We start from the raw sequence: 67065 nt of genomic DNA, 5'->3' as shown, positions 1-67065 counted from the left end.
CACATCACCAAATGTAGTGAGCTAAGGTATCACTCTCAAAACTTACGAGAATAAAATAAGAAAGAGATACAAATCATTCCATGGCTAAAAACAAGAATCTATTGGTATAAAGCACCTCCCATTATCATATCTCAGAGTACAACTCCACAATCATTCCAGCTTTAATCTCGTTTAAGTTCTTTTATCTAACCTCATACAACTAGCAAAGCTGAATATCATTTTCTGGCAACCCAAAATTCTTTACACAATCATTGAAGAACACCCAAATTAGCATTATTGTTGTATGGTTGCGTAGCAAAAGTATGTAGTTCTTATCAAAGAATGATATCCTTAAAAGAACAAGAACCTACATCTTCAATTTTTATGCTGTCACATAGAAAATCATACCATAAGACTGCCTGTAAAGGCAATTCAGGCCAATCTTTAACCCATTAGCCACTAATATTTCTACCACAAAAGACCTAGTCTTTGTTGCTAACTTGCTATTTCCTAAACTCGTCTTTCCAATCCCAGATTGAAGGGGAAAAAAAAAAAAAAAAAAAAAAAAAAAAAAAAAAAAAAGCTAATATAGGAACACTTTACTCTATGGCTACCAAAACATAATCAGACTTTTATCTTCCAATAGACAAAGCAATCTCTCAGCAAGCACACAACATCTCAAAAAATGTATAATAATTTGTTAGAACGTGATAACATTTGCTTGTGCATCCAAGGCATACAATCATGCCTCAACAGCATCTAGCAACAATATTACACCATCAATACCAATAATTAAGCATTGAAAAAGATTCCACTCAACTTAAAACTACCATCGCAAGATCTAAATTGTGATTGCAAGAAATATTTGTACATTTTTTATATCGCCTTTCATCATTCATACACTATTATTTGTGATTGCACGAAACATTTGTACATTTTTTATATCGTCTTTCATCATTCAGACACTATTATTTGTGAAGGCATAGATGCAATAAAGAGCATAGCCTCTAGCAGCCAATAAGACGAGGTTCATCAAATGTAAAGAACTAGAAGAATCAACCGGATAACCAAGCACTTTACAATTATCAATTATCATATGCAAAAAACACAGTTGAACAATCATCAAACAATGTATTTAACACACCATTAGACCATAGCAAATACAATACATAAGCTGTTCAATTATTGAAATATCTCAATCATATAATCAATGTCAAAGTAAAATTACACTTAACAAAAGACCATATTATAAAGCCAAGCATACAAATAGCATTAAACAAAGTATGATCAGAGCAATGAAATCCAACACCACTCACAATGGAAGTTCCCCGGATCGAAAGATGGCAAATTTCGACATCTTAGAGCATGAATAAGGAATCCCATTATCCTTCAAGAGCTCTTCAATCATCTCCTTAGCTTTATCAGGCTCAGAACTCTCACATTCAATCTCATACAAAGTCCCAAAATCAAACAGTGTCTCATCCACCTCTAATGTCAACCCTTTCCATTCATAAACCCCTCTTACATTCTTAAACCCTCCTAAACAAACATACCCAGATTCATCCTTAACCCCAAATTCCTCCTTCACCCTCTTCAAAACCCTAGAATCCGACGAACCAATTAAATTCGGGTTAGCCCAAATCTCCCGACCCACAAACGGATCAACATCTTCCTCATCTTCCTCAACTCTACTAACCCCATTAACAAGAACTGCTTTAGCTTTAAGACTCGAAACGCAGCGTTCTGCTGTTTGGGGATCTTCACCATAAAACCTCAATCGAAGAACAGCACGAAGCGCAGAGAGCTCGGAATTGGCGCCGTCGAAGAAGACGTTGTGCTGAAAGTGGGTTCGCCGGAGAAACGGGGAAAGGACGGAGGAGAGAGATTGGTGTGCGGCGGAATGAGGGAGTCTGAGCTTGACTTCGACCTCCATTGTTAAGGGGAAGAGAGGCCGATTCGTTGGGGTTTGGAGGAAGATCGATCGAAGTGTTGCAGAAGAGTTGTGGTGGTGGTGGTGGTGGTTGTTGCGGCGGCGGAGGAGGTGGTGTCGGAGGTAGAAGAAGGTGTGGTGAAGCGTGATTGGAGTTGTTGGAGTTCTTCTTTGTCTTCTAATTTTACTTCGATTTTTGTTGGTTTTCTTCTCAGCATTATTCTCTCTCGTTTTCTTCTGAAAATCAGAAAATGACTCTGTTTTCTGGGTTTGATTTTGTGTTAGTACTTAGTAGTGTTTCAAAAATTTTGTGTTAGTAGTAAGCCATAAATCAAATCTAACTGAAAGGCACGCAAGAAGAGGCGTCAATTCGGGTTGGATCACAATATAGTTCGGGTCGGGTTGGGTTGGGTTTTAGTTAGGTTTGGGTTGGATTATTTACTTATTTCGGATATTTTTATGGGTGAACAAATTATTTTGAGTTTGAGTGGTGAATTCGTGATAAATAAACTGTTATGATTTAGAAATTAGAATAGCTAATGCGTATTTATTTTTTCTTTCTTTTTTTCTTAAAAGGAGAAAGATTCAATTGGATTAGAATCTCTCGTAACTTATACGGAGTAATAGAAAGATTATATTGGATTAGAATCTCTCATAAGTCGTACCTTCATAATAGTTGTAAGTAAACCAGTCTAGAGAATATGATTCAATAATTAAAATTGTGTCTATTAAATAGTAACGGATAGAGCAATTAGAAACAAGATATGTACAAGTTTGGACCTTAGAGTTTGCGATTCTAGCATCGGGGTTAGGACCCAAAGAATGAGAGTGGGTGGAAATAGGACGGAGTGAGTATTATTTCAACCATCAAGACAATGCTTTTTTGGTTGAATTGAGAATTACATTGTACGTATTCTACAAGCTCGAATTTAAATTTCAGTAAGAAGTATTCTTTGGTTAGATACTCTGTAAATTTTAACAAAAAAAAAAAAAGTTTTATGTATCTAGTTAGTTGATGTTAAAGTTGGGAATTTATGATTCATTCGACCTAGATTGTGAATGATTGAGGATCCAATAAAAAATCACTTGCTACGTGAGAATTTCAATTTCCTTGGAATGTTACAAATCATTTTCTTAAATTTTCTAGTTAAACAAACAAATGAAACAACAAATGACCCATGCATTTCATAGCAATTTTTCATTTTCCATCTAAACAAGTAAAATAACCAAACAATCGAGTAATCAAGTCCATCGTATGCTTTCAAAAAAAAAAAAAAAAAAAAAAAAGTCCATCGTATTATACACTCGGTATTACTCCGTAGTATAATTAACTTTTTAGGGATTACACTAATTTCATGTAAATATACACTCGAACTTAGATAATGTAAATACTAAATACGACTTCCATGTAAATATGTAAACGTCGGGCAGCAATAAAAAATTTCAACTTCCTAGGAGCAATGGTAATTGGTCCATTATTATAGTAATTGTGTTATCTTTAGAAACTCAAGAGTTTATCATGAAAAAAAAGTTTTTTAAAATGAAAAAAAAAACGGAAATTTCATGAAATGCCCCTGAGTAATTTTTTTATTCACCAAATACCTATCAAAACTTTCAAATTCACCAAATACACTTGAGTTTAAGAAAAATGTCACCAAATGCCCTTAATGACTAATATGCCACGTGGCAGCCTCTAATTGGTTGTTGTAATATTAGTTAATTATTTATTAAAAAAAACTTTAAAAATTTATTAAAAAAAAACTTTAAAAATAAAAAAAAATTAAAATTTTTTTTTTTTAAAAAAACCCCAACCACCCAAGACCCACCAACCCCCAACGACCAACCACCTGCCACCGCCACCGCCACCACCGCCAGATCCCACCCCTCCCCCTGCGCCGGTGGTCCCTTTTCACCGGTGAGGGCAGCCTCCCCACCCTCCGACACCCCCTCCCCTACCCCCAGCCCCTTCTCCCGACGTTTCCCGCCCCCTTAAACCCTTGCCCAACCTCGAAAAACACCACCCTTCCTTCGCGGCCGGCGCCCAAACCTCCTCCCCGGCGCCGGCGAACCACTTTCGCCCCACCCACGCCATCCCCACCCCCTTTCCCCCCTAAACCACCACCCTAAAAACCGAAAAAACCCCAAATCGAAAATCTAGGGTTTCGATTTGGGGGTTTTTCGATTAAAGGGTTTTTTGGTTTTTTGGGTGGTGGTTTAGGGGGGAAAGGGGGTGGGGATGGCGGGGGGTGGTGCGAAAGTGGTTCGCCGGCGCCGAGGAGGAGGTTTGGGCGCCGGGCGCGAAGGAAGGGGGGTGTTTTTCGAGGTTGGGCAAGGGTTTAAGGGCACGGGAAACGTCGGGAGAGGGGGCTGGGGGTAGGGGAGGGGGTGTCGGAGGGTGGGGAGGCTGCCCTCGCCGGCGAAAAGGGACCACCGGCGCCGGTTCCGGCTAAGGGTAGAAGGACCACCGGCGCCGGCGGCCGCTGGCAGGGGGTTGGTAGGGGAGGGGGGTGGCTGGGGGTGGGGGTGGGTTTAATTTTTTTTTTATATTAATTAAGTAATTAATTAAATTAATTGATTAATTAATTAAAAGAGAACCAATTGCAGCATGCCACGTGGCCTAATTAACCTTAATGACTAACGGAATTAACCGCCGTTAGTCATTAAGGGCATTTGGTGAAATTTTTTTAAACTCATAAGTATTTGGTGAATTTAAAAGTTTTGATGGGTATTTGGTGAATAAAAAAATTACTCAGGGGCATTTCATGAAATTTCCGTAAACCCTGTACATTTTCACTCTATATATATATGTGTATGCATGCACAGTTGCACTACATGCCATTTCATATGCATGCATTTGCTACGTCTTAACAAATTAATATAATCCAAAAGTTTTCAACTAGTAGAAAATACGGTTTTTTCACCACATACCCTTGAGTTTTTTGTTTATTCACCATATACTCACGAAATTTTTCAAATTCACCATATACTCCTAAGTTGTTACAAAAATTTACTATATACCCCTAATGAAAATAAGATGAGTGAAATTTGGTTAATTATACCTTAAAACCACCTTAGACCTCTCCCCCTCATCCACAAAACCACTCCTCTTCTTTTTCCAGCCCCCGAAACCACTCCAATTCTCCATAACCATATACGTATGATTGATTTTGAGGATGAGAAAAGGAAATTTAGGTGATTTTAGGAGTGAAAAAAGGAATGTAGGTGGTTTCGGGGGTAGGGGAATGTATGTAGGATGGTTTCGGTTCATAATTAATTTTAATGATTGGCAAAATTAACAATCATTAATCATGAAGGGTATATGGTGTATTTTTGTGAAACTCGAGAGTATATGATGAATTTAAAAAAGTTTAGGGGTGTATGGTGAATAAACAAAAAACTCAAGGGCATATGGTGAAAAACCCGTAGAAAATACTTGGAAATAACGAGTATTAAAAGATGAGTTTCTGGTGGTTTATACTTGGAGCTGGACTAACGATGGTAACAGAGTTAGTCCAGCAAATACCGATTGTCGGACCGCCTATTGTAACTGCTGGGAGGGTCGCTGCACCCTGGATGCTCGAACTTGCAAGGAAGTGGATCGAGGAGGTTTCGAGGCCTCGGATAACAGATAATTCGAGAAACTAAATGATCAACTAGTAGAAGTTTATTTGATGTATGTGTGCGTGGTTACTAATTTAAATTAAGTTGGTTTCTAATATGCCATTTTGATGTTTAATTTAATGCAATTAGTGGATGATAGTATATGTATTTGTTACTCGGATTGCTCTAATTTTTGTTAGATTAGTTTTTTGCATGAACTCTTTTTCGTAAAAGTATTACTGCTTTAACGGAGCTTGATTTGCAATAATGTTCATGCTAATAGTAACCTTCTCCATGTTCTCCTTCAAAAAATGTATGAGTAATGGCTAAGCAAATTTAACATTAATACTAATTTGATGGTGCCTTAATTAAATAAATTGAAAATTTTTAAGATATATGTTACATATACATTACAGTATTACACCATAAAAAACCTTGTGACAAACTAATTAGCATTATTAAGCTATTAACCTTCAAAAACAAATGCATTTAATCAACCGTTCAAAACATATACATTACTCCTAATTAAGGAGTTATAACGCCCTCCTCCAACAACTAGTACGTACATACAACTATATAATGCCTAATTTGGACTTGGGTGAAGGAGGGTTGTTCTCGAAAGCGTGTGGCTTCCTCTCATGAACCAGTTACTCCTCCATTGACGGTTGAAGATGCAAACTCTGCTATTTTTGCTTGTCTTAAGCCGTTTAAGAAGCGCAAGGGTGTCTCTTTGGGAGACACTTCTTCTACTGATTCATCTTCTTCTTTTGAGGGTGAGGTGGCTCCCCGGTCTGGGCCACCACAGCCACCATGAATGTGGCGGCTTGGAACTGCAGGGGCCTTGGTGCAGCGGACTCCCCCAAAGTTCCATATGTGTCCTCTCTAGTCCGCTCGTTTGGCATCGACATCATGTTCTTAATGGAAACTTTAGTTCCTGTACATATTGCTGTAGATAAGTTGTCTGGCTTAGCTTTTGATGGTTTTTGCGGTTCGGATGCTATAGGTCTTAGTGGGGGGTTGGTGGTTTTTTGGTTTTCCCCGATTTCTGTAGTTCCTATTTCAGTCTCTTCGCATGTTATCTTTTGTAAAGTTGTAGTTCCTGGACAAATAATAAAATTTGTAGTGTTTGTGTATGGGTCGCCTCACATTTCTTTACGTTCTACTGTTTGGGATGAACTCTCACATATTTTAAACCATTACCCTAATGTTGTTTTGCTGGGTGATTTTAACCAAGTAGAATATATGGATGATAAATTGGGAGGAGCTGTTTCGATTCCTGGTCGTTATGATTTTTTAGAATGGAAAATAGGTTCTGGTTTGGTTGACATTCCATTCACAGGGTCTCCTTTTACCTGGACAAATGGTCAGTTACGAAACCCTACTTTTGAACGACTGGATAAAGCATATGCTTCTAGTATTTGGTTAGATTCTAATCCCGATGCAACTCTCAGTCACCAGCCAATCCTTTTCTCGGATCATGCAGCTATCATTTTACGTGAGAGAATGCCTAGTTCTTCTAGGAAAGCCCCTTATCGGATTGAAAATTGGTGTTTAGATATTCGTGAGATCGCTTTATTAATACAGTCTGCTTGGAGTTTTCATCTTCCAGGGTCACACATGTTTGTCTTATCCCAGAAGTTGCTACATCTGAGACAACGATTGTTGAAATGGTGTGTGCAGCACAAAAAGAGTTGGGGCATTGACTGGAAAGATTTACAGACTTCACTGGGTTCTCAGGCTGCGTCTCTAGACTCTATCATGGCAGGTTCTCAGTTTCTGCATACTAGAGAGCAGAAAATTACTCAAGTCCAAGCTTTATTTCTCTATTGGAAACAGCGATCTAAAGTCAAATGGGATGCTTTTGGTGAAACTACTTCCCGTCTTCTATTTTCCTCAGTTCAAGAGAGGCGGCGACGGAATAAAATCTTTAGTTTGCAAGATACTTGTGGTGATTGGATATCTGATCCGGTGGGAATTGAGAATCTTCTGCTTAGCCATTTCTCAGAACTTTATAATTGTCATCATAGTCCTTCACCTAGTTTTCCAGGTTTTTGGGACGATTTAGAGACCCCAAAGATTAGTCCCTTTCATCAGCAGCAACTTTTGGCTCCATTTTCTGCGGAAGAAATTCGGAATGCGATTTTCCAGATAGGAAATGACAAATCCCCTGGGCCAGATGGTTTTACGGCTGCCTTCTTCAAATCTCATTGGGCGACTGTGGGTCCCCAGGTTACTTCTACGATCCAATATTTTTTTGCTCGAGGTTATCTGTTGAAGGACTGGAATCGTACTTTTCTGGTCCTTTTGCCTAAGGTTGAGCATCTTGATAACCCATCTCAGTTTCGTCCAATTAGTCTTTGTAATGTGCTGTATAAATGTATTGCAAAGTGTATGACAGCTCGGTTGCGGAAGGTCTTGCCACTTCTAATTTCGGAATCACAATCTGCGTTTGTTCCGGGTCGTTTAATGTCAGACAACAGTCTAATTGCTCATGAAATTCTCTCGTATATGAATTCTTCCAGTTCTAGGAGTTGTTCGGCCGCTCTGAAACTCGATATGAACAAGGCATATGACAGAGTTAATTGGGAGTTCCTTTGGAATGTGCTACAAGCTTTTGGTTTCCCTCCTTATTGGATACAGCTCATTAAGCAATGTGTTTCTACGGTTTCTTACCATATTCTGATTAATGGGAAGCCTTCTTCGATTCTCCGACCGGCTTGTGGTCTGCGTCAGGGAGATCCTTTATCCCCTTATCTGTTTGTCCTATGTATGGAGATTTTTTCGTTAATGTTGCGAAAAGCTGAGGATAAAGGGCTATTTCAGGGTCTGCGTATTTCTAGGCGTGCACCTTCGGTCTCTCATTTGTTCTTTGCGGATGATGCTCTGTTATTCTTCCGAGTTAATCCTGAGGCTTGTGCCCATCTTTTGGAAGTTATTGATCGTTTTTGCTCCATTTCGGGTCAAATGGTTAGTGTTCAAAAATCCTTTGTTAAATTCAGTTCCAATACTCCAACAGATTACCGTGATTATTTGAGTACTGCCTTGAATATGCAAGTTAAAGATTCGATGGGATTGTACTTGGGTCTTCCGGTGGATTTAGGACGAGCTAAATGTCATCAGTTTCAGTCTTTAGTGGATAAGGTGACCCGTAAATTGTCTGCTTTTAGTTCTCGTCATTTATCGGCAGCGGCCAAATTAGTCCTTATCAATACAGTGGTCATCGCTTCTTTGAATCATGTCCTTTCGGTGTTTAAGCTTCCGACGACTATTTCAGATCGTATTGGTCGTCTTCTGACTCGCTTTTGGTGGAAGAATAGTGATTCTTCGCGGGGTCTAGCTTTGACCCCTTCGGTTGCCCTCTATCTTCCTCGGGGGTTAGGGGGTTTGGGCATTCGGCATGTGCCCTCTTTTAATTCAGCTTTACTAGCCAAACAAATGTGGCGTTTAATTCACCATCCACAACTTTTAGTTTCGCGAGTTTACCGGGCTCGGTATCCTCATCTTATAAACTATAAAGCTTCTCCTTTACCTGCACGTCCTTCTTGGGGTTGTCGGAGTCTGTTGGAAGGGGCCCGAGTTCTCTCTCAAGGTGTGATGTGGAAGGTGGGCTTTGGTTCTCAGATCAATATTACTGCTGACGACTGGGTTCCAAGACTGTCTGTACGTTTCAAGGATTCCATTCCAGTGGACGACCTTCCTTCGCTGGTGTCGGATATTATTGATCCTATTTCTCATGGTTGGGATAGTACTCGTGTCCGCCAACTCTTTCCCCCTCCTATTGCCACTTCTATTTTGGGTTTGGAAAGACCGCATGAGCAAATGGATGATTTTGTGTACTGGAAATACACTCGGGACGGTGCTTTTTCTACTAAATCAGCGTATGCTCAGGTTTTGAATCATAGTGGATTAATGAGGACGATGCATTCCACTATTTTTCCATGTTGGTGGCGGAAATTTTGGGGTCTTCCGATCTTACCGAAATGGAAGATCTTTATTTGGAAACTTCTTCACAATGGTCTTCCGACGGCGGATGTTCTGATCTTAAAAGGGGTGCCTATTTCTCCTTTTTGTGGTTTTTGTCGTTGTCCTCTTGAGACAGCCCCTCACCTCTTTCAAATCTGTGAGTTCACCTGTTTGGTCAGGGCTACTCACCAGCTAGAGGTGATTCGGACTTTGACTGTAGGTCAGAACTTTGAAGCTTGGTTGGTTACGTCTATTGCCAGTTTTGCGACTGCTAAGAACTGGGATGGTTTAGATGAGTTCCTTGCTTTCTTGTGGGCTATTTGGTTAGCAAGGAATAATCTTAGATTTCGTTCGGAGGTGTATTCTCCTGCGGGGATTTTTGCTATGGCAGAAGATGGAGTTTTCGAAGTCGAAAGGCTAGGGAATTTGCTGACTGTCTTCAACCTTCTTGCCTTCAAGCCCTTATGATATCTGTCTGGTCACTGATGGTTCTTGGTTTGATAAGGACCACCGTGCTGGTATGGGCTGGTTTTTTTGCTCTAATTTGGGTTCTTCGGTCGAGGGAGGTGGGGTCCAGGCAGCTTTGGCGTCATCGGCTCTTCATTCTGAGTTATTGGCCTGCCTGCTTGGGTTGCGTCATATTCGGGATAAAGGCTATTCGAGGGTGAGACTTTATACGGATTGCTGTTCTGCTAAGACTTCCATTGAAGGCCATTCCTCTGCAGCTATTTCAGTTGTTTGGATATTACGGGAAATTCGGCAGATTATTCAGAGTTTTTGCAGGTTTTCCATCCAAAAGGTTTCCCGGACGGAAGTTGGCTTTGCTCATCACCTCGCTGGTTTAGCTCGTAGTCGTCGTGTTATTTGTTTACGTTTTTAATTTCTTAGTTCTCTTTGTCAAAAAAAAAAAAAAAAAACTATATAATGCCTAACAATTTTACTCTTTTTTAACATATAACACAAATCAACCAAAACAAACACAACACAATTTAAACCAACCATGGATAAAAATTATTCTTCAAAGATTTTAGGATTCAAATATTTAACCCTAATTCTATGCATGACACTCTCATTTGGGATTGGATATGGTGGCAGATCCATTCCAAAGGAATCTACAATTGCTGGAGGTGGTGGCGAAGACGAAGGTGGTGTTCCATTACCGCCTTTGTTGCCAATACCACCTATTGGTGGTGGTGGAGGAGGTATTCCACTACCGCCTTTGTTGCCAATACCACCTATTGGTGGTGGTGGAGGAGGTATTCCACTACTGCCTTTGTTGCCTATACCACCTATTGGTGGTGGTGGAGGGGGTATTCCATTACCGCCTTTGTTGCCTAGTCCTGGAATCGGAGGGGGTGCTAGTCCTCCCACACCTTCTAAGGAAGAATAATCGTCCAATACAATGATCTAAAATATTTTTTTTCATCTGTATGAAGTATTATGCTTTAATGGAGTTAGTAGAGTATCAAATAAAGTCTATTGTAGATTAACTAGTAGTTAGTTCATCACAATACTTAATTGTATGAACTACGAAATAATATATATGGATTATAAATCAATAGTGTTTCCCTTATGTGTGTGGTATGGTCTCGTTAATTGTTCAATGGTTCCATCATATTATCAAGTACGTAGTATAGAGATTATGTGAATTTTTCAAAGATAGATGCATAGATATCTATCTATCAACCTATGGAAAAGAGTTGCATTATCAATAATTACAATATAGTACACTCGTTCAACAATGTTAGTATTCTTTACTACCCGTGTATTGTTTAAAAACTACTGAAAACACGTATGGTTATTTGATTAACTGTCAAAAGTTTATTGACCTTTATTAGTGCGTAGATCGATCAATCATATGTTGGTATATTCATTGTGAAACCAAGCAAGGTTGTTGATTAAAGATTAATTATGTTTGATTTCAAACTAAAATATGAAGGCTTAGCTTAAAGTTTTGGATACATGATAACAAGCTTAATCGTCTTTACCAAATTAAAGCAAGCTCAAAAATGGGGTGATCGAATTCACTAGCATTGTTAAAAAGATATATCACGTAACTTATTAATTAGCCATTAGCCAACCCCAATCCTATAATTGATGACAATAAACTTAACAAAGGAAGTTTTTACGCTGCTTCGTTATATATCAAACATAACATCCAATGCACCAAGATATTTCCATGCATATATGTCAAGGAACTATTCCTTTAATTCGACTCTTTTTAGTCTCAACATAATTTTAGAGAGAATAATAGTATTGCAGATTATGTCAACTTGCTTAAACACCAAATAGATTATATAGCCATCGAGAAATGAATCATTATTATCGACAACAATTATTATAATTTTCTGTTCTCGATTTTCTATTATGATTATTCATTAGATTATACGGAGTAGTCTTATAAAAAAACGAACCTACTCTTCCCATAGAGTATATAATTCTATCTTCTAAAAATAAATATAGCATTGAAATCTTCACAATTTGTTTAGCCTTCGCTTGTTTGGGTGGCAATATCATTTGTATCCGATGGATAATCATCCACTCAATCCAAATATACATATAAAAATCCAAACTTAAGCAGATGTTAAATGAAAGATGGATGGATCGGGACGGATGAATTAGGGTGGATGATTGGAGATCCATCCAACCCCATCCGTCCAATCCAGACCACCATTATACTTTACTTTTGATCTTAATTATTCCGTATTATTTTATCCAATTTGGACATGCATCCCTCTTATCATTAATTCATCGAGGTCATCTTAAGCCTTTATGTGATCGATTAGTATTAAGATTTTAAATAATGAACCGTCCGACTTCAAAATACATTACCTACTACTATTACTTGAGTTATCAACGTCATGTCCCAAGATCCAAAAAAAATGGTTTTATTTCGTGTATTTTCAAATCCTACAAGGTTAGAGACATCAAGATGAATTCTAGTATTTCATGCTTCCCAAGGGACTTCATCCAAGAGACCGCCTATATGGTGGTCAGGGTCATACATATATATGCCTTGGCCGTGTCATGTGTTACCAATTGCCTTCCTAGCATAGGTTCATCATGCTCATGTGTGTCCGTTCGTTGTCATTTATAAAAAGTTCATGAGACAAATAAAAATGCTACCTTCTAAAGGAATTGAATAAAAATTCATTTATAAATGACTAAGTCCTGAGACTATATACGTCAATGCGGAGTACTAATTGTACATTCTTGGATTCCCCGTGCATCGGTGCATGTTATAACAACCTCTACAGTGCAAATTCAACATTATTACCAATTTGATGGGTGGTCTAATTAATTTAATAAATAAATTGAATACTATAGTAAGACATATTGTTAAGTTACACCTTAAAAAGAACCTATAACGAAATGAATAATTACTAATTAGCATTAATCTACTAATAACCTACAAAAACAAATCCATTCAATCAACCGTTCAAAAGAATTAATTTACCCAAGGAGTTATAATACACTCCAAATTACACTATTTAAACCCTCACGATTTTTGTTTAACAAAATTACACAAATTAAACCAAAACAAATACAACTACAACTATATAATTTAAACGAACCATGGCAAAAAATTATTCTTCAAAGATTTTAGGGTTTAAATATTTAACCCTTATATTATGCATGACACTCTTATTTGATATTGGATATGGTAGTAGATCCATTCCAAATGATGCTATTCAAGGGTGCATTCCACCCATATCAGATATAGAAAAATGTGTTGCTAGCTTTTGGGCTAATTTAGGGAAGTTAAGTCAACCATGTTGCAAGGCTTTAGAGGAGATTCATGATGAATGTTTACCTAAACTACTTCCTGAAAATCCTTTTATAGTTCCCTTTTTTAAGAGCTTGTGTTCGAGTGGCGGAGGTGGTGGTGGTAGCGGTGGAGGTAGTTTTCCAATTCCACCTTTATCATCGCCTTTACCACATCCTTTTCCACCTAGTATTGGTGGTGGTGGTGGCAGCGGCGGGGCATTTCCACCTTTGTTTCCTTCCCCTGGGAGCGATGGGGGTGCTTTTGCTCCCGCGCCCGCGCCTTTTAATTAAAAAAGAATAATTTACGTACCAATGTTCGATCTATTATTCTTCAAAGTAGCAAATAATTTATCAATTGTAAGCTAAGTACGTTTACATAAGTCCTAGGAGAATTATTAAGATAATTTAATTTACAATAATAATGTTTCTTTTTTCATGTCTGTTCTAGTAATTACATTGCTTGGCTCGTTCCTAATTCTAGCTAGAAGTATTTGTTATATGCAATGATGTATTATTGCTGTAATTTTACTGAAGTTTCAAGAATACAGTGATCAATAAACCCTCTCTAATCTCTATGATATGGCAAAAGTACCCCAACTCCCAAGGATGTTCATCGATTGTAGCATGGTTTAACTAGTGACAAACAAATAATAGTGAGCAATAAACCCTCTTTAATCTCTATTATTAACCCGGTCTTATTGTGTAAAGTTCTTACTCCGTAACTTATTTGTACCTTTTGACAACCCTGTTATATTAGAACAAAGTACGAGCATAAATCAAATGTAATGTACTCCGTATATAGAGTATAGAAATACTTGTATTGAACATTATAATAATAGAGGTGTCAAAAATAACTCAATTTAAACTATTTGAAAGACTAAAATGGACAAAATAATTTATATAATTATGTATTAGTTTAGATGAACTACTACAAGAGGGGGGGTGAATGGTAGTAGGTTCCAATCGCGGAACTTAAGCGGAAATAAACAATTAATGCGTAAAGGAACTTAAAGCACACAGCAAGTTTTACGAGGAAACCATCCAGTGCCTAACTGGAAGTAAAACCTCGGCCCTATTGGGACTTATAAACAAATTCCACTATAATAGGCAACTCTCCTAGTACAACCTATTACACAGACCTTTGCTTCGCAAGTTCCTCTTAAGACACTTGCTGATTGACAGGAACCTATCCTATCAGACCTAAGACAAACTCAGGCACCTTTTTCGACCCAAGACACACTCAGGTTCCTTTCTCGACCTAAGACACACTCAGGTTCCTTTTTCCCACTTGCAACCCAAGACACACTCGGGGTGACTAACTACCACTCGAATTTTACGAGATTTCAAACTCATCACTTGTGTGAATTTAAGAGAATTCACAATCTCACCCCAAAATACAAAACACTCAAAAACCCTTTTTCCCATTACAAGATCTCATTGAATATCCCTAAATACATATCTATGAATAAAGAGATAAAACTAATATGTTGAACACTCGAGACCTGTCTGGAACTCACTGGACATACTGTAACCAAAACCTGATAGGAACTTTGACCAGGAGAACTGACTTAGCTTCGTGGTGAAGGCTAAAACCATTAAGCACGACCACTACACTTCGTCAGCCTCGACTTTGAATGAATACATATGAGCATATTTATAGTACACTCGAATTATTCATTTCATCTTGAAAAAGATAGATTTTCTGAAAAGATAAGTTTAAAAGATATTTTCTAAAAACAAGTTTTCCGAAAATATATCTTTTTGTTAAGAATAAAATCTGTCAATAATAATAAGATAAACTTAACATAAAATCATATTTAATTCCAATCTTATCTTTTAGTTTAAAAATACTTTTTAAACAAAATTTATCTTTTTCCAAAAGGGATTTATTAGAAGATAAATATCTTTATTCAGTAAAACCAAATCCCTAAAAGATATGCATATATAAGGTAAATATATATATCATTAAAACCGACTTTTAACAACGTGCACACTTAAGTTCCTATTAGGTTCCTGAACTCTGACAGTCTCCGAGTTCCTGACAAGTCAGTTACTCTAATTTCATTGACTGTTTGGAGTTCACCTAGGTTCTATATAGACTTGTTCCAGACCGACTTTTATGTCGAACATACTTACATGAATCCTAGAGCAATATACTTCTATTTCTCTGTCTTCATGTTGCTTCTCTGAAACTCTTGTTCTGGAATCCTGTAGTCTTGATATATTCTGGATCTTAGGGTTTGCCCCAGCATTACACCAGAACCAGGTCGTTACACCCGTTTGAAGTTCCTGTTGAGAAACTTCGGGAAGTTCCATTTCTGGAACTCTTCTTCTAACTTTACTTGTATCCTCATGGATCTTCTAAAGTTCCTCTGTTTCAGTTCCTACTTCAGCCCTCAACGCTTACTGAACCTGCAAACATCACAACACTAGAAAATCCTTATTAAATGGAAGTTTGCTCAATTCTTAACATCATCATCAAAACCTCATAAGGGTCAACAAGTTGCCCCTTTTAATGATGACAAACTGAGCAAACTTCTGAGGATAACAAAGCAACTCAGAAGGTTAGTTTTTTCATTTATAAAAACAGTAAAGAAAACTAAACTAAATTAAAAGACTTCTACACATACATGACATATATATGTATAGGATACTTACCTCGTGAAGCTAACATATGTAAACACCTATTTACATAGTTACCTTCATGGTTCCTTAGCCATCATCATGCTTAACAACCGTAACACTTATCATTGTTCTTGTTCCTCTATTGCTTATCCTATATTGCTCAAGTTCCTTGTATATATACTTGTCATTGCTCAGGTTCCTTGTATCCTGTTCCAAACATAACTTGCTCTTTCTATGCACAACTTAACATACACGTTAGATAGATAATCATCATTAGTTTATAATCATCAAAACCTAATTGCTCAACATTATGATTATATAATTATAATCAAATGTCATGCATGCCCTTTTGGCCTTTTGCAGTAGTAACAAATTGGATCTGCTCAACTATATATAATTATGATTGTGTTATCAATTTATCTATAATTTTGCTAGTATGCATGTATTTCGATCTCTTTTTATCTGACTATATGCTTACTTTGATTGAATTCTATAGTTCGGTTCTCAAATTATATCCGAACAAAAAAAGTAGGTAATAACAAACACGTACACTATGAATTCATTATATACAGAGTATTACTTATGTTTCTACATCTTTAGTAAACATTTTGTTTATTTTGTCAAAATGCCGATTAATTTAGTTGGTTAAATTCAACATTTGCTCATTGATTAAATTGCCATGAGAAAATTTAGGCCACTTCTTCAATTTATTTGTGGAATTCTGATCCCTAAGTAATCCCTCACTTGTCAACCTTGATATGTGATCGACTAGCTCATCACTTTGTGTCAGAAGAAAACTTAATTAATTTTGCTATTTGTAGGCGTTTCTAAATTTGTGTATTAACATCGTTATTCAATGATCTTTAACATCATTGAATGAAAACTACATGTATCACCATCTTAGCTAGAAATCAATCATATTCTATTACTCCAAAATACAAGTATTAGAATGTATAGAATAAAAACAAGGAAATTTTGACAGTTACCACCTTCTGTTATGTCCATTTTAGCAATTACCACCTTCTATTTTTTTTTTTTTGAAAATTACTACCTTCTATTTTCAAAAACATCAAAAATTACCACCTTCTTGCCCCCCAACTACCACGTGACGTCATTTTGGGTCTATTCTTTCCTTTATTTCCCTATTCCCTCACATTTCTCATTCCTATTTGGATTCTCATCTCCCCTTTCACTTTTTTTCCTCCAAACCACCAATAATTGTTCGTCAATTTTGATTTGGAGGAGTGAATTGAAGTGTTTTTTGATTGTTTGGGGGAAAAAAGTGAGAGGGGGGATGAGAATCGAGTTAAGAATGAGAAATGTGAAAGAAATAGGGAGGAAAGGGAAAGAATGAGCCCAAAATGACGTCATGTGGAAGTTGGGAGGCAAGAAGGTGGTAAGTTTTGATGTTTTTGAAAATAGGAGGTGATTATTTTCAAAATAAAAAATAGAAGGTGGTAATTGCTAAAATGGACATAATAGAAGGTGGTAATTGTCAAAATATCCTAAAAACAACAAATAAATCCAAAATAAGTTTTTTCGTAATTTTATTCTAATTTACTCATAATGTAAAAGTTAACAAGACTTTTAAAGCATTTAATATAAAAATATTATTTAAAGTATCACCTTCGCTCCAGATCACATACTAGTTATTATATTATATGCAATTGGAGAAATTTTTAGACAACTTGAGAAATTCAAACTGCATATCATTCTCTACCACTACGAATGTGGTTAAAATTTGCTATCATAAGTCATGAAGAGTTTCTTTATCATACTATTCGTAGATTTTAATGATACTATAAAAATAGTTACAAAGTACGTCTTGTACGGGATAGTACCGGTAGTAATAGCTAATTAGCCGGTAATATGCAATAATAACACAGAAACAACTGATTAGTAAGAAAGCTCAAATGTCCATAACGGCCTTTCTAAACGGCCACGTGGAGAGCTGCTTCAGACCACGTAGGCACCTGCTGCCTATGGGGTCGGTTTGCCACCTATCGTTATAGGTGGCACCAGCTTGGTTATTTCTCTATATATACCCAAGCAAATGTTCATCCAAAGGTACAATATTTTTTTCTCTCTCTCTCTACACATCAAAAACACTTTCTCTCTCTTCATTCTTTCTTCTTATCGGATTGCTGACTTTAGCATCGGAGAGGTTATTCCCGGATAACCCCCGGGTTAGCTTATCTGTGTTGACTGTGCAGGTGCGTAATTGGACGATAAACCTTTACCAACCCACGAAGATTATCTGTGCCGGAATTACCCGGAACAGTTGGCGCTAGAAGGAGGGGATAGTAATAACTTCTATCGTCCAAATAACCTTCGCCAGTCATGGAAGAAAACCAGGAACGCATAACACCGACAGCAGAAACCGAAAACCGTCAGTATGATAGCAGCACTTTGAATGTCAATGCAAACAAGACCGTCAATGCAATACCCGAGATTGAAGTGGAGGATGAAACTCATCTTCTCCACAGGAATACTGTGAACACACCGGTAACACCAGAACAAAGCCCCGCACGAATGTCGGACCCCATGGAGGAATTTACCCCAGAGGAGTTAGAGGTAACGGCAAGGGTAATGAAGGCGATGTCCCGAAAAAGGAAGGAGGCTGAAGCTGCAGCCAACAGGGGGCGAATTAATACACCGGCCATTCCTGTGATTGTGAATCTGGCAAGCTAGTTCAACCAGGCGGACGAGCAACCGCCGCCACAACCCCAAAATCGAGGAATAATTATTCCAAGTGAACGCCAACCAACTCATGGGACGCCGATAGGGGATTCAGGGTCCCGACAGCAAGAGGTCAATAGCGGGCCGCTAAGGCGTGGAACCAGGACTATAGTCAGGCCGAGAGTATCACCCTTCACCCAGGAGTTACTGGATCAACAAATGGAAAGGATAAAAATGCCGGCATGTACCTTTGATGGAAAAGGAGATCCCAGGCGATATGTAGCGGCGTTTGAAAGCCATATGTTACTTTATACCGACACCGATGCGGTGTGGTGCAAGGTGTTTCCGACAACGCTCACGGGCCCAGCCTCGGATTGGTTTTCCAATTTGGAGAATGGATCTATTGATTGCTTCGATACTTTGGTTGAATTGTTTACCGGTCAATATATTAGCAATAGCGCAAGGCAAAGAACTTCTGGAGAGCTTATGTCGGTCAGGCAAAGAAGGGACGAGTCCCTTAGGGATTTCATAAGGAGATTCAACAGTGAGGCTAATACGATACCAAAATTACAGCAAGAAATAGCTGTAATGGCCTTAATGAATGGTCTAGGGGATAGTGATTTCAAAAAATATATGGCGAGAAAGTCGTTTCCAAATTTAGGCGTGGCCTTTGGCAAGGCCTATGAATACATAAAAAGCGAGGAGTTGTTGAAAACCAGTAGCCAGATAGCGGCATCAGAACCCTCTCGAAGGCAGAACGACGGCGTTGCGCCTCACGCTTACATTGGCGGAACGAACAGATTACAGCAGCAATCAGGCCCACCAAGAGCCGCTAGGCCACCCAGAGGTCTTGGCCGGTACAACAGTTACACGCAATTGAACACACCCAGGGCCGCAATATATTCAATAAATCAACACCGAGAAGAATGGACGCGACCGGCACCAATGATAACCAAAGGTCGGGACACAAAAAAGTATTGCATGTTCCATAGGGATATCGGCCATTATACGGAGGAATGCACTCAGTTGAAGGAGAATATAGAAGACCTTATTCGAAAGGGCCACCTGTCTCAGTACCGGGCACAAGCAGGGTCAAGCCGGCAGCCAGCCCCGCAACCCAGACAAAATGAGTATCGATGACAGGGTGACTCGTCCATGCAAGATGACACCTGCCGGCGAAACCACAACGGGGAATACCGTCAGGGGAATGGCGTGCCCAATCACAAAATCACCATAGAGGTTATTACCGGTGGTCCGGTACATGGGGGATCAGTTAGCGGGGCGAAAAAGAGTTTGTCTGAGCACCGACACACAGTAAATGCACTAGGTATAGACGAACGCCCAAGGCCCGCGTCCATGCCGTCAGTGTCCTTTTCAGAGGCAGACGCCAAGGGCTTGGTTTTTCCTCACGATGATCCATTGGTTCTAATTCTGATGGTCAATGGAGCCAACATCAAACGCGTGCTGGTCGATGGAGGGAGCTCCGCTAACATCCTGTTCGCAGAAGCATTTGATGCAATGAGAATAGGCCGGAAGTACCTAACCTCGGTACCGTATCCGGTTATTGGTTTTAACGGTTCTACAGTTAGGCCAGAAGGAAGTATAGCATTGCAAGTTAGAATTGGCGAGGGCATGGCGGCCAGGGATGTTATGACGGAGTTTTTAGTAGTTGATGTGCCATCGGCGTACAACGCCATTGTCGGTAGACCCCTGATCCATGATGTGCAAGGGGTAGTTTCGACATATCATTTGACAATGGTATACGTTTCAAATTTGGGGAAGACAGAGCGCGTTAGGGGAGGTCAGACAATGGCCAGAGAGTGCTATGTAACAGCTCTAAAGCAGCCCAACCGACAGCCCCAAGTTAATCAGGAAACGCAGAAAAGGGGGCGAGCTGTATCTACACACGACTTAGCAATAGAGAATTTCGATACGCGCCCGGCAGCAGTTCCCCACCCTTCGCCGGGAGGGGAGACAGTAGAAATTGAATTGCAACCTGGGGTATCGGGAAGGACTGTGCGAGTAGGGTCAGACATGGATGTTGATACCCGTTGTCACCTGGTAGAACTTTTACGGGAGAATGCCGACGTATTTGCTTTCTCGGCAGATGAAATGCCAGGGATTCACCCAGACGTCATAGTGCACAAGCTGAATGTGGATAGAAAGGCCAGACCGGTCAGGCAGAAAAAACGAAACTTCTCGACAGAAAAGATAGAAGCAATACAAGCAGAGGTAAACAAGTTTCTAGCGGCAGGGTTTATTGAGCCTTGTACATACCCCGAATGGTTAGCAAATGTGGTCATGGTGAGGAAGCCGTCAGGAAAATGGAGGATGTGCGTGGACTTTACTGACCTGAATAAAGCCTGCCCAAAGGATTGCTATCCACTGCCCCGAATAGATAGGCTGGTAGATTCCACTTCCGGCCATGCTCTGCTCAGTTTCATGGATGCTTTCTCGGGATACCATCAGGTCAGCCTGTATGCACCAGACAGAACGAAAGCGACATTTATCACTGATGCCGGAGTATTTTGTTACAAGGCAATGCCGTTTGGGTTACGAAATGCCGGGGCAACATATCAGAAATTGGTAGACAAAGTCTTCGCAAATCAGAAAGGAAGAAATGTGGAAGTATACGTTGATGACTCCATCGTAAAAAGCCGGTTAGCCACTGATCACGTTGCAGATTTAAGGGAGACATTTGAAACTTTGCGTCAGTACCGAATGAAGCTCAATCCGGAAAAGTGCGTCTTTGGGGTTCGTTCAGGGAAGTTCTTGGGGTTTATGGTTAGTGAGAGGGGGATAGATGCAAATCCCGACAAAATAGAAGCTATACTTAGCCTACCACAACCCAAGTCGATAAAAGATATACAAAAGCTTACTGAGTTACTGGCCGCATGGCGGCGCTGACAAGGTTTATTAGCAAATCAGCTGATAAGGCCTTACCGTTCTTTGTAGTCCTCCGGCAAAACAAAACATTCATCTGGGGAGAGGAGCAAGCAAAGGCATTAGAGGTGGTCAAAAGCCATCTAAGGTCTCTCCCGACCATAGCACGGCCGGAACAGGGAGAGAGCCTGCAGTTGTACATCTCGGCATCTCCGAAGACGGTTGCAGCGGTGCTGATAGTGGAACGAAAGAAGGCTCAACTGCCAATTTATTTTGTGAGCCACGTTTTGAACGCGGCTGAGAGAAGATACCCTCTGATAGAGAAGATTGCATATGCAGTGGTAATAGCAGCAAGAAAACTTAGGCCATATTTTGATGCGCATACCATTGAAGTATTAACAAACCAGCCGTTAGAGAAGTCCCTACAGAAGATGGAGACGTCAGGAAGATTGCTCAAATGGGCGGTGGAGTTGTTGGAATATGCTATAATTTACAAGCCACGAGTGTCGATAAAGGCTCAGGCTCTGTCTGACTTCATTGTGGAAGCATCTTACACAGAAGAAGAAGAAATCAACGGAGTGTGGAAAGTTTCCGTTGACGGCTCCTCAGCATCAACAGGCTCCGGAGCCGGTATTGTCATGACATCACCGCAAGGTGACATATTCGAATACGCCATCAAATTCAAGTTTAAAGCCTCTAATAATGAAGCCGAATACGAGGCAGCACTTGCGGGGGTGCAATTATGTGTTACGGCTGAGGCAAGGCGGATAGAGCTCACGACAGACTCACAATTGGTGGCAAGTCAATTTGACGGCACTTATGAGGCCAAGGAACAAACAATGATGGCTTACTTGGCAAAGTTGAAAGCGATAACGGCTAACTTGGAATCATTCGAAATACAATTGGTGCCGAGAGCGCAAAACACACAGGCATACGCCTTGGCAAAATTGGCAAGTTCAAGCTTCAATGATCTAGAACGTACTGTGATGGTGGAGCTTCTGGAACGTAAAAGCATTGAACCCGACGACACTCCAAAACAAGTGAATTGCGTGGTTAACGGCAAAGAGTGGTATGATGGCATACTGGCCTACAAGGTGCATAACGTCTTACCGGCGAACAAAATAGAAGCCCAGAAAGTAAGGAAGGACAGTGTCTGGTTTGTCATGTTCAAAGGAATGTTGTATAAAAGGGGGTTCTCGTTACCGTTGCAAAGTTGTATATCGGCCTATGAGTCAGCTAGGCTGGTAGAAGAGATCCATGAATGAGATTGCGGAAATCATGCTGGAGGCCGGTCAATGTCCTTGGAAGCAATGAAAAGAGGATACTATTGGCCAACAATGAATGCCGATACCTTAGCATACGCGAAAAGGTGCGACAAATGTCAAAAATTTGGGTCGGCAATAAATCAGCCGCCAAACGACCTGACACCAATTCTAAATCCAATACTGTTTGCACAATGGGGAATGGACATTATCGGACCTTTCACGTCAGCAACAGGGAGAAGAAAATTCCTAATAGTAGGGATTGACTACTTCACTAAGTGGATAGAAGTAGAACCGGTAGCAAAGATAACAGCCAGTGAAGTTAAGAAGTTCATATGGAAGGGTATATTCACCCAATTTGGCCTACCGGTCGCCATGGTATTTGATCACGGCTCCCAATTTGATTGCAATCCGGTTAAGAACTTCCTTAGCATATACAAGGTGAAATTTGCATATGCGGCTGTCTGCCATCCTCAGTCAAATGGGCAAGTGGAAGCCGCAAACAAGCAGATATTAACGGTACTAAAAAAGAAAGTAGAAGATGCAAAGGGCTTGTGGGCCGATCTGATCCCGGAAATATTATGGGCGAATAGAACGACAACAAGGGAAACCACCGGAGAATCGCCATTCAACCTTGCTTTCAGCTCTGAAGCTGTCGTTCCGGCTGAAGTAGGACTCCCTACGTTTCGTGTTCAGCATTTTTGTGAGGATCAAAACGACTTGCTCCTACTACAACAGTTAGACTTCTTACCTGAAACTCGGCTTACGGCTGCCATCAAGTCAGCGGCATATAAGAATCGTATGAGTCAAGCGTATAACAAGAGAGTTAATTATCGGCCTCTGGAAGATGGGGATTTGGTCCTTCGTCGAATGGCAGCGACGGGTAGAGGGAATGCAGAAGGCAAGCTCACAGCAAATTGGGAAGGCCCCTACCAGGTGTATGAAACGGTTCGGCAAGGATCATATCGGCTAATGACTCTAGAGGGAGTACCGTTAAAGAATGTTTGGAATACAAATGTCCTTAAAAAATATTACGTTTAGATTGTGCATTTGTTTCTTATGTTAGGTACCGGCATGGCATGTAGTCATGATTTAATATTTTTGTAACCAACCTCCAGGCTTGTAATTTGTTTTGATGATTTATGGCCACGGCCGTTAATTAATACAAGAAAGTGCTATAACATATGGAGCCATCCCCTACTTTCGATATGATCTGATAAACAGCCTAGCTAGCTGTCTCTTTCATTCAAGTAAGGAGGAAGGTTGGATAACTATTGCGCCTCAAGGCAAGTTGAAATTGATGGTCTGATCTACTGTCAAATACTTGGCCTGATAAAGGCTGCAGATACTGGAAAATACCGGCAATAACAGATTGATAAGGAATTCCGAAATCAATTTCTAAGGAAATTAATTGCGGAATTCGGGGGCATATGCCTAAGCCTAAGAGTCGAAAAGACGGCAGGGCAAGTTATAAAATTTTTTCGTACAAATAAAAGAACGAATATGCAATTATAATACAAATTACTATCTACTTGTAAATAGCAGTTGTAGAAATCGCAGACAAGCATAGTGTTATTGACGACATTAGAATGAAGACAGTAAAGGAACATGCAGACAATAAAATAAAATCAACGGTAAAATTATTCAGAAAATAGGCTCAATAAAGAAGCCGTCGAACGGCAGCGCAGTCAAAGCATGCAGGACGCTAAGTTCAAACATTGCAGATACGTGTTTAAAACATTACAGATACGTGTTTTAACTCAAACAGGAAATAAAAATTGTTAGAACATACATATGAAATCGACAGCCATCACCCAAAAAATACAAGGGTCAGATCGGCCAAAATACAAGTTTTAAAAACAGAATAAATTATTGTTGTCTTCAAGCAGAAACAAACATAAGCTGCTCAACAGTGAGCCTTGGAAATTACAGATAAGGAGGACCCGCAAGATTCCGGTGATGACTGCCCGCCCCATTAATCTTTCTTTGACCCAGGCTCCTTCTCGGGGGCAGGTTCAGAGGTGCCGACAGCAATGTCCTCTTTGACAGGACTAGCAATAAGAGCATCAGCAAACTCTTCTTCCGGCAAATCTCGCGGATCCAGGTTCTTCAGCACTTCGATTGGAGGGGGGTTGTCAAAATAATCCCCTTCGTAGCTGGTAGGAGAGAGATGCATGTCTTCACCATAAGCAGCCTCAGCTGCCTGCCATTTCTCCGCATCCCAGTTCTCGGCTTTGCAGACGCAACGGTGAGCGGCTACCCACCCACCAGTATACCGGTCCACCAGCAAATTCCGATAGTTGTTGGACTGTAGGAACCGGTTGACTGCTCGGCGCCTGATACCGGGCTTCTCCTCTTCAGCTTTTTTCAAGGATCCCTCCAACCTTGCCTTAGCCTCTTTTTCTGCTTTCAGCTCCTGCTCGAGGCTGGTAATCCTCCTTTGCATAGACTCCTGATTGGTCAGCTTTGTGTTTAGGGCAACCAGTTGGTTCTCCATAGTTTTGACGGTGCCTTTGAGTTTCTCCTTCTCGTTAACAGCAGCTTGTCGGGCGTCGTCGCACTTCTTGAATTTCGCTTCAGCTTGATCATGACAGCGCTGGTAATAACGGTACATGTGTACCACCTCGACAGCCGAATTAACCGTCTAAAGCAAAAAAAAAAAAAACAACATAAATATATATATAGTAAAATAAAAAATAATAATAATATATGAATCAAAACATAAGTAATAAAAGTAGCAAGGGTCATGAAGCCAATTTTGTCTTACCCGGAGCATATCATTCATCATCTGACCGCAAGGAGCTATCAGCTTGTCAACAGGCCTGTCTGCCGGCGTGGCCAAATCTTTCAGCATTCTCCACCCCATGCTGCCTCCGGTATTGGGATCGTCGCAGATAACAGACTCTCCCCTATTCACGTTAATGCGCGGAAGCCACGGCTCGCCAGCACTGCCGCTAGGAACCAAGAACTCCTCAGCCACCTCGGTAGGAAGCTTTACATGGGGGACCTCGATATAATCCCCTGTCAGCACAGGTATAAAGGCGTTCTTGCTGCTGGCGGACTTGCCCGACAACCAAGTTTGTCGGACCCTGAGAGAAGACTCTTCCGCTGGTACCGTCTTCTCAGTTGTAACAACTTTCTCCGCTGCTATCACACTTGTCTCAGCAGGTCGGCGCAAAGTGATATTTAACTTCTTGACATCGGTAGGAGCGTCGTCCTCCAAATTCACGACGTTCAGATCCTTGAAGGCATCTGACGGCTTCTGCTGATCCTTAGCGGCCTCCTCCTGTTTTTGTTTTTTATTCTGGTCACGGCCGGAGAGGTCGCTGGACCTTTTCTAAGCATTTGCTCCACCTCTTTTGACCGGAAGAGCACGGGGAACTCTGGTCCTGCGTTGCTCGTTGGAAGTCATGTCTTGCCGTCTTCTTTTCTTCCCTTTATGAGCACGTGTGCAGTAAACAGGTAAGGTATCGTAACTGTGCTTTGGATTTAGAGGGCACTGATACTTCACCATGCCGTCAGGATGTAAGCCCAAGTTGGCGAAGTCTAACTTATCAATACCTGCACCACAGCAAGCACGCAAGAAATGAATACGAGTAACTGGATTGTGAAGCTTAGATACACTAAAAATCGAGATACCGACAGGGCAGTCAGTTATTTCCAATAAAAGTACATAAATAAAATATGACAGTGAAAAGAGAAGAAGACAGTAACGATGTACATAAAAAATAGTAATAGTCACGATGAAAATGAAAAAAATAAAGCAAAGCTGTTAATATGAGAAGAGCCGTACCAAATGCGTCAGTCCAGCAGAGACCGACATGAGACAAAGGGGCGTTACCCAAGATATAATTACAGTTGGGTAGCCACACCCCCGGTACAGCTTTATTCTTACTATCGGCCCTCACATATGTACAGTCAAAAAACTTACAAGCGTACTTCTCTATCTCACCTAATCTTCTACGCCTAATAGTATCAAACATGCTATGAGCAGGATAGAAACGCCTGCGAACTTTGTATTCTTCAGGAACACTTAAAAAATAGAAATTCTCCATCCAGCCTTTACAACTGGTCAGTTTCGGCCAGACCGTGCATTTACCCCGGGCCGTGAACAATGACCAAAACCCTGGTGACTGACTATCTCTCTTTAGCCAGTTAAGAGTGCGAAATAAGTTCAAAGTAAGAGGGAAGTCCATGAATATCATTAACCACACCAGTGAAATAAGATTACGAATAGCAATGGGCGTTAGCTGCGCCACGCACACATTCCAAGCCCTAAAAATTTTCTCGACAAAAGGATGTAGTGGGAACCGTAAGCCATACTCGAGATGTTTTGCATATACAACTATATGACCGTCAGGACAGTCAAGAGCAGTTTGACCCTCTTCGGGTAATTTCAAATCATAGCCGTCAGGGAGGTTGAAGAAATGAGCACCGATACGGCAATATTCTTTCTCGGTAGCCTTCGCAAGCCATTCTGGGTCAACTTTCGTTGAGACAACCTTATACTCGGCCTTTAGTTCAAGAGGTTCTCGGTATTTTGGATCGTCGTTTTCAGAGTCATACCCCTCATCTAAATTCTCTTCTTTCATGACGACATCGCTTCTTTCAGCGGCCTCACCCTCCCTCACTCTCACCCTTTGCTTACTTACCTCGGTATCCTGGCTGCCATCCCCACTACCGGGTTCACCGGATCCCTCATCTCCACTCTCACCTACACCTTCATTTTCACTGTTACCTACACTCTCCTCACCCATATCCTCCAGAGATCTCTCTAGAGACTGTATGTGCTCCTCACCGACATCAGAATTTCCCTCAACCACAGGTTCTTTGCCTTCACGGTGTTCAGAGGTTTCACATTCCTCAGGTTGATAACTAGTTCTTTTGGTTCTCGGCATTGCTGTTGTTTTACGACCTATCTTGCCTAAGTTTGACCCGTATTGAATAATCTCGAAAGTAGAATGCAGTTGAGGGCAAATTCTTATCGGGGAGATTGAGATGATCTCAACGTCTTCCAAAATATTAGACCAGGTAGGCTGACAAGAATATTCAACTTCGTTCACCGGAGCTGGGGACAAGGGTGCAAACGGGTCAGCCTCGCCGGCCTTACCCGAAGTCGAGTTTTGAACAAATTTAGGCATAAACTTAACAAATACAACCACAGAAACAACACTAAGGCGAAACAGGCAACTGACGCTCTAAATTACCAAAATAAACAAAAGTTAGGGCTTTTTACCTCGTAGAATCAAATGAACTTCGTATGAAAGAACGGACAGAAACACTGAAGTGAGAAACTTGAGAGACTTGGATCTTCAAGCAAGCAATTGAAATCGTTCTCCTCTTGATGATGCAAATCGATCGACGAAACCCTAAGTGTGTTCGCAGAAAATGCGTCGGAGAAAATTTTTGAAACAAAGAGCAAATGAGGAAAATTGCTGATTTTCGACGCTTAAATACCCCCATGAACAGTGGCAGTTGAAGTGACAGTTTGTGCATGCAATCCAACGGCTGGGGAAAAACGCCTTTTCGCAACCTAAAACGCAGGATGAATGACACGTGCCCCACTCATTTTAAACTCTTCCCGCCCACGAAATTTTGCAGTTTTTAAATTTTTCATCAAAGTGATAACACCAAAGCGTACTATCGGTACTTAGCTCACTTAAGGGGCAAATTAGAGATTTTTTGTAAAATCTCAATCTGTTTTAAAGTGACCAAAGTACTATCGGTACTTAGCTCACTTAAGGGGCAAATTAGAGATTTTTTGTAAAATCTCAATCCGTTTTTGAGTGACCAAAGTACTATCGGTACTTAGCTCACTTAAGGGGCAAATTAGAGATTTTTTGTAAAATCTCAATCCGTTTTTGAGTGACCAAAGTACTATCGGTACTTAGCTCACTTAAGGGGCAAATCAGAGATTTTTTGTAAAATCTCAATCAGTTTTAAAGTGACCAAAGTACTATCGGTACTTAGCTCACTTAAGGGGCAAATCAGAGATTTTTTGTAAAATCTCAATCAGTTTTAAAGTGACCAAAGTACTATCGATACTTAGCTCACTTAAGGGGCAAATTAGAGATTTTTTGTAAAATCTCAATCCGTTTTTGAGTGACCAAAGTACTATCGGTACTTAGCTCACTTAAGGGGCAAATCAGAGATTTTTTGTAAAATCTCAATCAGTTTTAAAGTGACCAAAGTACTATCGGTACTTAGCTCACTTAAGGGGCAAATTACAGATTTTTCAGTTTTAAAGTGACCAAAGTACTATCGGTACTTAGCTCACTTAAGGGGCGAATCTTACATTTCTAATTTCAAAATACTATCGGTGCCACATTTTGTTCTGATTCTTCTTACACTTACAAGTGAGCACGCCGGTTTCACCGACGACCTCACTTGGGGGGCTAGTTGTACGGGATAGTACCGGTAGTAATAGCTAATTAGCCGGTAATATGCAATAATAACACAGAAACAACTGATTAGTAAGAAAGCTCAAATGTCCATAACGGCCTTTCTAAACGGCCACGTGGAGAGCTGCTTCAGACCACGTAGGCACCTGCTGCCTATGGGGTCGGTTTGCCACCTATCGTTATAGGTGGCACCAGCTTGGTTATTTCTCTATATATACCCAAGCAAATGTTCATCCAAAGGTACAATCTTTTTTTCTCTCTCTCTCTACACATCAAAAACACTTTCTCTCTCTTCATTCTTTCTTCTTATCGGATTGCTGACTTTAGCATCGGAGAGGTTATTCCCGGATAACCCCGGGTTAGCTTATCTGTGTTGACTGTGCAGGTGCGTAATTGGACGATAAACCTTTACCAACCCACGAAGATTATCTGTGCCGGAATTACCCGGAATACGTCTTAATTGAAAAAAAAAAGTGTTCCAGTCAAATAAAATAATACTCCTTCTGTCCCGTCAATAATAAAAAAAAAATAATACTCCTTCTGTCTCATAATACAATCCCTAAGTAATCCGTCTACATAACTACGGAGTATTTTTCCTTATTGTAAATACTAAAGTACTCCGTAATTACAAGTAATGATCGGTGTGGTTAATATAAAAGTCTAAATGTTGTACGGCTTACAATTAAATACAAGTAGAACATAGAAAAAAGTAAGGGTTTTTCTAAGCTATACTCCTAAGGTATTCGAGTTTTTAAGGTGTACCCATGCTTTTTCAAGTTTCTAAGCCATGCCCTTCAACTCCTTATCAATACTAAAATATACCCTTATTAGTTGTTTAAAAATTATTTGAGAGTGTGATTTAGTGGCTTCAGTTTTCATTATTAGGGTTGCGGTGGCTAAGATTTCTTTCTCCTACCGTTTCCTTACCTTTTATCATTTTTCTATTAAATTTATAGTTAACTTTAGGTGACGTGGAAGTGCCAAGGAGGGTACCATTCATTAATGGTAGTGAGTTGAGGGGCACAACTTAGAAACTTGAAAAAGCAAGGTACATCTTAGAAACTCGAATACATATAGCTTAGAAAAACCCAAAAAGTAAATTTTGGTATTGTGCCTTATACAAGTGTTTTCTGCTTCACTCATCTAAAAATGGTCACTTGAGCAGACCCCGGCAAAAATAGCAGCAGTACAGTAAGTTTTCCTATTTCTCTCTTCTTGGCATGTTTAAATCTTCCATAAATTTTGATTTATTTTGTTCAATCTTCTTTATTGTATAGTGTAATTACCATAAAAATGGCTGCTTCAATGTGTTTTTCTGCTCACCTTAAACCTTATCCATGTCCAATACCTCAAAAATTTCCATCAAATTCAATTTTCTTTTCAAATTCCAAATCTTCCCCATTAATCTCCTTCTCATTAGCTCAAAATCCCAGTTCTTCTTCTTCTTCATTGTCATTTGATTCTGCCCATCAACTTCCCCCAAATTTTACTCCAAAACAACTGCTTGAAACTCTGAGGAAAGAGAAAGATGCAGAAATGGCACTCTGGGTGTTTGATTGGGCTTCAAAACAGTCTAATTTCATACCCACTTTGTCAATTATTGAGGAAATTCTTAGGAAGCTTGGAAATGAAGGGTCTTTTGATTCAATGAAAAGGGTTTTGGATGAAATGAAGGAATTAGGTTGTGAAATTAATGAAGGTACTTTCTTGATTTTCATTGATTCTTATGTTAATTGTGGTTTGTATGATGAAGCTGTTTATGTGATTGATATGATGGAGAAAGAGTATGGGGTTAAATGTGGGACTCATACCTTTAATTTCTTGTTGAATGTTCTTGTTGATGGGCATAAATTGAAATTAGTGGAAATTGTTCATTCAAAAATGGTAGAAAGTGGGGTTAAGAAAGATGTTTCCACATTTAATATATTGATTAAAGGGCTTTGCAAAGCTCATCAAATTAGGCCTGCCCTTATTATGATGGAGGAGATGGAAAGGTATGGATTGACCCCGGATGAGAAAACGTACACGACGATTATGCAGGGTTATATTGAGGAAGGGAATGTGGATGGCGCTTTGCGAGTTAGAGAACAAATGGTGGGAGCTGGTTGTGTTTCGACCAATGTGACTGTAAATGTTTTGGTGTATGGGTTTTGTAAGGAGGGAAGGATAGAAGAAGCATTGGGTTTTGTTCAGGAAAGGGTTGCTGAGGGATTTCATCCTGATCATTTTACATTTAACACTTTAGTTAGTGGTTTGTGCAAATTGGGTCATGTTAAACATGCACTTGAGGTGTTAGATGCTATGCTAGAAGAAGGGTTTGATCCCGATATATTTACCTATAATGCTCTTATATCCGGGCTGTGTAAAATGGGTGAAATTGAAGAGGCGATGGAAGTGCTTGAGTTGATGGTTTTACGGGGTTGCACACCAAATACTGTTACCTATAATACTCTGATTAACACCATGTGTAAAGAGAATCAAGTTGAGAAAGCCACTGAATTTGTGCGCCTTCTTACAAGCAAGGGAATTTTGCCTGATGTATGTACATTCAATTCTATCATACAAGGTCTTTGCTTGTCCAGAAACCACAAGCTTGCTATGGAGCTATTCAGAGATATGAAAAATGATGGGTGTCAGCCTGATGAATTTACTTATAATATGCTGATAGACAGCCTTTGTTCTAGAGGGAAAATTGATGAAGCTCTAAACTTGCTAAAGGAAATGGAATCAAGTGGTTGTGCAAGAAATGTGGTGACATATAATACATTGATTGATGGGTTCTGTAAAAACAAGAGGATAGAAGATGCCGAAGAGGTTTTTGATCAGATGGAACTGCAAGGGGTGTCAAGAAACCTGGTTACTTACAACACCCTCATTGACGGTCTTTGTAAAATTAAGAGGGTGGAAGATGCTGCTGAACTGATGGACCAGATGATAATGGAAGGGTTAAAACCCGATAAATTTACTTATAATTCCTTGCTTTCTCATTTTTGTAGGGCAGGAGATATTAAGAAGGCGGCAGATATAGTGCAAACAATGACTTCAAATGGGTGTGAGCCTGATATTGTTACTTATGGGACCTTGATTCAGGGGCTTTGTAAAGCAGGTCGAGTTGAGGTTGCCACTCGACTCCTTCGGAGCATTCAGATGAAAGGAATGATTCTAACCCCTCATGCATATAACCCCGTGATACAGGCTCTTTTTAGAAGGAGACAATCAAAAGAAGCGATGAGGCTTTACAGAGAAATGGTGGAGAAGGGTGACCCTCCAGATGCTGTAACTCATAAGATAATTTTTCGTGGTCTTTGTTCAAGTGGAGGTCCTATTGGAGAAGCTGTTGATTTTCTAGTTGAGATGCTGGAGAAAGGATTTATACCAGAGTTCTCTTCTTTTATGATGCTAGCAGATGGTCTTCGTTCACTAGGGATGGAAGATGCTCTAATGAAGCTTGTTCATATGATCATGAAACAAGCAAAGTTCTCAGAAAACGAGGTTTCCATGATAAAGGGTTTTATGAAAATTCGTAAATTTCAAGATGCTTTAGCTACCCTCGGTCGTATTTTGAATAGTCGTATGCCCCGAAGAAATTACAGGTGAAGGATGGTATGAGGTAACCTATTTCTTAAGCCGAAGCCTGAAACTAAGTAGCTGTGAGTCTTGTAACAACACAAATATCCTTGAGTTGATATTAGTTTTGTTAATAAATTCTTTTGTGCTTAAGCAAAGGGTTTGTTTATTTGTCAAGGTTATTAGTTAATTTTTAGGTTTCATTTGGTTCATATGCTACTCGTATATTATATGGTTCATGATAGATGAAATGCTGCTTTAATGAGAAATCCTGAGGCTTTGCTGCTAAGGGCCTGTTCTCTTACGTTGAAATTGAGTTGAGTTGAGTTGAGTTCAGTTTAGCTCCTAATTTCCTTCTCTTATACAATATTCATTTCACTTCAGTTCACTTCACTTCAGTTCAGCTCAGCTGAGTTCAGTTCAGCTCAGCTCAGCTTAGTTCAGTTCAGCTGAGTTCAGTCAATGAGAACAGGCCCTAAATTGTAAATTTCTGGTCTATATAACTCAACCTTATTCTTTTTTGCACATGAGTTTCTATATGAAAATTATATTTTTGCATTTGTTCTTCAATTTAAATTTTGCAGTTTTGGCATCAGACTTCTGTAATTTGTCTTTGATTATATACAGGGTTAAGATGTAAATAGTACTCCGTACATGTTTCACAGTTAAGGAATGTTGGACAAACAAGGGTTTTAGTGTGTAATGCACAACGCTTAAAAGCATAATCTTTTCCTCAGAAGCTTCACCTTTTCATCCAAATATATTAGTAAAGGAAAGTAAGTAACATAAAAAGTTACAGCAGTAACAATGTTTGGAGGAACATCCTCAAACCAAACTCTTAAACCATCACACATTCACACTCTTTACTGCTAACATTTGCTAAAATGTGAGCAACACCATTCCCCTTCTTCCCAACAAGGGAAAAATATATTGAAGAGCACAGTTGACCAAGGTGAAGGATATCACCCACGATGTTCCCAAGGCTCGACTTCTCGCGTTTTTTATTCTTCAGCTTGTAAAAGAGCGCTAAGCAATCCATCTCAAGCACTACGTTACGAAGACTCGCTTCCAAAGCAATATTAAGAGTATGCATTCATCTTGGTACATAATAAGAATGTTTTGATATTGCTTCATGATGTTGGATATGCAAGATTTATTTTTGTATTTGCTTTTCAATTTCATTTTGCAATGACGGGTCGGCTCATATATTTTTGACCAATTTATGAAATGAAAAAAAAAATCTTACTAACCTTGCTGGCATGGCATATGCATGAGTTTTGTTTATAAAAGGTTGACATAAGTCCAACACAACACGACACGACCGTTACTTGACCCATTTTTGACATAATACGAAGTATGGCCCGGCCCACTCTGTGCTGACCTTTTAGGTACATGGCCATAATTTGTGTCAAAGTTGTTCTGTTCTTTAGCCTTTGTAAAACTAGATGATTTTCTGAAGTCTTCTTCCGATTGTGGCTCCATTTAAACTTTGTCTTTAATTTTACCTCCAAAAGAATACTTGATTTGTTATAGTTATAGGCTTAATGGTGGCAAACGAGTTGAGTTGTGTACTTGTGTTGTATTCATGTTCAAAGTTAAACAGGTTGGGAAATCTCAACACTAACTTGACCCATTAATAAAATGTGTCGTGTTATGTTGACTTGTTTAATAAACATGTCGGAAACCCTTGACACTAAATTGCTTTTTCCATATTCGGTTTATGTCATGTTGTCGTATTATATAAAAAGTGTTAGCCTCGTACGAAATATGTTTCATTAATTCCATAAATTATTTGTTTTTTTTCTTAGGCGGGTTGAGTCGTGTTAGTTATGAATTGGAAATCTCAACACAAACTCAACTTGCTTACGTGCGATGTTGTGTTGACCTGTTTAATTGAACATATTGTAAACCCTTGACACTAACTCGATTTTTTTCGTGTCTCAATTGTTTCGTGTTGTCGTATCATATTAGTTTTTGCTGGCTCTAATTTTAGTCACTGTTAATATGTTTGTGGTGTGAATAATGAAAGTTAAAATCATCGTTTTTTTGGCTCTACAAAAAAAAAAAAAAAAAAAAAATCCACATACCTCTTCGACAGTCCAGTCCCTTTTTTGCAATACTAAATTACTCCCTCTGTCCCTATTTTTTTGCCCCATTTGACTGGGCATAGTCTCCAAGACATGTATTAAAATGCCTATATCTTTATTTTCATACACATAAAAATTATAAAAACGTGATATTAATAAAATATACAACGAGACGAATCTAACAAGACCACTCGTGACTAAATTATTTTTTATATATTAACGGTAATTTATGGTCAAAGTTTGACCCCAAAAATAGCAATGGAGCAAAAATAAAGGGACGGAGGGGGTACTAGGTAGTCCAGTCCCTTATTTGCAACATTGGGCAAAGTTTAGTTCCTTGTTTTATACAGTACGTAGTAATTTCTTAGTGTTACTGCAGTACTTGCCTATTTGGTCTACCTCTCGCTTTAATTTAATACTAGATGTAAGCCCGTGCGATGCACGGTTTTTAAATATTTCATTTTTGTATATATATATATATATATATATATATATATATATATATATATATATATATATATATTTGTAATTTCTGAATATTTTTTGTTTTTATTTTCTATTCTATTATTTTAACATTAATTTATGATAAAATATTTTGTTAAGTTTTAAATTATTCTTATTCAAATTTCACGTATATAGAACTTGAATTTATAAATCGAAATAAATATTATCTCATTCATTGGATAGTTAGATAAAATCATTAAATCAAAACATATTTTTTAATTTCTAATTATTTGTTAAAATAATATAAATCCTAATGTAAAAGATAATATAATAGATAATTTTTGTTTTTTTTCATTATTTAAATCTTAAATTACTATTTTTTGTTTTCAATTCTCAAATTTCATTTGTTAACTTTTTTCTTAAATGGCGACTAAAAATATAAATTCTAAATTAATAAATAAATATAATTTTTCATTGGTCGAAATATTACTTTTGTTTATGTGGAGTGCGATGCACGAATTTTCATATACATTTTGTATATAAATATTTTTTTGGTGATATCTTAATTGTTTTCTTGCATTATAAGTTTTAAAATTTTTGTATGAAAATATCATATCATCAGATATTTGCATAAAACCATTAACATCAAATGATAATTTCTATTTTTTAAATATCAAAATATAATTTTTAGATTTTTCTTTTTAGTTTTGTAACAAATAAAAATGATAAAATTTAGTGTTTTTAAATAATTAAAATCCTAATAAATTACTATTCGTCGTTTTTACCTACGTGGCAAAAATTTAAAATTTCATTCGTCACTTTTGTTTAGGTGGCGAGTGATTTTTTTAATTCTAAAATAAAATAGAAATCTAATTTTTAATTGGTCGAAAATATACCTTTTCTTATGTGGCGCTCCCAATGCTCTCCAAAAATGCCTACTTTATTTATATATATTAGATTGTTAAAATAGTTGTGCTGGTCCAGCACTTTGCTGGGCTAAGCGGCACCCACCGATTAAGTTACATGATGACCTCAAAAAAAAATAGCTTAAAGAGAAGCCTACTTGGTCTCTCTATCTTTTTCTCTCTCACACACCTTTCCTTTGTTGCTCCTTTACCAAAAAAAAAAAAAAAAAAAAAAAAAAAAAAAAAACCACTCGTAACAACTAGGGCAAAATTCAGGATACGACTATATCTTCGTCTCTCTCTTCTCCCTGCCTTGTTGTCTGCAGAGTTGAAGGTTAGCCAGTACCGTTGAAGGTTATCCTAATTTGTGGATAGAGGATGAGAAAAGGTGGAGGATTTAGTGATATGTTGGAAAGGACCCTTGATAGCGATAGCAAGGGTCGTTTTGTGAAGCTGATTAAAAAACATCCAAGTGAGATTACGAAATCTTTGGTAGAAAAGTGTGCTGAATTTGGTGCCCAGAAGTGTTTGCTTGCGTTGCTCAATGGGGAAGTATGCGAATGCGAATGCGATGCTCTTCCTGCACTTGTTGATGATGATCACTCACCTTCATCTAATGCTCTCACCTATGTTGCTCATTCCTGTCCCGACCCTCAAATTATTCATCTAATGCTCAACCGATGCAACGCTATTCCTCTTGTTAATGTCACTTGCTCTTTTGCATCAGTACACGGTCTTCCAATCCATTTTGTCCTGCTCCATCTCAGTTTTTTGGAGCATTTGTACCCTTGGATTCGCGGCGACTCCCTCATCAAACTTATTATTTTACTTTGCCAATGGAAAACGGTTGGTTATTTCTCACTCTTCTTGTTTTTTTTTTTAAATAGTTTGGAAAAAATATAAATAATTTAAATAGTTTTTATTATACACATGTCATATGTTTAATGGGTGATACTATCTTTGAAAAATCAAGCAACGTTGCTTAATCTAGCTACATCAATTTTCCACTCCAATGGTAAACTTTCACCAATGTTGTAAACACATTTAATTTTGATTTATCAACTTCAGTCTATCGAAAGGAAGTTGATTTTTAAGTTGTTTATTATTACAATTTTAGTCCATCAAGCTTTTCAATTGACTGATTCTCTCTTAAAGCTTGCAATGGCTCCTTAGATAGCAAGTATCATTTGCCATTAACGATGAGTCTTTTTGGCCTGTGTCCATTTTTATTTTGTTTTTTTTTTTTTTTTAAAGGTAAGGAAAAACAAAATTATGCAGTCTTACATTTCTTATTTGCTTCAAGGTTATGCAATCTTACATTTCTTTAAACAAAATTTGATGTAGAAACCGATATTGGACTCTGCACGGTTGCTTGCCCAATACACTGATTCGATCAACGATATTGCTTGGACTTTTGTTAACTTTGGAGCATTGAAACAGTTTGGGGCTCTGCTTTTGGTTGCCCGAGAAAAGGTTATGGCTCCGTTTGACACAGGTATAGTGTAAATTGCATCTATATGCTAATTCTATGAACCCATATTATAAACTATAGTGTTTCTCTGTTGTTTTCTAGGCTTGACCATTCACCAACGCTTAACAAATGAGATCGATTCATTTTCTAAAACTGACATTGGAAGTGAACAAGCTGAGTACAAAAACATACTTATAGATGCACGACAACTACTTGACGTGTTTGAGAGAGCCGGTGATGCTTTGGGCCTGTATTGTAGCTCAATGCAGAAAAATGTACGTAGGTTTACCGGTATTTTACCATTAATCAGCAAAATGATAATGAACTCCTGAACAGCTGATAGTATTTCTTTACCTCTTTTCAGGTGGCTATGGAAGATGCAATTGCTGATGTTTGTGAGTTGCTCAAAAAATCCAAGGTTCATGTGATTGATGGTGACCTCAAATTAGGTATCTATTTCAGGTATGTTCTATTTCATTCTGTTTGGGGTTCAATTTCCACTTGCTTTCTCATTGTTTAAGGGCAAAATTTTAAAGCTTCTTCTATGTTTGTTTGTTCCATTGTTTATTTGATAGAGAACGTCGTGCTGTGTCCAAAATTAACTCGCTATCCTCGAAGATTTTAGGTAACTATTTCAGTTTGTTCTTATGAAATTCCTTGGCCCTTTGACTTTTTGGGTGCATACTTATATGAGAAGTACTAATCCTTCTGTGCTGGTGTTTGGAATTATAGCTCCAGCGCGCTTTCAGTCAAAAAAGGGAGATTGGTTAAATGTTCCCTCTGCTGGAGATTCTTTCTCCAATTTTGTAAGTCTGTTTATGTTGGTAATTGAGCAGAATTGTTATGCTATTTGCTGTTAAATATAATGCCTCAAACAAGTTTGTTGGAAGAGCCATATTTAGATATTAAGAAAGATTGGCAAATGGCTATTGCATAATATGCTGTGCTATTTAATACTAAAAATGATGTGCTTACAAGAAAGGTCTATGTCTCGAATTTAATTATTTTAAAGATATTATTGCATGTGATTTATTTTGTATATTCTTTCTCTACCTTCTTCTATAGTGGTTTCCCGCCACTCCACTGTCAACAAGCTAGGATTTTTTTGTTTACTTGCAAAAATCTAAATGCATATTTTAGTTTATCACACAGAAATGCATGCTCAGTGCTCAGGCTCTGATTCACTGCAAGCCTCTTCCATATCCCTTTTAATATTTTAATCCCTCGTATGAAATTCGCAACTTTTAATATGTATTATGTAAATACTCTTTGCTCTTCTATAAAAACTTCTCAAGATCTGCCACTGGCTATGCGATTACTGCTATAGGATTGTGGGTTTGGATATGTGATACTTCCTATATTTTTTCACCAGCGGCTTTATAGAGGGGTTACATTACGGGTTGTTGAATTTATGAAGGGTATTCTTGAACTTGCACAAGGCTGCCCTATAGGTTGTGGGCTTATTGAGTTTATTTCAAAGCACTATACCATTCTTCTACTTTTATTTTTCCTGAGATGATTTAGTCCTTTTACGTCATCCTTCTTTTTATTTCCAAAACAAGTACTCGTGTCTTCAGAAAATTCATTAAACTCAGCTTTATGGAACAAAAAACTATGGATATGCACATATCAGCACCCTTGTCATGCAAAATTCATAGCAACAATCTCAACTTTTTTTTTTTTCAATGGGAATTTGAAATATTTTGCTTTTTTTTTTTTTTTATTCTCTGCTAGTTTAAAGAATGAGTGTGTTGGAGGAAGAGGGGGGGCCCGGGGGGGGGGGGGGGGGGGGGGGGGGTATGGGAGTGGGGGTGAAGGTTATGGTGTATGTTATTTGTCCTTTCTCTTTTTGTGGTCATGGATTGTGACACCACTTTGTCTCTTTTCAGCTATTACAAAGTGGTTGCCGTCCCAAGCGTAATTCAATGGGGTTGCTGAATCCTGTACCTTCAAGGTTTTCATCATCGCAATTAAGGTTTATGAGCACAACAGCTTGTCACATGAAAAACAGCATCAGCCCAGCTGCTCAGCACCTGGCTTACAGGACTGTCATGAAACTGAAAAAAGGGTTGAGGTTTTTGTGAGTTCTCATTGTGTACCCTAATATAAAGTAGATTATAAGGCATGTACTAAGTTGCTATTGGATGCTGGTATTTTGTGAACAACTCGACTTCTAATTTAGCTGCTGCTTCTTATTTAGGCTAAAAAAGCAGGCTAACTGTTTAGCAAGACCTGGAACCTTGTATGTTTGGATGTTTTTTGCGTACAAGGGTTTCCCATCTCTAAGATTATATTTGTACTTCAAGGATATCTATTGAGGGATATGAATGGCTAGATGCATTTAATGAGATGGGGAAATGGGATGTTGAATGATCAAGTTGAACAACTTGTCCCCAATTCCGAAGCAAAGCATTTGAGCCATGCCATTGGCCTACAGTCTAGTCTTTGTTGTAGGGAATCGATACCTCTTTATTTCTATAATAACTAAGGTTATACTACACCTTCATGCCGAACAATCCAATGCCTCTAGATTGGACATCACACCCATTAAGGTAAATAGGTAGTTTCAAACAAAAAAAAAAAGGGGTAAATAGATCATTTTATGTGTACACATCTCCTTCACTCATTAATCATTACTCCGTACTTTATTTATGCAAAGTACTCTCTCCATCTCTAAATTAGAAGTCTATTTCTCTTTATTATGTGAGTAATGAATATTATAAAGGGACGGAAGGAGTACTAAATACTTCTTCTGTTTTTTATTAGTTGGCACATTTCATTTAGGCATGTTTGCCAAAAAATACTTTTAAATGTGAGTATCTTTATTTTTTTTTTTTTTTTTTTTTTTGAGGGAACCGCATCGAGCAATTTTATTAATCAATCAATAAAGAGTCTGAGAGTACATAGGGAGCAACCTCATTTGGACAATGATTAATCCAAACTTGTTCAGCACCAAAAGGCAGTAATCTAGCTAGGTGATGAGCAACAAAGTTTTCCATCACGTTTCACATGTGATCAAGAGAAAGAATTAAAAGCACTACTCAAAGACAATACCTCTTCAATCACACCATCCAAATCAGAAAAGTATACCGCAACCTTTGAAAGACGATTAACTAGAATTTGGCAATCTGATTCCAGAATGACATCGGCAAAGTCGTAAGTCGTCGCAAGCTTTACAGCCATAGCCAAGGCCTTAGCCTCTGCAATTTCAGGTGGCCACATTGCTCGCACTCTTCTCACTGCAGACAGCAACACCTCACCCCTGCTGTTTCGAGCTACAACCCCTAATCCCACCCAACCCTCCTCCACCAAACTCGCATCTGCATTCCGCTTCACTAAGCCTGCCCCTGGTGCAAGCCATTTGCTCGGGCTGCTAGTTGCTTTTCTGCTTGCTATTCCATAAATTTTCTTGTTGTATGCGCCATATTCATCAACTAGCCTTTTCATTATTTCAATTAGAGGATCTTTAGTTATGTATTAACAAAAATTATGAATTTTGATATTTGGACACTAGAGTCTGAGATGAATCTAATAAGATCTTACATGACTATGTATTTATTCAATACAAAATTTCAAAATGAAGTCAAAGTGGTTTATGTGAATAGTGACTATGTAGTATAACTTGAGTGAAAAACCGCTTACATTATCTTTGTACATGTTGCTTTTCTTTGTACATAGCCAAAATTGTTTATGATATAATTTTATATCCCTATATTTTTGTCTTTTAAAATTCAAAATTGGAAAATTATTTTTTAAATAAAAGTGTAAGTTAACTAAAAATGCATTTCTTTTCCAAAACCAAAGGAAGAGGAAAGAGTTGTTGGACTGCTGACGTGCATCTGCGCCTAATTTAAAAGTGTAAGTTGGGCGAGAGTGATACGTAATCTCAACCTGCATGCGTGTCCGATGATTTCAGTTCAGTTCAGTTCAGCTCCAATCAGTCCGACAAAAATCAACTTTGCACTTGTGCCTGATTGGGTGGGCTCTGCCCGACCAAACAATTAAATAAATAAAAAAAACATTTGTCATCGTGCTCGATCAGAAAAGATTTGCCCGGCCGAGTTAGAGTGTTATGGTCAATTACGTTTCCTCTCTTTACTCCAACACAATTATCACGACATCTATTTTAATCTTGAGAAATCCTCTCAATGCAAAATTACTATCCTGCGCAAAGGTATATTTTACATGCCTTACAATAGGGTTGTAAAATATCTAGATAGTAAAGGCAACAACCTTATCGTCATAAATTCGATTAAAGTTGATTACCTATTACTGGATTCTGACTAGACAGTACATATGGGTCTTTGTCACGGTCTCACCAAGTTCAGCAACTATTCTTTAAGGGGTCGTTTGGTTAGAACAGGGTAAACGAAATGAAATGAACAAAGGGAAAGAAAAACCATTCCAAGTACAATGTTTTTTGTTTTACAAAAAACACAAGGAAACAAACCACCACACCACCACCATTGAACCAACTATTTTCTTCACTTTGAAACCTTTTCCAGCCACCCCACCACCCAGCCTCACTCGCCGGCCCTTGCCGCACATCCCCCACCCTTCGCCGCCTATCCTCTCTCCCGGAAAGCACTCCCCCTCCCCTGAAAACATTGACCCACCCGCGAAAAACCCTAGAAACCTCTTCCCATCCTTGTAAAACCGTCGGCCGCACCTTCCCAACCATTCGCCGCCCTTCGTCGACCCCCATAGCTCTCCCCTCCCCCGAAAACATCCCTCGACCTCAAAAACCCAAAAAATTAGTCTTACACCCGTCGCCCGGCCCTCCCTCACCTTCGAAACCCTAGCGCCTAGGATTTCGACGGTGGAGGAGGGCCTACCGGCCGTTTTACAGTGAGAGAGAAGGGTTTTTTTTATGTTTTTACGAGGATGGGGATAGGGTTTCGAGAGTTCACGGTTAGCCGGCGAGAGGAAGGGAGGTGCGGCGAGGGTGGGGGAGAGGCGGCAAGGGGTGACGTGGCTGGTCGTAGTGCAGTGGTGCGGGTTTCCGGTGATTTGGGTAGGTAGGAGGGTGGTGGTATGGTGGTTATTGGTGGCTAGGGAATGGGAATGGAAATTGGAAATACCTAGAGGGGTGGGGAATCAACTTAGAAGAATTTGGGGAATGAGGAGGTAAAGGGAATGGAAATGGGAAATACCTAGGGGGGTGGGGAATCTACTTAGAAGGATTTTGGGAATGAGGAGGGTAAAGGGAATGAAAAAAAAAGGCTTAACAACCAACAACAAATAAAATCAAGGCAGTTGATTCCCATTCCCTTTGATGAATACCCCCAACCAAACAAGCCCTAAAGATTGGATTTCAAGTGTAGGTCATGTTGTTAGTCAATTATTTCCCTAACTCACATCTTCACTCTACTGTAGGCGATGATTAATTGTTAGTTAAAGTTGTAAAACCCTTGTTAGATAGGATTTACTGATTTTTATTACCTTTATAATAAAAATAAATAAATAATAATAATAATAATAATAAATTTCCTCAAAAAAAATAATAATAATAATAAATAATAATAATAAATAAGATGTTATGGAAAAGGGTTAGGGCATATTCTGATTATTGAAAATAACTTAACTGAACTGATTGGAGCTGAACTCTGAAATGAATTGTTTATGAGAGAAGGAAATTAGGAATTGAACTGAACTGATTGGAGCTAAACTGAACTAAACTAAAAATTAAGCTGAAGAGAACTATCTTATAATAAATTCATGTATTTCATGGTTATACCAATTATCAAACAAGCTTTTATCAGTAAACCTTATTGTTACATTTTCCCTATTATATGTTTTCAGTTTAATATTCTTTCCTATGATCAAATCAATTTTATTTTATTTTTGAATTTGAGTTGAGTTTGTGGGTATGGGCATTGGCATTTTTAAACTAAGGGGTTGATGTCAATGATAATTCGAAATGGATATCTGATTGTGCCTAAGGAGACAACAAATATGAAGATTTGAGCCTTATGCGTGTTTATTAGAAAATACAAGTTCATGACCTTAATAAACAAATTTTGATTACTAATATTTATTTATCAAGGTGCTAAACTTCGGCTCCCTCTATTGTTTTTGCAATCCCTAATTATATAACACATCAAATTAATAATGTGTATTCCATATCAATTATTCTAAAACGGACAAAAGATAAAAGTGTATCCATTATTCAGAGAGTAATTAAAAATAGGACTCTATCGAAAGTTTTTGAAAGAAAATGTCAACAAAGATTGGAAGTTTAAATAAAGTGAGGGAGTACATCAAAAGAAAAAAGAGAAACATTTTACTCCGTAGCATTCTACACGTAAATGGAGCATCAAAATTAAGAAAGAAAGGTAAAGTATGAGAGGGAAAATTATGAAGAAAATGTTAAGTTTCATAAGTTACAACATAAACAAAACGTTTCTCGCTAACACGGGATGGAGGATGATTCACAATCCCCAGTTATTGGTTTCTAGGCTCATGTTTTCCAAGTACCCTTCTCTTGCTGTCACTTCATCTGCTCGGATAACTCGAGCCTCATGGGGTTGTCGCGGGTTACAGATGGCTCTTTCTGCTGTAGCTCCTGCTGTTCGTTGGAAGGTGGGTAGTGGTAATAGTGTTCGTATTACAGCTGACGACTAGGCTCCTGGGGTCCAGTAAATTTCAAGGCTGGTTTATCTCTGTCGGATTTCCCGACTCATGTGTCTGATATTATTGATCCGCGTTTTAACGCGTGGGACTCCTCGAGAGTCCATCGGTTGTTTGATGGTCCAACTGCCTCTCGGATCCTTAGTCAGGACCGTCCACTGGAGCATATGGATGATTTTATTTATTGGAAATTCACTAAGGATGGCACCTTCTCTACGAAATCTGCCTATGCGCTCTTACTTCAGCAGACTGTCGGACATTTGTCCGTGGGGTTCATTCCTGCTTCCTGGTGGGGAAAATTTTAGGCGCTCCCCCTCCTTCCTAAATGGAAGATCTTTGGCTGGAAAATTATTCAGTCTGGACTCCCGGTTGCCTCTGTTCTAGCTGTTCGAGACATTTTGGTTGATTCACTTTGTTGCTTCTGTCAACAAGAGCAGGAGACGGTGGACCATTTGTTTCGAGACTGTGACTTCGTTGCTCCATTGTGGGTCCATTGCTCTTTACGTTTTAATAGGCAAGGTCTTCTTCACCTTCCTTTTCTCCAATGGTTTTCCACTATGGTCTCTTTGTTAGAGGTTGCTAAGGACTGGTCGAGCCTGGTGAGGTTTTTCTCCCTTTTATGGGCTATTTGGCTATCACGTAATAATGTTCGGTTTCGGCATCAAACTGTGTCTTCCGATGATATTTTGCTTCTGGCATCTCAGTGGGATGTGCGGGGGCGACAAGCTCAGGATTTTTGCATTCGCTCTTATTCTTTGGGTCTTGGTCCTAAACCGACTAGTTCGGGTATCGCTGCCACTCTTTGTGGGGGTCCTACTTCTACTTTTGAAATTTGTATGATCTGTGATGGTTCTTGGTCTTCTTTGGACAACTCGGCTGGTGCTGGTTGGATTTTTCGCGATTGTGATTCTCCTTCAGTCCGTGGGGGAGGGGCCCGTGCTTCTCTCGCGTCTTTAGCATTACATTCTGAGTTACAGGCCTGTTTCTGGGGATTACGCAATGCTTATTCCAGAGGTTTTCGTAGGATCCTTATTTACTCCGACTGTGAGTCTTTGTGTTTGATCTTGGCCCAAAAACAGCGAGATGAGGTTTCTTTATGTTGGTTACTTCGGGATATCCGGGCTCTTCTGTCTACTATGGAGGTTTGCAAGATTCTAAAGGTTCCGAGGAAATGGGTGTCCCCCGCGCATTGGTTGGCTGGAAAGGCTCGTGCTCGCAAGTGTCTTTTTTGGTCCTTTTAAGTTGTTGTTTGTGGTTTCCTTTCTTAGTTCTCACTGTCAAAAAAAAAAAAAAAACATAAACAAAACGTAATACAGAGTAGCATATAGCCATACAAGAACCGGGGTTATAGACAAGACTAATATATTTATATACGGGTGGAGTTAAGGTTATAGCTAATTCTCCACACAATTTTAATTATAATAGCGGTTCAAACCAAAAAAGTGAACACCACAACCCATCACTAGACAATGCACATGGCTTTTAAGTACGGAGTAGATAATCACTAATCACAAATATCGGATCCCTCTTTTCAGCTTGAAGGCAACATAAGCCAGATGACGTCTTAGTGGTATGCTTGAACCAGCTACTGTGCTAAGCAACCGCGCTTCGGGGACAGAAGACGAAAGTTTTAGAACTTCCCCCGACTTGAGCCTACCAAGCAAAGGATCCCAATGGAGTTGAGAATACACAAGCTTTCCATTCTGACCGGCAAAAGTATGTAAATGTGAACTTGAAGAGGAGCTTTCCATGATTTTGTTGTCCGGTCTCAGAGTATCTGTTCCACAAGAATCCCAACACGAGGAAAAGAAGCATTAATACATGTTCTTATATTGCCCCAAAATAAGGAGCCATATTGTTAGAGCGAATGTGACTTGCCTGACAGCTTGAACAAGTTTGCTCTCCAAACCCCACGACGTCCCCTATGAATTCAACATTAGAAGAAAAACCAAGTTGCTCAGCAAAGATTGTGAATGAGAAAAGTATAAACAAAGAACAAACAAACAAAAAAAAAAAAGAACCTGTAACAATCGCGCAAGTCAACGTCCCTGGTTTGCAGGGGAAAACCAGCTTCCTTAAGCAGCCCAACAATATCGACCAACACTTTCTCCGGAGGGATCTGAAAGAAAAGGAAATGAGAACCGATAAACACCGATATTGGTGAGAGTTTACTGATTCAGAACAACTCCCTCTTAAGTCTCAACGTACAGGTTTGAACATCGTGATACAATATGAGCTCAAGGCTTCACCGGCTCTATCAAAAACATCAAACAGCACACGGGCATCCATAAGCATAGAATTGTCAAAATCAACTTCGGAACTCAATCCATCAATTTCATTGGTAAGGTGTTGTTGAATTGTCATCCCTATTTCGACACAAAAAGGATAGGTTAGTACATGGTATGATGCAAGTCAAGCACACAGTGAAAACATACCTGTCTCAGTTGGAGCCATAGCCTCATCTCGGGCAACCAAAAGTAAAGCCGCCAACTGCCTCAATTTTCTGTCCTGAAGTAAGGTCCAAGCAATGTCATTGACCGACTCAGTGTGGCAAGCTAGCAGCCTTGCAGAGTCCAAATGTTGTTTCTGAGTAAAAGAAACAAACAGGACAATATTAGATACATCACAAGCCAGTATACAGCCAAACAAACATACATTTGTCATACATCACAAGCCAGTATACAGCCAAACAAACAAAAATTGGTCACAATGCTAATATTCTTTAATTTATAATACAAAACCCATTGAAAGATAATAACAAACCGTTTCCCACATGCAAAGTAGCACTATAAGTTTGATGATGGAGTCGCCTAGACACCACGAATAGAGATGCGAGACTGCAAGATGACTACATGAAGAGAAAAAAATGGTCAGAAATGAGTGTTTGTGACAGATTTATCAACCAGGGAAGATGACCAAACTAAAGAGGCTGGTACCTCAAAGAATCAAGCGCAAGGAAAAGCGGGGTCCCATACTTGGAATAGAGACCCACTTCACACTTTATGTTGCAATCCCGGATAGCACCTCGCATGAGCATTATGTTAATAACATCAGGGTCAGGGTAGACATAAGCAACTATGTGAATACATGTAGCACAGCCCTCTGGTGGAGGGGGTGGTTCGCACACCTCCCCAGTCACCAATGCAGTCAAACATTTTTTGGATTTATGCTGTGCACAAAGTATCACCAAACACGATTCCACTTGTTCTGGATACTCATCAAGGAGCTCCACAAAACTATCTTTGTCATCACGTTTGAGTATGCCATCCAATTCAGCATAGAACTTCTCATTCAACATCGTATTCTGAAGCATAAAAGGAATCGAGCAATATAGGATAGAAATCGGAATAGGGGGTACAAATACGAACCCAAAGACTAAAGTTATAACCAAAGACACTCAATTTCAGAGGCACATTCCAACTTATCATATATCAACCAAGCTAATTTCTACCTTTCTCTCAATTTCTAATTTTGAAATCAAAATAATTGCATTTTCTCTAATTTCAAAGTCCAACCAAAAGGAGTCTAAGAAATTCAGGTACTTGACAAAAATAAACAATGCAATCATGATGAAAAACTAATTGTCCTCCGCTACAATCCCATTACCAAAACATAAAAATAAATAAATAAATAAATAAAAGGTTTGATGATGACATACAATTTTCTTCACAAATTCACACATAAATTCATGTATGTTAGCTAGGATAACAAAGTAATTTTACTATGGAAACGTGCAGTTGATACAATTCCAGACGAACACACCAACATTTATTGACCCAACAAATTTGACAACAATAATTCATAAGTTTAGAACATAAGCTTCTTATTTTTGGTGGAATCGAAATCGAAGATGAGATAAGATTATTATGTTAGCTAGGATGACAAAGTAATTTCACAATGACAGGGAGGGAAGAGGCGATATACCCTAATGATTCACCAGATGACAACCTCAGATCAGACTTCCTGCAGAGAAAAAAAAAAAAAACAAATAATTTAATCACAAAAACAAATAAACAAACTTTACAGAGACTTGAGAGGAGAGAATAATGGGGAATAAACAACAACCTTGGGAGGGCGGAGTCCTACGAGAAAGACTAAATTTTTAGAGGAACTTCAACTCAAAAACCTAGCCACAACAGAGTATAACAGCATGTTTGTTTAGGGAGATATATAAAGAAGGATAGGGATTTGGGGAAAGGTATATTAATCAAATAATCACTATATTTGTTTCTAGGGATTGAGATTAGAGAGAAGAATGGAACAAGGATAAAATCACTTCTTAGGGTCTGTTCATTTAAGCTTAATTTCACTTCAGTTTCGCTCCAATCTGTTTAGTTCAATTCAGCTTTCATTTTCCCTCTCTTGTATAATATTCAGCTCAGTTCAGCTCTTATTTTTTTACTCTCATAAAATATTCAGTTTAGCTCCAATCAGTTTAGTTTAGTTCAGTTCAGCTCAGTTTAATAGATGTGATCAGGCCCTTATCCCTCAATTTTATACATAGGGGGTTGGAATAAGAATGAGGGATAGGGATTATAACTAAAACGGATATTTCACCATATGCCCCTGAATTTTTTGTTTATTCATCATATACCCATGAACATTTTTAAATTCATCATATACCCATGAGTTTTCACAAAAATACACAATATACCCTTGATGACTTATTGTTGTTAATTTCGTCGATCATTTGGGTTAATTATGAACCGGAACCACCCTAAATACAATCCTCTACCCCCGAAACCACCCACATTCCTTAATTCCACCCAAAAACTGCCCTAAATTTCATTTTCTCATCCTCAAAATTATTTATACGGTTATGGTTATGGAGATTTGGAGTGGTTTCTAGGGCTAGAGAAACAACAAGAGTGATTTTGGGGATGAAGGGAGATATCTAAGGTGATTTTGATGTACAATTAACCAAATTCTACTCATCTTATCTTCATTAAGGATATATGGTGCATTTTTGTAACAACTTAGGGGTATATGCTGAATTTGAAAATTTTCATGGGTATACGGTGAATAAACAAAAAACTCAAGGTTATGTGGTGAAAAATCCGTAACTAAAATGACATTTATACCTTTAATAAAGAGAAAAAAAAAATAAAGGAAAAAGATAGGTTAGTAAGGGTTTCTTTGTAACTTTGTTACTTATTTTACTTGTATCCCTAACTAATCTATTAACTATTACTAAAACAAAACATTGCTGACATCATCTCTCCTCAAGATTGTATACGTGTAGAAAATTATTGTACAACCACCGTCGCAAGAATCGTCAACCACATAATTATTGTAGATCTAGTTTTAATTTAGATTGGATTGTAGATCTAGTTAATTTTTTATGTAATTGTAATGTTAATTTATATATTTTATTAGATGATTGTATAATTATATATTTTCTTTAATTTTTGTTGTTTAATTATCGTTTTTTTATTTTTCTTTACGAAATTCATGTTATATATGTAGATCTAGTGGTTTTGATTTGTTTGTGTGGTATTTTTCGATTTTATTGTCTTAATTTTCGTACTTTTGGGTTTATTTTCGATTATTGGGGTTAATTTTCGGCTTTTTTTGCTAAGTTTTGCGTTTTTGGGGTTCATTTTTGGTGTGGTGGTGTTGGATTGTCGGTGGTGGTGTTTGAAGGTGGGAAGGGACTGGTGTGAGTGTGGTGGTATCGGTGGTGGCGTTTGAAGGTGGGATAGGTAGTGGGGTCTGGTTGGGGGGGCTGGTGGTGGGGTTGGGGGAGACTTTTTTTTGTTTTTTTAAAGAATTTTCCGACGGAATTTCCGTCGCAAAATTCCGACGGAATACAGCCTGTCGGAAATTTTCGACGGACTTTATCGAGGCCTTAAAATCACTTCCTCGGACTGAATTACGTCGGAATAGTGTTTCCGAAGGAAATTCCGTCGGAAAAGGCCCTTTTTCCCACAAAAGGTTTTGCGACAACCAGTGACGGAAAACACGGTGTTTCCTACGTATTTTTTCCGTCGTTATTTGCTTGTTTTCTAGTAGTGTTTGTATGACCTAGTCTTTCTCTAAGAATAGCCTTGAAATAGTTGGAGACTAGCTTGACGGGTGTGCACACTTAGAGAGAAGATTAAGTTAATTGATTTTATTAATTATTATGATTGAATTATTGAGTTTTTGAAATAATTGATTTTAATAATCATTCTTATTGAGTTATTGAATTTTTGGAATTATATTTAAGTATAGTTTATTGGATTTGGTTTTAAATTATGAGTTGTGGAATTTATTGATTAATTATTGGAATTGGTTTTGAAAGCATGTTTGCTAATCAATTGAGTTTAATTATCTTGCACCTATCGTACTTAGCATATTTTGCTAATTCGTAATAACTATTTGTTTTGGTTCGTCCTGTTTGCCTTAGTGGTAAGCAGACTAATTTCAGGTGGAGTCAAATTATATGAGCATTGGAGTCCTGCGAATGTCTTAATCTAGACTAGGAATGCTGGTCCTTGTCTTTATTTACGAGTACTCATGACAATAGTTACTATTTATGGTTTTCATCAATAAAGAAAGAGTATTGAAGTTTTCCGCAACAAAGTATTGGTTTTATTTAGTAAGTTTGAGTAGTCTTGTGTAATCACGTGTCGATACGTAACACCCCTAAGTCTATCTCTACGGTATAATTATACGTATTTTACTAGTATTTATGTAGAGGGAGATTTATTTTAGGGTGTTGCATGCAACCTCAATTTTCATTTACAATCTCTATGATATCCCATTATACCATCCGTATATAATTTTTGTATTTTTTTAATATCTACACAACATTTATCCAACTTTTTTTATAAAAAAAAAGAAAAAAAAATTCAATTACCTCCTCAAATTACCTAGGAGAAAGGCTTGATGATATTCTTGTTGTACCAAAGTACCATCCTAAAATTATATGCAACAATATAGACAATTTTCTATTATAAAAGAAATTAATGAAAACAACAACATATGGAAATTGCATCTACGAGTATTACATAAAATATTAGGGTTTTCTTCAAATTTTGTAACTACTAGGGATCCTACGCGCGCGATGCGCACGGTATAGATAGTGTTTCAAGTTGAGTTATTGCAGTTAGTCTTAATACCTTATGCATGTTTGCATATATTTTATTATAACAATTTGTACATATGCGATTGATATATTGAATGTCATGTATCTTAGCAATGCTCATAACTTTACCAAATTACTCTAGAATTAGTGAAGGAGTTCTATAAAGTATTGAGTTCTAGACATGGAAATGTTTGCTATATTTAAAGTACAGAATGAAATGGTTCAATTAGCAGGACATTACATGTCTATATTTTTCTTGTATTCATATAAGATACCAATACACCTCACTTTAAGTTTTAATCGGTTAAAGTTATATTATGATCGTAATAATTGCAGTTTATGTCATTTAACAATAATTGCCTTGTAAATAATTTTTTTTTCAGAGTAAATTAATATTATAAGTCACTAATTTATTTTGTTAAAGTTACAAAATAATGAAGTTATTTTCTTGAATCGGTAAAAAATACAGTAGACAAAATGGACCAAGTAACCTCAAAAACTAAGGGTCTGTTCTCATACGATTATTTTCAGTTCAGTACAGTTCAGCTCTAATAAGTTCAGTTCAATTCAGTTCAGCTCCTAATTTCCTTCTCTCATAAAATATTCATTTCAGCTCAGTTTGGTTCAGCTCTAATAAGTTCAGTTCAGTGCACATATCTTAATGCTTTCGGAATCAACGAACATAGTGTGTCCTAAGTCGGTAGCAAGATCAGAAGGCTCCAAGAGCCCTGGATAAAGATTGAAATCTTGAACTAATCAAAACTCTCGTTCAATTCAGTTCAACTCAATTCAATAAATGAGAACAGACCCTAAGTTAAGTGGAGAAATAAGATACAAGGATTAATAACAGTAGATGTTGAGTGATTGACTGTGTGAAATTGTCAATTAAGTTCATTCCCAATTCAAATTTCTACCAAGCTAGTCTTCAGTTCAAATGAGTAAAAAATTGGGCAATTATTGATTTGACCTTAAGAGTCACCAAACTAACTAAATTATCTCAATGATATGGCATTAATACCGCAATCTCTTGAATAACTTTCTGTTTGTATTTGACCAACCTTTGTCTTAGCTTCTAGTTTTGTTTTTTTTTTTTTTACAGAACTACTCATACGATCTTTCGGATTTCACTTTCATCAACTTTTTTAAATGAACCAATACCCTTGTAAACTTATATCAAAATCATGGACATCGGTTTTCTCTTTCTGTCCGAAATATAACCGATTCACCAACCCACACTTGAGCTTGATTTCTCATATATCAATTTCAGTTTCAACACAGTTGCTTTTGCACTATATTGGACAAATGCTTGCTTCCATGGTTCCTTGTGCTTCATATAGGAAAGAATGTAAAATCAAAACCTCTCATAATCATACTTATGAAGGTTAGGTTTTTTTTAAAAAAAAAAAAAATACTTATGAAGGTTAGAATAATTAAAGCAATCCTAAATTGATTATACTGACAAGTGAGCAATTAAATTAACGATAAAACCCATGTTGTGAAATTGATCAATAATAATAAATTAGCAATAAAATAAATACATTATTGATTATTCATAAACTACTCATACAACATTAATGGGGGTATAAAGGTAATTAAACATTTTTAGGGTTAAAAATGTCCTAACACTATTCATAAGAGTATTTTCCCACTTTTTATAGGATTCAAATATTTAACCCTAATTCTATGCATGACACTCTCATTTGGGATTGGATATGGTGGCAGATCCATTCCAAAGGAATCTACAATTGCTGGAGGTGGTGGCAAAGACGAAGGTGGTGTTCCATTACCGCCTTTGATTGGTGGTGGTGGAGGGGGTATTCCATTACCGCCTTTGTTGCCAATACCACCTATTGGTGGTGGTGGAGGGGGTATTCCACTACCGCCTTTGTTGCCTATACCACCTATTGGTGGTGGTGGAGGGGGTCTTCCATTACCGCCTTTGTTGCCTATACCACCTATTGGTGGTGGTGGAGGGGGTATTCCACTACCGCCTTTGTTGCCTTTACCACCTATTGGTGGTGGTGGAGGGGGTCTTCCATTGCCACCTTTGTTGCCTAGTCCTGGAATCGGAGGGGGTGCTAGTCCTCCCACACCTTCTAAGGAAGAATAATCGTCCAATATAATGATCTCAAATATTTTTTCATCCTATGAAGTACTTAATTATGTTTCAATGGAGTTAGTAGAGTATCAAATAAATTCTATTGTAGATTAACTAGTAGTTAGTTCTTCACGATACTTAATTGTATGAACTACGAAATAATATATATGGATTATAAATCAATTGTGTTTCCCTTATGTACTGTGTGTGGTATGGTCTCGTTAATTTTTCAATGATTCCATCATATTATCAAGTAGTATAGAGATTATTTGAATTATTCAAAGATAAATGCATAGATATCTATCAACCTATGGAAAAGAGTTGCATTATCAATAATTACAATATAGTACACTCGTTCAACTATGTTAGTATTCTTTACTACCCGAGTACCCGTGTTATGATTCGATCAAATGTTTAATTTCAAATTAAAATATGAAGGCTTAGCTTAAAGTTTTATACATATTTAACAAGCTTAATCGTCTTTACCAAATTAAAGCAAGGTCAAAAATGGGGTGATCGAATTCACTAGCATTGTTAAAAAGATATATAACTTGTTAATTAGCCATTAGCCAACAATCCCCAATCCTATAGTTGATGACAATAAACTTAACAAAGGAAATTTTACGCCGCTTCGTAATATATCAAACATAACATCCAATGCACCAAGATATTTCCATGCATGTCAAGGAACTATTTCGACTCTGTTTAGTCTCAACATAATTTTAGAGAGGATAATAGTACTGCAAAATATGTCAACTTGCTTAAACACCAAGTAGCTTATAAAGCCATCGAGAAATGAATCATTATCGACAACAGTTTATGATTTTCTTATGATAGATTAAATTAGGTTGTAGTCTTATAAAAATACGAACCTACTCTTCCCTTACTATACGGAGTATATAATTCTATCTTCCAAAAAAAAAAAAAATTATAGCATTGAAATCTTCACAATTTGTTTAGCCTTCGCTTGTTTGTAAAAAAGGGGTGGCAATATCATTTGTACCCGATGGATTTTCATCTACACAGTCCAAATATACCTATAAAAATCCAAATTTAAGCAGATGTTAAATGAACGATGGATGGATCGGGACGGACGATTTAGGGACTTAGGGTGGATGATTATAGATCCATCCAACCCATTCGTCCACCATTATACTTTGCTTTTGATCTTATTATTAAATTATTATGTAATATTTTATCCAATTTGGACATGCCTCTTTTCATTAATTCAAGGTCCTTTTAAGCCTTTTTATGTGACCGGCTAGTAAGATTTTAAACGAAAACGATTTCAAATTAAAATACATTACCTACTATTACTTGAGCTATTGACATCATATCCCAAGATCCAAAAACATGGTTTGATTTCGTGTATTTTCGAATTCGACAAAGTTAGACATCAAGATGCATTCTAGTATTTTATGCTTCCCAAGGGACTTCATCCAAGAGGCCGCATCTATGGTGGTCAGGATCTCATATATATATATATAACTCAGCTCATACCTTGGCCGTGTGTCATGCGTTACCATGCCTTCCTAGCATATATAGGTGCATGCTCATTTGCGTCCGTTAGTTGTCATTTATATAAAGTTCATGAGACAAATAAAAATGCTACAGTATCTTCTATATAGACATATTCAACGTGTGTGTTTTTGTCCATGCCTTGTGCAGCTCCAGAGTTCCTAGGTCTTTGATTGGTGGTAGGCTGATTTCATATATTTTGAAACTTTGTTAACATTACGTATTTGATTCATGCATGCACTAGTTCTATAGTTAATTTTGAACTAACAAATTATAAAATCTCAATCAGAAAAAAAAAAAAAAAAAAAATTTAAAAAATCTTATAAAGACTATATGCGTCAATGCGGAGTGCTAATTGTACATTCTTGGATTCCCCGTGCATTGGTGCATGTTATAACAACCTCTACAGTGCAAATTCAACATTATTACCAATTTGATGGGTGGTCTAATTAATTTAATAAATTGAATACTATAGTAAGACATATATGTTAAGTTACACCTTAAAAAGAACCTATAACGAAATGAATAATTACTAATTAGCATTAATCTACTAATAACCTACAAAAACAAATCCATTCAATCAACCGTTCAAAAGAATTAATTTACCCAAGGAGTTATAATACACTCCAAATTACACTATTTAAACCCTCACGATTTTTGTTTAACAAAATTACACAAATTGAACCAAAACAAATACAACTACAACTATATAATTTAAACGAACCATGGCAAAAAATTATTCTTCAAAGATTTTAGGGTTTAAATATTTAACCCTTATATTATGCATGACACTCTTATTTGATATTGGATATGGTGGTAGATCCATTCCAAATGATGCTATTCAAGGGTGCGTTCCACCCATATCAGATATAGAAAAGTGTGTTGCTAGCTTTTGGGCTAATCTAGGGAAGTTAAGTCAACCATGTTGCAAGGCTTTAGAGGAGATTCATGATGAGTGTTTACCTAAACTACTTCCTGAAAATCCTTTTATAGTTCCCTTTTTTAAGAGCTTGTGTTCGAGTGGCGGAGGTGGTTTTCCAATTTCACCTTTATCATCGCCTTTACCACATCCTTTTCCACCAAGTATTGGTGGTGGTGATGGCAGCGGCGGGGCATTTCCACCTTTGTTTCCTTCCCCTGGGAGCGATGGGGGTGCTTTTGCTCCCGCGCCCGCGCCTTTTAATTAAAAAAGAATAATTTACGTACCAATGTTCGATCTATTATTCTTCAAAGTAGCAAATAATTTATCAATTGCAAGCTAAGTACGTTTACATAAGTCCTAGGAGAATTATTAAGATAATTTAATTTACAATAATAATGTTTCTTTTTTCATGCCTGTTCTAGTAATTATATTGCTTGGCTCGTTCCTAATTCTTGCTAGAAATATTTGTTATATGCAATGATGTATTATTGCTGTAATTTTACTGAAGTTTTAAGAATACAGTGATCAATAAACCCTCTCTAATCTCTATGATATGGTAGAAGTACCCCAACTCCCAAGGATGTTCATCGATTGTAGCATGGTTTAACTAGTGACAAACAAATAATAGTGAGCAATAAACCCTCTCTAATCTCTATTATTATTAACCCGGTCTTGTGTAAAGTTCTTAAATTAATTGTACCTTTTGATAACCTTGTTATTTTAAAACGAAGTACAAGTATAAATTAAATGTAATGTACTCCGTATATTGAGTATAGAAATACTTGTATTGAACATTATAATAATAGAGGTGTCAAAAATAACTCAATTTAAACTATTTGAAAGACTGAAATGGACAAAATAATTTAACGTGACTCAAATCTAACATGATAAGTCGATACTCTAAAAAGCTATAGGTATAATTTTCTTGGAAAGTCAAAGAATTTACTGCTACGGAGCCTATATAACTGCCCTTAGGATCGGAGTTTCAAGATCAAAATTAATTTCAAGATCTAATGCGGCATTAAACAATAAGCTTAACGGACTCGTATTTTCGTTGTTTCAATAATCTCCGATTTTCCAAAAATTTCCCAAACTCGATACATTATACTCCGTATAATTATTCCTACTTTATTAATACTCGTATTATAGAAAATGTAAGAAAATTAAATACGTAGTATGTGCCTTACCAATTCTATACGTATACAATGTACATTGTACATAACAGTATATTAAATACTCCTACCTATTAGTCTACTCAGTAAAATTAACTTGCTTCACAAAATATTTCACTATAAATACATTACCAATCTATTAGCAATAATCTCTCATCTCTTTAATTTATAATACGAGTCGTACGTAGTTACCTGCTTAGTACTAGGAAAATGGGAATTTGGGAAGTAGTTGTTCAAGTAGCTAATGTAACAGCTCCAGTTGCAGCTGCAGTTGTACCTGTTGTCAACGTAGTTCCTATTATTGGGCCGGTGATTGGAACCGTGGCTACTGCTACTGCTACTGCTGCCACTGCTTCTGCTGTTGTTGCTGCTGACTCGATAGCCAAGAACCATGGAGAAGGTGTGGCGAAGGCGGCTGCTGCTTCTGTTACCAAGCTTCATGAAGGCTTCCATAACTTTGTTTTTCGCAAGTGAATGATCATCACTATATGTCTATTAGTATGTGTTTTAGTGTTTATGGACTTTATTTGGTAGTTTTTGGAATGTAATATGTCATGCATGCCCTTTTGGCCTTTTGCATCAATTATCAATCAAAGGCTTTATTTTGTCAAAATGCCGATTAATTTAGTTAATTTATCTCCTTGATTAAATTGCCATGAGAACTTATTTGAAAATTTAGGCCACTACAATTTATTTGTGGAATTCTGATCCCTAAGTAATCCCTCACTTGTCAACCTTGATATGTGATCGGCTAGCTCATCACTTTGTGTCATAAGAAAACTTAATTAAATTTGCTAATTGTTTCTTTTGATAATAATATTCTAACCTATATTAAAAGACGACGTTTCTAACTTTGTGTATGTGCCACGTGCATCCTATCTCACACCACTCACGTCATGAAAATAGTATAGTGCACCCGGGTGCACCATGCGCATGGTGTACCCGGAAAGAACATTAGGCTTATTTTAAAGAACATGAGGAAAAAAAAAAAAGAGCATACGAGTGTTTGAAAAAGAACATCCTAGTATTTGAAAAAGAACATGCATAATAAAGTTCAACAAAAGAACATGTTTGTGTTTGACAAAGAACATGGCCTCCGAAAAGAACATTAGGCATATTTTAAAGAACATGGAATAAAAAGAACATGTTAGTGTTTGAAAAAAGAACAAGCTAGTGCTTGAAAAAGAACATGCTAGTATTTGAAAAAGAACATGCATAATAATCTTCAACAAAAGAACATGTTTGTGTTCGACAAAGAACGTGGCCTCCGAAAAGAACATTAGGCATATTTTAAAGAACATGTTACTGTTTGAATAAGAACAAGCTAGTGTTTGAAAAATTAACCTTGTTTGGTTATCTTCCAGTTGGTTTCAATTTGGTACTATTCTTCTTTCTCCTCCAATTGTTCTTTTTTGAACAACTTGTACTTCATAGCTTTATTTTATTTTTATTTTTTTTTTAAAAAACCCCAAATTCACAAAATTAAACACTTTGACTTTAAAATTATTGACGAAAAATAATTTGCATGTACAAAATTTATACTTACATTTTACTTGAATCCACTATTTGTTCAAGTTTGAAGGTTGAATTGTTGAAACAAATTCAATTTTTTTCTTGGGTTTCACTTTGAAGATGAACAATTTTGCTATTTTGATTTTTTTTTTGAAAAAATAGAAAAAAATAGAGAGAAAAGTTCTAGAGAGAGAAAATTAATACTTTGGAAATGGTTTTTACCCAAATAGTAGAAGAAGTACCATTATTACGAGATTGAAGCAAAATGAGACCAATTAAAGAACTTCATTGAAATTCTTTGATGAAAACAATGGTGTAAAGGAGAGAGAAAATTGGCAGCAAGAGAGTGATAGGAAGGGAAAGAGGAGTGAGAAATTGCAGGAGAAGAGAGTGATGGATTTGCAGTTGCAATAAAATAAAAACATGTTCATTTTTTACCCATGTTCTTTTAAATATATTAAATGTTCTTTTAGGTGCACCATGTGCATGGTGCACCCGGGTGCACCAACCACAAATTACTCACGTCATCATTCATCGATCTTTAACATCATGTAGTCACATCATCATTCAATGATCTTAATTATTAAAATGCATACAAATTAAAGAAATTCGAACCCAAAATGTCATTGAATGAAAACAACATGCATTACCGTCTTATAAGTTAGAAATAAATCATACTCCGTATTCTATTAATTTACATTTACATATAAACACAAGTATTAGAATGTAGAATAGAAACAAAAATAAATCCAAAATAAGTTATTTTTGTAATTGTATTCTAATTTACTCATACGGAGTAATATAAAAGTCAATAAGACTTTTAAAGCATCTAATATAAATATAAAATTATTTAAAGTATCACCTTCGCTCCGATCAGAAACTAGTTTTTATATTATATGCAATTGGAGAAACTTTTAGACAACTTGAGAAATTAAATCTACATAACATTCTCTACCACTACGAATGTGGTTAAAATTTGCTATCATAAGTCATGACGAGTTTCTTAATCATATTATTTGTAGATTTTAATGATACCATAAAAATAGTTACAAAGTACGTCTTAAATGGAAAAAAAAAAAAAAAAAAAAAAAAATCCAGTTAAATAAAATAAGGAAAATGCTATACATAGCCCTTAGGGCTACATATAAGCATTAAATTTATACTAGAAATCATAAAAAGTTAGGAATCATGAAAATATAAATACTAATTACACTAATTTACGCGTGTTTTTGTCATGAATTCCTAATTTTATACAATTTCCAAGATTGTATTTAATGCTTATATATTAGGGCTATATATAGCATTATCCATAAAATAATACTCCTTCCGTCTCATAATACAATCCCTAATTAATCCGTCTACATAACATTTTTCCTTATCGTAAATACTACAATACTCCGTAATTACAAGTAATGATCGGTGTGGTTAATATAAAAGTCAAATGTTATACGGCTTACAATTAAATAGAACAAAGAAAAAAGTGAACTTTGGTATTGTGCCTTATACAAGTGTTTTCTGCTTCCCTCATCCGATGAACTCTGCTTCACTCATCTAAAAATGGTCACTTGAGCAGACCCCGGCAAAAATAGCAGCAGTACAGTAAGTTTTCCTATTTCTCTCTTCTTGGCATGTTTAAATCTTCCATAAATTTTGATTTATTTTGTTCAATCTTCTTTATTTTATAGTGTAATTACCATAAAAATGGCTGCTTCAATGTGTTTTTCTGCTCACCTTAAACCTTATCCATGTCCAATACCTCAAAAATTTCCATCAAATTCAATTTTCTTTTCAAATTCCAAATCTTCCCCATTAATCTCCTTCTCATTAGCTCAAAATCCCAGTTCTTCTTCTTCTTCATTGTCATTTGATTCTGCCCATCAACTTCCCCCAAATTTTACTCCAAAACTACTGCTTGAAACTCTGAGGAAAGAGAAAGATGCAGAAATGGCACTCTGGGTGTTTGATTGGGCTTCAAAACAGTCTAATTTCATACCCACTTTGTCAATTATTGAGGAAGTTCTTAGGAAGCTTGGAAATGAAGGGTCTTTTGATTCAATGAAAAGGGTTTTGTATGAAATGAAGGAATTAGGTTGTGAAATTAATGAAGGTACTTTCTTGATTTTCATTGATTCTTATGTTAATTGTGGTTTGTATGATGAAGCTGTTTATGTGATTGATATGATGGAGAAAGAGTATGGGGTTAAATGTGGGACTCATACCTTTAATTTCTTGTTGAATGTTCTTGTTGATGGGCATAAATTGAAATTAGTCGAAATTGTTCATTCGAAAATGGTAGAAAGTGGGGTTAAGAAAGATGTTTCCACATTTAATATATTGATTAAAGGGCTTTGTAAAGCTCATCAAATTAGGCCTGCCCTTATTATGATGGAAGAGATGGAAAGGTATGGATTGACCCCCGATGAGAAAACATACACGACGATTATGCAGGGTTATATCGAGGAAGGGAATGTGGATGGCGCTTTGCGAGTTAGAGAACAAATGGTGGGAGCTGGTTGTGTTTCGACCAATGTGACTGTAATGTTTTGGTGTATGGGTTTTGTAAGGAGGGAAGGATAGAAGAAGCATTGGGTTTTGTTCAGGAAAGGGTTGTTGAGGGATTTCATCCTGATCATTTTACATTTAACACTTTAGTTAGTGGTTTGTGCAAATTGGGTCATGTTAAACATGCACTTGAGGTGTTAGATGCTATGCTAGAAGAAGGGTTTGATCCCGATATATTTACTTATAATGCTCTTATATCCGGGCTGTGTAAAATGGGTGAAATTGAAGAGGCGATGGAAGTGCTTGAGTTGATGGTTTTACGGGGTTGCACACCAAATACTGTTACCTATAATACTCTGATTAACACCATGTGTAAAGAGAATCAAGTTGAGAAAGCCACTGAATTTGTGCGCCTTCTTACAAGCAAGGGAATTTTGCCTGATGTATGTACATTCAATTCTATCATACAAGGTCTTTGCTTGTCCAGAAACCACAAGCTTGCTATGGAGCTATTCAGAGATATGAAAAATGATGGGTGTCAGCCTGATGAATTTACTTATAATATGCTGATAGACAGCCTTTGTTCTAGAGGGAAAATTGATGAAGCTCTAAACTTGCTAAAGGAAATGGAATCAAGTGGTTGTGCAAGAAATGTGGTGACATATAATACATTGATTGATGGGTTCTGTAAAAACAAGAGGATAGAAGATGCCGAAGAGGTTTTTGATCAGATGGAACTGCAAGGGGTGTCAAGAAACCTGGTTACTTACAACACCCTCATTGACGGTCTTTGTAAAATTAAAAGGGTGGAAGATGCTGCTGAACTGATGGACCAGATGATAATGGAAGGGTTAAAACCCGATAAATTTACTTATAATTCCTTGCTTTCTCATTTTTGTAGGGCAGGAGATATTAAGAAGGCGGCAGATATGGTGCAAACAATGACTTCAAATGGGTGTGAGCCTGATATTGTTACTTATGGGACCTTGATTCAGGGGCTTTGTAAAGCAGGTCGAGTTGAGGTTGCCACTCGACTCCTTCGAAGCATTCAAATGAAAGGAATGATTCTAACCCCTCATGCATATAACCCCGTAATACAGGCTCTTTTTAGAAGGAGACAATCAAAAGAAGCGATGAGGCTTTACAGAGAAATGGTGGAGAAGGGTGACCCTCCAGATGCTGTAACTCATAAGATAATTTTTCGTGGTCTTTGTTCAAGCGGAGGTCCTATAGGAGAAGCTGTTGATTTTCTAGTTGAGATGCTGGAGAAAGGATTTATACCAGAGTTCTCTTCTTTTATGATGCTAGCAGATGGTCTTCGTTCACTAGGGATGGAAGATGCTCTAATGAAGCTTGTTCATATGATCATGAAACAAGCAAAGTTCTCAGAAAACGAGGTTTCCATGATAAAGGGTTTCATGAAAATTCGTAAATTTCAAGATGCTTTAGCTACCCTTGGTCGTATTTTGAATAGTTGTATGCCCCGAAAAAATTACAGGTGAAGGATGGTATGAGGTAACCTATTTCTTAAGCCGAAGCCTGAAACTAAGTAGCCGTGGCCAAATCTTTCAGCATTCTCCACCCCATGCTGCCTCCGGTATTGGGATCGTCGCAGATAACAGACTCTCCCCTATTCACGTTAATGCGCGGAAGCCACGGCTCGCCAGCACTGCCGCTAGGAACCAAGAACTCCTCAGCCACCTCGGTAGGAAGCTTTACATGGGGGACCTCGATATAATCCCCTGTCAGCACAGGTATAAAGGCGTTCTTGCTGCTGGCGGACTTGCCCGACAACCAAGTTTGTCGGACCCTGAGAGAAGACTCTTCCGCTGGTACCGTCTTCTCAGTTGTAACAACTTTCTCCGCTGCTATCACACTTGTCTCAGCAGGTCGGCGCAAAGTGATATTTAACTTCTTGACATCGGTAGGAGCGTCGTCCTCCAAATTCACGACGTTCAGATCCTTGAAGGCATCTGACGGCTTCTGCTGATCCTTAGCGGCCTCCTCCTGTTTTTGTTTTTTATTCTGGTCACGGCCGGAGAGGTCGCTGGACCTTTTCTAAGCATTTGCTCCACCTCTTTTGACCGGAAGAGCACGGGGAACTCTGGTCCTGCGTTGCTCGTTGGAAGTCATGTCTTGCCGTCTTCTTTTCTTCCCTTTATGAGCACGTGTGCAGTAAACAGGTAAGGTATCGTAACTGTGCTTTGGATTTAGAGGGCACTGATACTTCACCATGCCGTCAGGATGTAAGCCCAAGTTGGCGAAGTCTAACTTATCAATACCTGCACCACAGCAAGCACGCAAGAAATGAATACGAGTAACTGGATTGTGAAGCTTAGATACACTAAAAATCGAGATACCGACAGGGCAGTCAGTTATTTCCAATAAAAGTACATAAATAAAATATGACAGTGAAAAGAGAAGAAGACAGTAACGATGTACATAAAAAATAGTAATAGTCACGATGAAAATGAAAAAAATAAAGCAAAGCTGTTAATATGAGAAGAGCCGTACCAAATGCGTCAGTCCAGCAGAGACCGACATGAGACAAAGGGGCGTTACCCAAGATATAATTACAGTTGGGTAGCCACACCCCCGGTACAGCTTTATTCTTACTATCGGCCCTCACATATGTACAGTCAAAAAACTTACAAGCGTACTTCTCTATCTCACCTAATCTTCTACGCCTAATAGTATCAAACATGCTATGAGCAGGATAGAAACGCCTGCGAACTTTGTATTCTTCAGGAACACTTAAAAAATAGAAATTCTCCATCCAGCCTTTACAACTGGTCAGTTTCGGCCAGACCGTGCATTTACCCCGGGCCGTGAACAATGACCAAAACCCTGGTGACTGACTATCTCTCTTTAGCCAGTTAAGAGTGCGAAATAAGTTCAAAGTAAGAGGGAAGTCCATGAATATCATTAACCACACCAGTGAAATAAGATTACGAATAGCAATGGGCGTTAGCTGCGCCACGCACACATTCCAAGCCCTAAAAATTTTCTCGACAAAAGGATGTAGTGGGAACCGTAAGCCATACTCGAGATGTTTTGCATATACAACTATATGACCGTCAGGACAGTCAAGAGCAGTTTGACCCTCTTCGGGTAATTTCAAATCATAGCCGTCAGGGAGGTTGAAGAAATGAGCACCGATACGGCAATATTCTTTCTCGGTAGCCTTCGCAAGCCATTCTGGGTCAACTTTCGTTGAGACAACCTTATACTCGGCCTTTAGTTCAAGAGGTTCTCGGTATTTTGGATCGTCGTTTTCAGAGTCATACCCCTCATCTAAATTCTCTTCTTTCATGACGACATCGCTTCTTTCAGCGGCCTCACCCTCCCTCACTCTCACCCTTTGCTTACTTACCTCGGTATCCTGGCTGCCATCCCCACTACCGGGTTCACCGGATCCCTCATCTCCACTCTCACCTACACCTTCATTTTCACTGTTACCTACACTCTCCTCACCCATATCCTCCAGAGATCTCTCTAGAGACTGTATGTGCTCCTCACCGACATCAGAATTTCCCTCAACCACAGGTTCTTTGCCTTCACGGTGTTCAGAGGTTTCACATTCCTCAGGTTGATAACTAGTTCTTTTGGTTCTCGGCATTGCTGTTGTTTTACGACCTATCTTGCCTAAGTTTGACCCGTATTGAATAATCTCGAAAGTAGAATGCAGTTGAGGGCAAATTCTTATCGGGGAGATTGAGATGATCTCAACGTCTTCCAAAATATTAGACCAGGTAGGCTGACAAGAATATTCAACTTCGTTCACCGGAGCTGGGGACAAGGGTGCAAACGGGTCAGCCTCGCCGGCCTTACCCGAAGTCGAGTTTTGAACAAATTTAGGCATAAACTTAACAAATACAACCACAGAAACAACACTAAGGCGAAACAGGCAACTGACGCTCTAAATTACCAAAATAAACAAAAGTTAGGGCTTTTTACCTCGTAGAATCAAATGAACTTCGTATGAAAGAACGGACAGAAACACTGAAGTGAGAAACTTGAGAGACTTGGATCTTCAAGCAAGCAATTGAAATCGTTCTCCTCTTGATGATGCAAATCGATCGACGAAACCCTAAGTGTGTTCGCAGAAAATGCGTCGGAGAAAATTTTTGAAACAAAGAGCAAATGAGGAAAATTGCTGATTTTCGACGCTTAAATACCCCCATGAACAGTGGCAGTTGAAGTGACAGTTTGTGCATGCAATCCAACGGCTGGGGAAAAACGCCTTTTCGCAACCTAAAACGCAGGATGAATGACACGTGCCCCACTCATTTTAAACTCTTCCCGCCCACGAAATTTTGCAGTTTTTAAATTTTTCATCAAAGTGATAACACCAAAGCGTACTATCGGTACTTAGCTCACTTAAGGGGCAAATTAGAGATTTTTTGTAAAATCTCAATCTGTTTTAAAGTGACCAAAGTACTATCGGTACTTAGCTCACTTAAGGGGCAAATTAGAGATTTTTTGTAAAATCTCAATCCGTTTTTGAGTGACCAAAGTACTATCGGTACTTAGCTCACTTAAGGGGCAAATTAGAGATTTTTTGTAAAATCTCAATCCGTTTTTGAGTGACCAAAGTACTATCGGTACTTAGCTCACTTAAGGGGCAAATCAGAGATTTTTTGTAAAATCTCAATCAGTTTTAAAGTGACCAAAGTACTATCGGTACTTAGCTCACTTAAGGGGCAAATCAGAGATTTTTTGTAAAATCTCAATCAGTTTTAAAGTGACCAAAGTACTATCGATACTTAGCTCACTTAAGGGGCAAATTAGAGATTTTTTGTAAAATCTCAATCCGTTTTTGAGTGACCAAAGTACTATCGGTACTTAGCTCACTTAAGGGGCAAATCAGAGATTTTTTGTAAAATCTCAATCAGTTTTAAAGTGACCAAAGTACTATCGGTACTTAGCTCACTTAAGGGGCAAATTACAGATTTTTCAGTTTTAAAGTGACCAAAGTACTATCGGTACTTAGCTCACTTAAGGGGCGAATCTTACATTTCTAATTTCAAAATACTATCGGTGCCACATTTTGTTCTGATTCTTCTTACACTTACAAGTGAGCACGCCGGTTTCACCGACGACCTCACTTGGGGGGCTAGTTGTACGGGATAGTACCGGTAGTAATAGCTAATTAGCCGGTAATATGCAATAATAACACAGAAACAACTGATTAGTAAGAAAGCTCAAATGTCCATAACGGCCTTTCTAAACGGCCACGTGGAGAGCTGCTTCAGACCACGTAGGCACCTGCTGCCTATGGGGTCGGTTTGCCACCTATCGTTATAGGTGGCACCAGCTTGGTTATTTCTCTATATATACCCAAGCAAATGTTCATCCAAAGGTACAATCTTTTTTTCTCTCTCTCTCTACACATCAAAAACACTTTCTCTCTCTTCATTCTTTCTTCTTATCGGATTGCTGACTTTAGCATCGGAGAGGTTATTCCCGGATAACCCCGGGTTAGCTTATCTGTGTTGACTGTGCAGGTGCGTAATTGGACGATAAACCTTTACCAACCCACGAAGATTATCTGTGCCGGAATTACCCGGAATACGTCTTAATTGAAAAAAAAAAGTGTTCCAGTCAAATAAAATAATACTCCTTCTGTCCCGTCAATAATAAAAAAAAAATAATACTCCTTCTGTCTCATAATACAATCCCTAAGTAATCCGTCTACATAACTACGGAGTATTTTTCCTTATTGTAAATACTAAAGTACTCCGTAATTACAAGTAATGATCGGTGTGGTTAATATAAAAGTCTAAATGTTGTACGGCTTACAATTAAATACAAGTAGAACATAGAAAAAAGTAAGGGTTTTTCTAAGCTATACTCCTAAGGTATTCGAGTTTTTAAGGTGTACCCATGCTTTTTCAAGTTTCTAAGCCATGCCCTTCAACTCCTTATCAATACTAAAATATACCCTTATTAGTTGTTTAAAAATTATTTGAGAGTGTGATTTAGTGGCTTCAGTTTTCATTATTAGGGTTGCGGTGGCTAAGATTTCTTTCTCCTACCGTTTCCTTACCTTTTATCATTTTTCTATTAAATTTATAG

The 67065-nt window shown here is 37.9% G+C and overlaps 6 protein-coding genes and 2 pseudogenes across 6 annotated transcripts; 6 read left to right on the top strand and 2 right to left on the bottom strand.

The window, feature by feature from the left end:
* Nucleotides 1–1090: 1090 nt before the first annotated feature.
* On the bottom strand, nt 1091–2172 carry LOC145611684 (triphosphate tunnel metalloenzyme 3 pseudogene; annotated as a pseudogene).
* Nucleotides 2173–18778: 16606 nt separating this feature from the next.
* On the top strand, nt 18779–19684 carry LOC145610436 (uncharacterized). The gene has a single exon (XM_081665779.1). The coding sequence runs from the start codon at nt 18779–18781 to the stop codon at nt 19682–19684; it is 906 nt and encodes a 301-aa protein (XP_081521905.1).
* A 15-nt stretch (nt 19685–19699) lies between these two features.
* LOC145610435 (uncharacterized) lies at nt 19700–22692 on the top strand. The gene is made up of 2 exons (XM_081665778.1): nt 19700–21332; nt 21500–22692. Exons 1-2 carry the CDS (start codon nt 19700–19702, stop codon nt 22690–22692), a joined length of 2826 nt encoding a protein of 941 aa, XP_081521904.1.
* A 7607-nt stretch (nt 22693–30299) lies between these two features.
* LOC145612035 (uncharacterized) lies at nt 30300–32946 on the top strand. Its single transcript, XM_081667413.1, has one exon. It carries the CDS (start codon nt 30384–30386, stop codon nt 32685–32687), a length of 2304 nt encoding a protein of 767 aa, XP_081523539.1. The 5' UTR covers nt 30300–30383; the 3' UTR covers nt 32688–32946.
* A 3500-nt stretch (nt 32947–36446) lies between these two features.
* LOC145611748 (uncharacterized) lies at nt 36447–39914 on the top strand. The gene is made up of 7 exons (XM_081667111.1): nt 36447–36939; nt 37438–37588; nt 37667–37839; nt 37929–38026; nt 38140–38189; nt 38297–38370; nt 39454–39914. The coding sequence occupies exons 1-7, from the start codon at nt 36472–36474 to the stop codon at nt 39646–39648; spliced, it is 1209 nt and encodes a 402-aa protein (XP_081523237.1). The 5' UTR covers nt 36447–36471; the 3' UTR covers nt 39649–39914.
* A 2534-nt stretch (nt 39915–42448) lies between these two features.
* Nucleotides 42449–45435, top strand: LOC145610434 (uncharacterized). The gene is made up of 3 exons (XM_081665777.1): nt 42449–42582; nt 44023–44146; nt 44500–45435. Exons 1-3 carry the CDS (start codon nt 42449–42451, stop codon nt 45433–45435), a joined length of 1194 nt encoding a protein of 397 aa, XP_081521903.1.
* Nucleotides 45436–45559: 124 nt separating this feature from the next.
* Nucleotides 45560–48414, bottom strand: LOC145611681 (meiotic drive suppressor JIEYAO-like). Its single transcript, XM_081667030.1, has 9 exons — nt 48260–48414; nt 48119–48157; nt 47131–47498; nt 46958–47042; nt 46630–46780; nt 46403–46560; nt 46216–46313; nt 46073–46116; nt 45560–45971 (listed from the first exon to the last, which is right to left on the bottom strand). Exons 3-9 carry the CDS (start codon nt 47490–47492, stop codon nt 45703–45705), a joined length of 1167 nt encoding a protein of 388 aa, XP_081523156.1. The 5' UTR covers nt 47493–47498; nt 48119–48157; nt 48260–48414; the 3' UTR covers nt 45560–45702.
* An 11557-nt stretch (nt 48415–59971) lies between these two features.
* Nucleotides 59972–62535, top strand: LOC145611352 (uncharacterized; annotated as a pseudogene).
* The last annotated feature ends 4530 nt before the right edge of the window (nt 62536–67065 follow it).

The sequence above is a fragment of the Chenopodium album genome, chromosome 24 (genome assembly GCF_948465745.1).
Source record: "Chenopodium album chromosome 24, dcCheAlbu1.1, whole genome shotgun sequence".
NCBI lineage: Eukaryota > Viridiplantae > Streptophyta > Magnoliopsida > Caryophyllales > Amaranthaceae > Chenopodium > Chenopodium album.
Note: the sequence above shows the minus strand (reverse complement) of the source record. Positions and strands in the feature narration are given on the sequence as shown.

Excerpts from the sequence above, each read along its gene's own strand:
- LOC145610436 (XM_081665779.1), top strand. The coding sequence starts at position 18,779 with ATGCCGGCATGTACCTTTGATGGAAAAGGAGATCCCAGGCGATATGTA.
- LOC145610435 (XM_081665778.1), top strand. The coding sequence starts at position 19,700 with ATGCAAGATGACACCTGCCGGCGAAACCACAACGGGGAATACCGTCAG. Across the intron at positions 21,333-21,499 it reads GTTCTTGGGGTTTATGGTTA|TCCTCCGGCAAAACAAAACA; the intron begins GTGAGAGGGGGA and ends CGTTCTTTGTAG.
- LOC145612035 (XM_081667413.1), top strand. The coding sequence starts at position 30,384 with ATGGCTGCTTCAATGTGTTTTTCTGCTCACCTTAAACCTTATCCATGT.
- LOC145611748 (XM_081667111.1), top strand. The coding sequence starts at position 36,472 with ATGAGAAAAGGTGGAGGATTTAGTGATATGTTGGAAAGGACCCTTGAT. Across the intron at positions 36,940-37,437 it reads TACTTTGCCAATGGAAAACG|AAACCGATATTGGACTCTGC; the intron begins GTTGGTTATTTC and ends AATTTGATGTAG. Across the intron at positions 38,371-39,453 it reads GAGATTCTTTCTCCAATTTT|CTATTACAAAGTGGTTGCCG; the intron begins GTAAGTCTGTTT and ends GTCTCTTTTCAG.
- LOC145610434 (XM_081665777.1), top strand. The coding sequence starts at position 42,449 with ATGGGGATAGGGTTTCGAGAGTTCACGGTTAGCCGGCGAGAGGAAGGG. Across the intron at positions 42,583-44,022 it reads GTTTCCGGTGATTTGGGTAG|GCTCATGTTTTCCAAGTACC; the intron begins GTAGGAGGGTGG and ends ATTGGTTTCTAG. Across the intron at positions 44,147-44,499 it reads CTCCTGCTGTTCGTTGGAAG|GCGCTCCCCCTCCTTCCTAA; the intron begins GTGGGTAGTGGT and ends GGAAAATTTTAG.
- LOC145611681 (XM_081667030.1), bottom strand. The coding sequence starts at position 47,492 with ATGTTGAATGAGAAGTTCTATGCTGAATTGGATGGCATACTCAAACGT. Across the intron at positions 47,043-47,130 it reads CTTGCGCTTGATTCTTTGAG|TCATCTTGCAGTCTCGCATC; the intron begins GTACCAGCCTCT and ends CTCTTCATGTAG. Across the intron at positions 45,972-46,072 it reads AAACTTGTTCAAGCTGTCAG|ATACTCTGAGACCGGACAAC; the intron begins GCAAGTCACATT and ends CTTGTGGAACAG.